The 66691-nt window shown below is 40.0% G+C and overlaps 3 long non-coding RNA genes across 6 annotated transcripts; 1 reads left to right on the plus strand and 2 right to left on the minus strand.

Annotated features, from left to right (window-relative positions):
- Positions 1 to 1875: 1875 nt before the first annotated feature.
- LOC107078707 (uncharacterized) lies at positions 1876 to 14823 on the minus strand. Of its 2 annotated transcripts, XR_011190630.1 has the most exons (4): positions 14675 to 14823; positions 10614 to 10707; positions 5317 to 5467; positions 1876 to 2557 (listed from the first exon to the last, which is right to left on the minus strand). It is a non-coding gene; the product is annotated as an uncharacterized lncRNA (long non-coding RNA). The 2 variants fall into 2 exon arrangements; XR_001479672.2 differs by lacking the exons at positions 10614 to 10707; positions 14675 to 14823 and adding an exon at positions 7898 to 8207.
- On the plus strand, positions 10283 to 22694 carry LOC107078709 (uncharacterized). Its single transcript, XR_001479675.2, has 3 exons — positions 10283 to 10363; positions 10561 to 10740; positions 21254 to 22694. It is a non-coding gene; the product is annotated as an uncharacterized lncRNA (long non-coding RNA).
- A 16385-nt stretch (positions 22695 to 39079) lies between these two features.
- Positions 39080 to 47511, minus strand: LOC138241622 (uncharacterized). Of its 3 annotated transcripts, none has more exons than XR_011190878.1 (3): positions 47232 to 47511; positions 45271 to 45812; positions 39080 to 39342 (listed from the first exon to the last, which is right to left on the minus strand). It is a non-coding gene; the product is annotated as an uncharacterized lncRNA (long non-coding RNA). The 3 variants fall into 3 exon arrangements; XR_011190879.1 differs by having other exon boundaries at positions 45271 to 45815; XR_011190877.1 differs by having other exon boundaries at positions 47048 to 47511.
- Positions 47512 to 66691: the final 19180 nt, after the last annotated feature.

Consider the following 66691-nt stretch of genomic DNA (forward strand, 5'->3'; position numbering starts at 1 on the left):
ATATTACTTATTAAAATTGCATCTTAAATATTTATCGTTTGATAAATGGCCTCCTCTGTTTCCTATTTTTGTCCCTGTGGATTCAAAACAGGGCCGTGTATATATAAACTCCAAGCAAATTATTCCCTTCCTTCAGAAAGCTTGATTAAAAAATAGCTTTATCGTCTGATTAATTATTTAGACAGTGGCACAGAAATTAAATCTAAAAGTTTAAATTCTAATAACAGTAGTTGGGTAAATACTGAAGAATATTGCAGTGATGCACTTCAGTACAATCTTGTCTCCCTCCCAATTATTGTGCAGTATTGGTAGGGGAGGTGAGGTGGAAAGACATCTTAACAAGAGAAAAAAATGTCCAGAGAATACGTTTTAATGGGCTGCCAGAAGTACATCATTCTTTAGGAATAATGAGCCATAAAAAAGAAAGACGATAACCATATACTGAATGTGAGTAGATACACTTGCTTATATTCTTACATTTATTTGATAAATTCCTAGTGTTTGTGGGTAAGAACGGGGTTGTTTGTCGCTTATTTAAAAAAATGCAAATGATTTTTGCTTACAGAGAATCCTGTTCTGCTTTCTTGTCCATGTGATCCACAAGTCATGGGACTCTCATTAACGTCATTGTTTTTCTCCTTCTCTGTATTTTAGACTTCATCTTTTACTCTTCTGCTGTTGAAAGGCATTGTGCTTCATTGTGCGGCATTCATTTGTTTTAACTTTCTAAAATGCTTTTTTTTTAAGTAGTGTAAAATGTAAAGAAAGTGCTTTTTTAAATCCAGCCGTGAAAGTTCAGGAGAGATGGTAGGTTTTTCCCTACCATCTAGAGACTGTAGGTTCTTCTTCACTTCCCCTGCTCAAACCTGTAATCTGCTCCATGACATCACTTCCTGAAAAGCCATTATTACCTCAGTAAACCTCTCTCCCCCTCTTCCTCGCATCATCATTATTATTATTATCAGTGTGATGTAAAACAAGTAAGAATTTGTCTTGCGTTTTGTGTAATCAAGTCACTTTTTCTACTTCGCTTTAATTGCTGACTGGGAAAATGTCTCAGAGCAGAGCAGGGCATGGTACTGTACGTTTTTCCTGCTTTCGTTATTATACTGTGCGTCATGTGAAGTGTTCTGACTTCAAGCACCCCAAGGCTCTGACAGCTTTACAGCAGGCTGTTGGATGATGAAGAGCTGAAATCAGTTTAGGTCATAAGAACAGAAAACAGTTTAATTGGAAAATAATAAGTGAGGGTGTTGTGATAATACCTTGAGTGTCAGTGATGTTTGAATCCTGACTAAAAAGCTAAGACTTAAAGGTAGATTAATGAGGTGGTAACTGACCAAGGACTGATGCTGCCTTGATATTTGACAATGCACTTCAGCATCAGACCAACTAGTGACCCCATAATTCACCAGAGCGCTTTGAAACAGGACAGGATTTTAATATCATTGCTGAGAGGAATAATTAGAAACAAAATGATTGTGTGCAGTAAAATCATACTGTAGCAGTTCCCTGTTCCTGCCACTGAGTAGAAAGCTGATCAATTATCAGTTCGTTCACAAAGGTCATTGTGAATTAAGTTATGCATACAGTGTACTACCCAAAAGCCAATTGGCCACTTTTTTATATAAATTACTGCAACAAAATGAATAACAAACATAAATATGGTAATGGTTTTTGGGGACAGTGTAATGTAAATCAAACAAAGATGGCAAAAACACATAAAAAATCTTGTCCTGACATCAGCTTGCCTAGCAAGAAAAAATATAAAAGATAATGGCATTTCCACTAATATCAGGAATTATCACGAGTGCCATCACACGGATACTTTGTCTCTGTCACATTCCGTGACAGTGTAATAAACAGGAGAAAAAATGAACGGACAAAGATTTATTTAGGGTAACAACAGACTAAACACATAATCCAAGATATCCCAACAATTATCTACAAATTATTTACAAAACCGGGACATTGTACATTACAAACCTGTATTCACTGACCTCTCAAAATGGGACTGCATAAGGACCAAGACCAGTTGATATCACCAAAGTCTTTGTAATGTATAATAATCATTGGAGCTCCTTTGAGTTCTTGCCTGTCCTTTCGGTGTTCAGACTTTTTTTTTTATTTATGCCTGTAAAATTGTTGTCCAGTCAAAGGTTTTCAATTTTTCTACCCCGATAAACCTCTTGCATGCATTAGCTCTGTGTTTCAGGTCCCTGTAATACTGCATGGAGCAGCATCAGTCAATAAGCATGGAATGATTTTCATACATTCACATATTTTCAACTCTACATAAGCAGATCAAATGTTTCTGTAAATGTCAGAATCCATTCTGCTGCCATCATTATTAGTGTGAAAAATATGGGGCAGGGTTTTGAGAGGGAGTAGATTTGGGCTTTAAAGTTTTAAGAAACCTCTACCCACTGTGATCCTGACTGTAGTTTCTTCTTCCTTCTGGAAGGAAATCACATTTTCAGGTAGGCAAATGGAAGGGTGTTTGTTTCTTCTCAGGGTCTTTTGTTTGAGGACCTGTGGGACATTGAAGTCTTGTTTGCTGTATAAAAGAAAAAAGAGGGATTTAGAGGGAAAAGTTTCAGTGGTAAAAATGTGGTGTGCTTTGGCTGTTGTTTTCTCTGGACCTTAACCTTTCCATCACTTTGGTAAATGTTTATCTTGGTCCCATCTGTCCAGAAAACTTTCCTGGCTCATCTTTGTACTTTTTTACTTTCCAGGCAAATTCCTAAGCATAGTGGAAGCAATTTCATGGCCAGGACATGCACGACTGCGTCTGGAACTGTCTCAGGTGTAATTCACAAAGGTGTTAATGCTTCATTTAAAAGTTACCGTAATTCCATTTGAGGGCAATTTCATTAATTACTTTATTTCCATTTGTGCCTTTTAAGTATCTTGCTTTTTTAAATAGAAAGGAAGTTTAATAATCCCCATGTGGCAGAACAATTTATGCTTTTTTTATAAATTTTGAGTCAACAGTTATTTTTCCATATTTCCTTCCTATTCAATTACCAATTCTCTTGTAATGGACCCAACCCCCTTTATTTTCCCTGTATTAATAAAGTACTATTTTCACATTTTCACTCCGTCACTTAAACTGTAGTTGAATTGGCCAATCGTTTTTTATTAAATCCCTGTGTGACTGGTGTAGGTGGTGGCTATGTTTTCTGCCTCTTGGTTCCGTGCATAACCAGTTTGTTATCTTTCAGTGGACGGCAACTTCTCAGCCTTTACTTTAAGCAATAGGTCTCTCGGAATGTTGTGTGCCTCTTGACAAAGCTACGCTGAGGGTGCAATACTGTTCTGAAGGCGTGAGATGAGGGTCAGCGAGTGTGCCAGAACAAGGTTACTGCTTTGTTGGGGGAGGCCCAGGAATTCAACCAGAAAACTGACTGTACTGTATGTCCTTGCGAGAGTGCATTACAGATTGACTAGACTGGTTAGTCCCTAACGGAACACAAATCACATTAATACAGCAGTCAGAGCATTGAAATCCTTGTTTCTGCCTCCGTTCACCTCGTTGTCTTTAAGGTAAATGGCATTTGGATTGTGACTTGCCTGACCTTCACAGTTGTGGCTGGTTACTTTTTAAGAGGCGGCTACGCTGCTCTTACAGAGGTGACAAATACGTAACAGTGAATCTTTCCCACAGGAAATGTAGCTTGTAAGTGTCTATTGCTCCTACAAATTACTGTTACTAATGAACAGCTGGTGCTTTATGGCATTCATTAGGACCATCAACCTAGAAAAGAGGGCCTGGCCTTTTCCTTCTAGACCAGGTATGCTCTGGTCTTGGGGGAATCACAGCCCACCAAGACTGGAATCGTGCACCTCTTATCTAGACAAGCCTAAAGCTTATTTCCGAAAAAGTTTGGAAAGTAACCATTCTGCTTATTGCACAGAAATCAAGTCCCTTTTAATCCTTGTGATCTAATGATCACAGTTGACTTACAAATGCAGCCTGATAATAAAATCTGGAATTTGTTTAATGAGATAAACATAACACACTGGTTACACTGATAAATAAATACTACGGGGCTAAACGCCTCACTTAGTCAATTGCAGCCCTCCATTGTTGCTCAGCTCATGCCTGAGTGAATACTAAATTTCTCTGTCACACTTCAATAAACCTAATTGTGCAAAATAAATGAGCTAATTTCTGAAGTTCCAGTGTCTGTGCAGAAGATAAGGATACTGATTGATTGACTTTCTTTAATTTGAAAGAGTGTCAGTTATGCATTGCGTTGAAAATACTCTTACATATCTGTTATTCACTACATGCACAGCTTTGAACCCACAGCCAGCATTCTTCCATCTTGCTCTTTGCAGGGAGCATCCAAGTGGGTCCCCATGGATGGAGAATGGGATACAGTCTATCATTTGCATTTTTAGTTTATGCTGTTTTTAGCAGCATTGCATACGATAGAAACCCCTAAGGGCTTTGAAAATTATTCTGTAAAAGGCAGGTATGACATAAATGAATCATGAGACTTTAGAGAATTAAAGTTAAATTCTGCTGCATCTTGATAGAACTGCAAAATTAAATCCGAAAGACAACGTTGCTGAAAGCTGGGGAAAGGAAAGAGTAACATTCGGAAAACAACCCAAGATTTTTCTTTCTCTACCCTTTGCGTATAAGGCAATAGGGAAAGAGGCAACCTGGCAAACATTCATTTAGTCTGGTCAAAAAAAATCTCTCTTCCGGTGTAACATTTCATTTTTAAAGCTGTTTTTCCAAAGCACTTATTGCCACGACTCCAAGAAACTCTTAATACTTTCACCATTTTGTCATTTGTTTCATTTGATGTCATTTTTGTTTACGGGCGGGTCTACTGCTACAGCTCTCTGTAAATTTTCCTTCCCATCCACTAATACCCTTGTGTGGAGCACTGTGTAGGCCTGAGGACTGAGGGGCTGCGGGTTCAAATCCCAGATGAGCAGCATGCTCACATGTTCACAGGCTGCTAAAGCCAACCCACCTGTATCAGTTATATATAGAAAAGTGTACTGCATGTGTTATAACATAAGTAATATTAATATGTAAGATGAAAAAAAGTAGCATCCAAATAAATTGATAGTTAGAACAAAAGAACAGCTACAGATAAGAGGAAAGCATGTGGTTACTTTTTGGTAATTCATGGATAATTGAAGTGAGGATCTTATTAAGCCACTTCTTTTGACAATCCAGAGTACTGGCTTAAACAGCATGGCTGGGTAGCGTGTTTCATAGCCTGCTTTCTTAGTCCAAGAAGTGGCTCCTGTTCTCTGTTTTAAATACACTTGCTTATAGATTCAACTCACTTATCTTTCACTGCTGATTCTGGAGAAGTTCTCTGGGTTGACTTTCTCAGAGCCTGTCAGGACTTTGAATGCTTGTGTCAAGTCCCCTTGTAGTCTTCTCTGTGCAGGACTTTAGAGAATTAAAGTTCAATTCTGCTGCATTTTGATAGATCTGCAAAATTAAATTTAATAAAATGTAAAAAGGTTCAGTTGTTTTAGCTTTTAAGACCAGGAATGTATGTGAAATACAGTATGTTAGTAAGACTAGTTTCCTGAACAAACACAAATACATACTTTAATTACTTGTACGAAATAATCTTAACTTTAATATTTCAAATCTGCATTACCTACTTCACTAGGCTTTAATGTCAGAATCATCTATTTCTGCATTTCAGGATTGTTGCATGTGATCTACACATTTGCCAGCTACTGATTGGATTGCTATTGATCTGACAAATCTTTTACCAGAATACAGGGAATGTGCCACACTAAAGCAAAGCACTGAATAAATGTAATTCCTGGGTTGTTTCAGAAGTGCTCTCATAGGCAGCGAAAACCCCACACATGTTGTTCAGAGCTCAATGTGACAGAAATGATACACATCTCCGACAAAAAAGTCGGAGATAATTTACTCTTTTCATATGTGTGAAAAATGCATGTAACGATTGCTACCGCTGATAATTCTACCCAGCCATGTTGTTGGTAACCTGGCTTCTTTGAAGAAACATCTGGATGTTAGCACCAGATATGTACTGTAGCAATATATAGCAAACTGGGGCATACATGCCTATGAAGTTAATGTAGGTATTGTTCAGAATATGTGATTGGATGATTGACTGATATGTAGGTGCATGCTTCCTTCTCATTGGTTGAGCAATCAGTCAATTAGAATTAGCCACTCAGGTAAGTTGTTAAGACTTACACATACAGTACACAACTCTTCATTGTTTTTTAGGGGCAGCATTCTTGTAGAACGAAAGCCTCTGGTTTTTACTGACCAGATACTGACTGATACTGTGTTGCAGTTCCCTTTGCTGCTGTGTACAGTAGAATCAATAATAGATGCACTAACGTTTTCTACACTTAAAGCACCATTTGTTTATTCATGCTATGGCAGTAATAACACTGAGAATCCAAGCCTTGAACAAATGTGCAAAATTACTTAGTGTGATCGCAAAGACTAGTAAGCTGACATTAGACACCCTCTTGACATCAGAACGTATATGTGAATTTTATGTCATGAGGATTTTGCTAAATGTTTCCAAAAACATGCTCCCTTTTCAGCTTGCATTTTTTTTTCCCAAAAGATCATGGATCAGGCCGTCTTGAGAAGAAATTGTTTTGCAGTGTGACCGCAATATATCTGTTTTACTGTCGTGCAACCGCTGAGAAATTGCGAGAAGGGAAACATTCTGCAAAGGTCATTCCTAAATAATCCTGGACCTGCGCCTGGATGTTGCTAAAATCTTGCATGAAGTTACAGTTTGGCTGAGTCATCATTGCCCCCCATCAGTATTTCAGAAAGCAGAGCAGCCAGGATTGTCAGGGTGAAGGTTATGAAACAGGGAGAGCTTGAAAACTCCAAGCATCTGCTCAGAGGAAAATAACTGTCAACAGCCGTGAGCATCATGACTCAGATCTGAGTTTATCACTCATAAAAAGACTTGAAACAGCTGCTGCTCTGTGGTGCACTGAAGTAGGATACACGTTGCTGTTTTTTTTTTTGTAATCTCCCTCGTGTTACTTTTTTAACAATCCAAATATTACAGGTTTCCCTGAAATGAGGAAAATTGCCTCATCTCAGATTCGGGAAAGTAGTAGGCAGAGCTACTGGAGTAATGCATACATGTGAGTTTGTTCATCCATCCATATTCTGCTTTTTGCAATTAAGGGTTGCGGCGGAGCTGGAGTCTATCTTGGTAAGCAATGGGCACAAGGCAGGGTACACCCTGGACAGGACGCTAGTCCATTGCAGGGCACACACAGACACAAACACAGACACACATCCACACAGATGTGAGTTTTGTTTTCACTAGTAGCTGACGACGAATATATTATATTATATTATATTATATTATATTATATTATATTATATTATATTATTAGGACACATTTTCCCCAGGATAACATTTGTGTGAGCAGGAAAATTAAATTTGACACGAATATCACATACACTAATCAGAAGAGTTGCGGGTGTAGTCTCGAAAAGCGAATTAAAAACCCGAAGAAGTGATCAGTTTCTCACTGTCTCTTCTTAAATAAACACGCGTACCAAGGGACGTGTAAAGATTCGGCCCGTCAGTCGAGCCACGAGTTCAAAAGGGCTCGAATCTGCAACTTTACGAACAAGACCACTGTTGCACTTTTTATGCAAAGCCCATTCGTCAACGTGAAAAAGAACCAGGGTGTTTTTTAAGGGGCACTGCATACAAGGTTGTTGCGTGTAGTAAATAATACATCCGAGAAGCAACACTGGAAAGTCCATCGTCTCACACCTGAGGACCGCGGCAATATTGGAAACATATTTTTTATTTTCACATAACAGAAGTGAACGTATATCTGAGTTCTTTAATAAACTCATTATCCGTGTGTTTGTACTTACAGTGGTCTTATGCGCTAACATGAAGCGATGAGCTCACAGTCCTCTTATCTTTGTGTTTCCGGCCGGTCCTTGGTGTAGAATACAGCGGGAGGGCACACCTGCCCTCTGAAGACACAGGTGTGGGCGCCTGTGTTAGATCCTCGGGGGGAGTCGAGTCTTCTGCAGTCTGCAGTGTAATGACCCAAACCTCTTTGCTTGTCCTGCTCTATGAAGTTGCCCACCCGCCCGTCGAACAGCACAAACGACGAAACCCACCGCAATCGTTAGTGCAGTATTTGTGCCGGTTTGTGTCGCTGTAAGTAACGTTTGTGCTGCTTTCGTTTCCGAGATATAGCGCCTTGTGTTTTTCGGGCAATCACGTGACTGTCTACACGGGTACTTGAAATTCTGATTGTGATGAAAACAATGAGAGGGATTTGTTTTCCGAGTCTGTCTGGTCGGGTGGTATGGATATTTCAATATAGCGCCTTCTTTTCCTGGATTTGACGTCAGCAAAGTCACGACCACCAGATCTTTTCAGTTGTGATCTTTTGATCTGTTGACCCCAGACTTTGCAGCCATTATGCAAATAAACAGTTTTACATTTAGGGAGTAGTTACTATTTTAGTTCATTGGGTTATGTGTTCTAACCATGTTCTCGAAAATGTATTGCTTGTGAACTCCTTTCATTGGGGAAGATACACCAGTTTCCAAATTACCGCTGGTACAGCACGAGAGCCCATATTCACATTTTTAGGTATTAGCTTCAAGATCGATATCATTTAACAATAAAAAAACACAATTGAAAACACGAGCATAATAATATAATGATCATAGACTTTACATTTCTATTCATTTTTAAAGTACAAAGCCGAAGGTGTTTCCCCTACCTTAAATATACGATTAAAATTGTTCAAATACCATGTATTCATTTAAGAAAGCAGCGGAGACAGTTATACTGCAAATAAAAAAAATATTTTTATTTCGAAGAGTATGGGACATTGTGAATCAATAAAGACGTTAAAGCCGATGTAGTTATTTTGCAAATAAGTATAGTATTTTAAAAATAGATTCTCATTGACAGTAAACAAGCCGATCCACCTGGCGCTGCCGGCTTGAACAGCTCTCAGACCCGTGATTGGCTGAACCCCCGAACAGCTCGGGCCGCGATTGGGTGAAGAGTGAGAATCGACACTCTGATTGGGTGAAGCGCCTCAGCGGAAGTTCTGTGTGTACCTTGTGTGCTGAATGAGCACGCTGGATATACAGTAACACATCCATTCGTTTCCAATTACCGATCAATCTAAGAGAAGTCGCACTGAGGTCAAAACTGAATAGCAGACAAAGAATGGCGTCCACAGCGCGTTCACGACTCCGATAACGTCACGACAGGAGTGCGCGCACCACGATCACATCGCGATACCCATTGCGACTGGCGCATCACTGTCGTGGCGCCACTGTCGTGACATTAAGTCCATATATCGCGAAATGAAATACCCCGACTAAACGCCCCCGCCCCATGTCGCGACACAGAGTCCACATATCTTATTATGACATACACCGGCAAAAATGCCCCCCCATGTCGCGACATGAAAGGCCTTATATCGTGATATGACATACCCCGCCAAAAAATGCCCCGCCCCATGTCGCGACATGAAATGCCCTATATCGCGATATGACATGCCCAGCCAAAACGCCCACCCCCCCATGTGACATGGAGTCCATATATCGCGATGTGAAAAAAACTGTCATGTCGCGAAATGCAGCCCTTATATCGCAACATGTTCTATCTGGGTATATCATGTCCCGATATGAGACCTTTGTTGTGACCGTGGTGCCAGAGTGGCATGGAAGCACGGCGCCAGTCGTGATGTATACTGCCGCGATATACATGCGATATACATGGGGTCCCGATCATGACATGCTGCGGAGGTCTGCGGAGGTCTCGATGGTATCCCACAGTTACGCGTTTGGCAACAGCGTATCACGGTAGGGAAAGAAAGGAAAACGTGCCTTAGAAAATAAAAACCATAGATCCTACAATCACGGTGATTTTACATATATTACAACAACAGGTTTATGTCATATATGGTTAACTTGTTGGCATGTCTTAGTACTATTATTCACATCTAAGGAGGCCCATATATTTATGGATATTGATTGTCTTTAAAATGTTAAAAGGTAAGAGCTAAACTGTAACAGAGCGCTTGAACCCGGCAAACCGGGTCACTGGAGTTCAAAGGCACCATGCATGGTCATGTGATCACCGGAAAACCAAGGCGCTATATCTCGGGAACGAAAGCGGCAAACGTAGCACTAACGAATGAGACCGGTTTGGTTTCCCTACAACATTGTAGGGGGGACTGAGTGACGTCACGACCCCGAAAAAAACAAGGCGCTTGGAAACGAAAGCAGCACAAAAATCTTGGAAACGAAAGCAGCACAAACGCTACTTTCACTGGCGCAAACGTAGCACTAACGAATGAGGTGGGTTTAATCGTTTGTGCTGTCTGTAGGGGGGTCATCTTCACGGAGCTCAATCCCACTCCTGCGGCTTGGTGTAGCTGCCGGGGATCGGCGCGGGTGGGCAGGAGGGCATTTCCTTTTCTTGCCTCTCAAGGTCGGGGAGAAAATAATACAGCCGAAGAGCAAGAGCGAGTTAATTTCCTTTGTCTCCTATTCAGCCGGTAATGAGGGCTGCGTGTGGGACGGGCGGGGGACCCGAAGAGGCGCTGACCTGAGGATGACTTCATCCTTCAGAGGTTTATCACGAGCCCCACACCGTCAGCCAGGCAGCCTCACACAGCGAAAGCAGGGACCCGCCATCTGCGCTGAAGTTAATGAGAAGGAGAAAGTGTGAGGAGGTGAGGGATGTCACTGCCACCGCTGTTAGGAGGTTAGAGGGGCTGGGGTTTGAAAGGTGGCATTTCTGTCCCTGAACACCAATAACATATGCACTCCCTTTATTCCTCACTTGTTTTTTTTCCCGCTTCGCCAGGAACACGAGGGATGAGCCGAGGCAATTTAATTGTAATCGTCAATAATGCATAAACAGGCACAGAGTGAATATGTATGCCGTAAAAAAGAAGAATTTAATGCCGTGTTTAATATTACAACAAAGGGACATGCAAGACGTACGTTTGAGGGAGATGTTTTTAGTTGGTTTTTGTAACGGCACTTTATTTCACAATTTCTAAACAGATAAAAGAAAAATTAAAATTCAGGGCCAATTAGGAAAGGGATTTGCAAGCACTTAAAAAGGAACGATACCTAGAAAACGCACTGTACAGTACAAAGCTCATTTCAAAACAAAACTTAATCCGTCAATAGCCAATGCTGAAGACTGCATAGCCCAGCTGCAATGGAGGAATTTGCCTTTGGAACAAAAGATTTAGAGAACGGAATAATCTTGAGACGGAAGAAGAGAAAAGGCTATTGAGTTCTTTCAGCTCAGATGTTAATAAATAATCAGTCCCTTACTGCATTCTCAGAATTTTTGTGGCTATTAATTTCTTTGTTGGAAAAGAAAGCTTAATTCCCAAATCCCCATTTACTTTCCAATCTTCAGAGACCTTTTGATTTACCAAGAAAGACCAATCAAAGGTTATTGACCTTCATGGATTTGACAGTTCAATTACAACCTATTCAAATGCAGAACAGTCTGCGAAAAAGACCCAGATTGGAATTGGAGAAAAGAAGAAAAGGGTATTTTTAGTCGTACCATATTAGAAAAAAGAGAACTGGGTAATACTATTCCATAGATAGAGAGATACTACCTACATGTTTTCTTTTCATGAGCAGTTTCTCAATACAAATTCGCAGGAGAGGCAGGATTAAATGCTTACCATTCTGAAATGAATTTACCTGCACTTGGATTCTTTAATTGTACAAAATATGAAAGAAAAGTGGGAATACTGCTCAGTGCCGAGAACTAAAGCCAAGCTCAACAAGGCAAAAAACTAAAAATACAAGCCACAAAAGTTCAGTCAATTTAGTTCCAGTGGTGAAACGTAACCCTATCTCGCTGCACTATAACATGCAGGAAACATTAATACTGCCGATCTAAAACAAGACAGTTTTTATTTACTTCTGAGTGTCTCGTAAAGGTTTTCCTGAATTGATCCTTTTCAGTTTCACCCCCCTGTATTGTAATTTGCACTCCTTTGGATATTTCAAACCAAGTTGATTTATAACAAATCTCTCTGCCTCAGGTATTGAGAAAAAATAAATCAAATCGCTATGCTAGACTTAGAAGTTTATAATCAAAGTATGAAGTTCACTGTATTTAATTTTGTGGGCTGTGGGAGCAATATAGCACTTCCTATTTGATGATTTTGCTTTTTGTTTGTTTTGTTCTTTGGATTAACAAACAGATTTGTACAGTAGCAGTTCTGTCAACACATGGATAGTTTGTAGTGGTGACATCTGGTTGGGATATTTACAACGGATGACTTCTGAATGCACTGAAGCTGCTCATTCACATCTGTAGTCTAGACTAACTGGCACTGTGGATTGGGCTCCATCCCATCTACAAAACAACTGCGACCTTCCTCGTTTTATCGACTGAGATGTCCCTGTCTCGTGAGCTCATATATTCCAGGCGTGAGTGTTCGGGGGGAATGGCGTGTGTGCTGAAGGAACAGGCAAGCCAGAATAATCTATTTGTTCCTGACAGTTCATGAGTCCCACCCTGTGGGTAACACTGCCTGCCTGTGGAGTAACATTGAAAACTGCAGGGTGTTTTTTTTTAACTCAATTAGCGCTGTCAGCCTAAAAAAAAAAAGGTATTTTGACGGTGTTTGATTGGTGTTTTTGTGCACTGCAGTTTTGTTTGTACAGAAATGACCTTTAATACACATATTTATCTTTTTATGCTCTCTTGTCATACGTGACACCAAAGGTTTACAGACTTCACAGTGTGTCAGTTCTGTGCACCAGTGTGGGAAACCATTAACCTAAACATGAACCGTCATCATGTTTTCAACCCAATTTGTGCCTCTTTAAATGTAGTCTCTACAGCACAACCACAATGCCTTCGGTGAACACTCTTTCATGAGATATCTCACCTTTGCTTGCGTTTTGAGATTTTCGCAGATTTGAAAACATCCCTTGTTGTACAGTATGAACTTGGGAATCCAGAAAAAGGAGGAGACCAGCAGATGTAATGAAAACGAGTTAAGAAACTCATTCCAACTGGTGTTGCAAGGTTCTCACCGAATCAGGTTCCACACCATGGTTTGGTTAATCTCCTATGCATACAAAACCATGAGGAAGAAAGTGCTATCCTCATTCCATTAGGCAGAATTACACCCTGAACTAACATGGCAGTCCCTCGCCGGGCAAGCGCTCACACGAAACATTCAGAGTCACTTCATCCAGCCAGCATGTCTTTCAAAGGTGGGTAGAAACCGGAGCACCCGTGAACATAGAGAGAACATGCAGACTCCTCACAGAAGGCTTCCAGTGTGGAATTGAACCCAGAATCCAGGAGGTGTGGGACCGCAGTGTCAAGCACTGTTGTGCTGCCCTGATCTCTAAAAACTTGCAAAATGATATTTGGCAAATCCTCAACTTTAGCTAGACCTAAAGGAATAAAGTATTGTGTTTTGGAAAAAGTGGATTTTCTATCAGTCTAAATATATCCATGTAAATTACTGATGGAACAACAAATGGCAGGTATGTTAAAAAACATATTACAAATACTATTCATTAGATGTAAAATTAAGTCAGTTGCCATGTACTGTTTTGCTGTAGGCAGTTTCAAGCTAGACTAATAAATTAGTTACTGTTCTGCTTTAGAGCCTTCTAATGGCCTGTATTACCCACTGTTATATATGTGGATTAGCACATTCTAACTGCATAACAATGAAACTTCACACAAAGGCCAAACGCATTTCGAGATGGAGTGTAAATGTCAAAGTCGCGCCACCGATGCAAATGGATCATGCTTGAAGGTTTAATAACAAAAAAAATGAAAAAAGGACGAGCCACTGGGGATGAGAAATGGAACGTACTGTTCCTGAGTGCTACGTCTCAAGTGCATTGACTGCTGGGTATGTCTGTGACTGAGCCGTGCAACAAACACAATGTAAATACGTGAGATTTGCAACAGAAATGTTAGACATACTGAACTGGAAAAGGGGATGCTAGCATTTGCAGTATTGCTCCATCATCAGCCTGAAGTGACTTAAATCAATTATGCAGAGAATCAATAAAGTTTTGAATTATAGCCATGCTCAGCTTTTGCTGTAACTGTCTCAGCCTTTCCTTCGAAAGATCGAATCAGTGGGAGATTGGCTTAGTACCAAACACTAATGCAGTTTTTCAAACTAAGTGTTTAAAATTCCTAGCCTATGGTTTGAAACATTTGATTCCTTATTCTTGTATAGCAATATAAAAATGTCATTCAGGCTTATATCATGGAGTGGGAATGAGATTACACTAGAAAAGAAAGCTCAATGCTGTATTCCTGAAATGATGGCATAAGAAATGCCCTGTCCTGAGAATTTCACAACACAGGGTTGGCACAGTAGGAAGAAACTGGTGGTCTTCAACATTAGGTACCTCTCGATTAGCCTCTACATACAGTGTGAGTAGGCATCCTGATAAACTCTTTAGCGATATCAGATGACCATCCATCCATTTTCTAACTGCTTCGTCCAGTTCACGGTCGCCAGCAGTGGGGCACAAGTCAGGATACACCCTGGACGGGACGATAGTCCATCACAGGGCACACACAGTCACAGACAAGCACACAGTCAAGCCAGGACCGGTTTTCCCAGAAGCCAGTTCACCTACCAGGAAGTCTTTGGACTGTGGGAGGAAACCGGAGCGCCCAGAGGAAACCCACACAAACACGGGGAGACCATGCAAACTCCACGCAGACAGCAGCCTACGTCCGGAGCCGAACCCAGGACCCCAGAGCGGCGAGGCAGAAATGCTAGCCACTGCGCCCTCCACGACCGTTAGAAGTGAAATATTGTTGTTGTGGCTGTGTATTACCATGAAACAAGAGGCTGAGTCAAGAATGCTTGGCTGGCTCTGTGGGAAACAAGACTTTAAAACCAGAGTGGACACACAGAAGGAATTTGTCATGTTCAGTGGTGAAGAGCTGGCAGCAGAAGATGTGGGTATAATTCAAAAAGGAAGCTGTGAGAGTGCCCATTGGATGCACCCTTTCTCTCTCAAGGCCTGGACTTGAATAAATAATCACTTCTCTGTGTGATGTGCTCCTGATATTACTTCCTAATGACATTCTATTGCTGAGCTTCTCCTTTGCCCTGGTTACTTGGAACTTCAGCCGTACAATAAGATGACCATAGTTCTGTAAAAACCCAGTCCAAGCCCTCTCCAAAGAATATAATCAATATTAACAATGCAGGCAACATCAGCTCATCTTGCTGGGTCTACAGTGGTGTACTTCATACATTTTCATAGTTCTGGCTCAGATTACCACAACTGCGTTTTCAAACTGATGTCAGGTCAGTTTGACAAAACTCAGAACTGCCACAGGAAAATACACCTAGCTCCTTTCAGGTATTTATTCATTACCTGTCCTTGGTAATTAAAATACCAATTGCGATTTCTTTTCCATTATGGTCAAGTGCACGATAATAATTTGCATTGCTGGTATTTTTAGTGTGCAGTGACAATTCATGGCATGGTATGTAAATACTCCCTCAAGCAGAAAGGGCTACTCCCTCAATCTCTTTTGTTGGATGAGTGTTTAAAAAAAAATGCAATCAGTTTATTGCAGAGATGATAATATACTCGTAACAAATGAAGTGGGAGTAGTGAGTAGGCCTCTGAATTCATAAATAGGTTCAAATCTCTGGTGGAGCACTGCTGTTGTACCCTGGATGCAGATTCCTCAGTCAAACTGCTTTCAGGAAAATGCCTAGCTATATCAAGGGGTATAAATTCATTCACTTTGGGTAGAACCGTCAGCCAAATTAATATTACATTTAACCGTCAGAAAATTAATATTGTGTTTTGTAATTATTATTATATTTAAAATAAAATAGTGTTATTTTATAGAGTGTCTTATCCCTGAAGAGCCTCCATTAGCTTTTCTCCAAAACACTGATATGGAATGATTCAACAATTGTTAGAATATCAGATAATTTTTAGCTCTTTTTTTTTGAAGGTCACTTTTAGTGTCTTGTTATTTCTCTCCGGCGAGCTTGGCAAGCAGCTCAGGTGGTGGGCCGAGACTGTGGATTTTCTTTTCTTACTGCAGCTCCTGCCTGAATCCCTGGTTTCATTACTCCTCTCCAGAGGGGACAGCCCGGGCTGTATGAGATTGTCACCTGGCTCGGCACCGGGCTCCGCTGGATTCTAATACTGCTGCAGACTGCTGGCTCTGTTCGCTTACTCTGTCTCAGGATTACTGAGTCAATGGCTCCACAGACTCAGGAGCGTAGTCAATGAGCAGAGCAGCTTGTAAGATCACCTGCCGCAGTTTGAGAATTCTTAACAGATGACCATATGGGCAGCATGTTTACTCCATTGTACTTTTTGGACAATCAGTCTGTATAAACCTATGCACATTTTGCACATATTTTATTGCTTTTACAGTGGCTATGATCAGCACATTTTGCACACACCTATGTATTTATTTATTTTTATTTATTTTGTTGTCTTTTGTTTTATAACTATTCCGATGTCTGTTTTGCTTGTCTTGGGGTGGACTGCTGTAACACATCAATTTCCCTACGGGATTAATAAAGTCTTATCTATCTATCTATATGAGCACAGGAGCTCCGATCTCAGTCTGTAATTCATGAGGAATAATAGCAGAACCTAAGACTGAAGAGTACTGAAAAGTGTTTGAGTGTCGAGTCATGGTACATTTGTCTTAACCTGCTTGGCTGAGGGCCAGACCCCCTGGCTGGAGGACGAGGGGGCTGGGATCCCCATTCAGAGGGAGAAGTGAAACAGGAGGGAGCTGCAGAGCTGAGAGATGGGGGTAGGAGGATTGCAAGAGAAGAACGTGAAGGAGAAATACAGTAGGCTGGCGTCAGCTATTTCGCTTTTTTTTAATTGAGGAAGTGATGTCATGGGTGATTATGATTTAGGCCACAGGAAACCGGGTAAAGGTTTATTCCATGCTGAAAGGAAAAGAAAAGAGACACAGTGTTTCAGCTGGGGAGCCTCCAGGCGTGAGGGAGAAAAGGGAACTAGCAGATTAATGAAGCATGGGAGGACAAAGTGCAGAATAGTTAAGAAGGGGCAGGGAGCAGGGAGTAAATGGGCACGAAGCAGGTGAGAATGAGTGGCCAAACTCAGGGAGAGCAGGAGCAGAGGCGTGAAAAGCCAAAATCTGCAAATGAGTAGAGAGGATGATTATGATTTAGGACAGCTGAGAGGGATTGAACTTGGCTTCTTTCATTCCCTCCTAAACTTTTGGTTGAAAGCGATACCATTTTCTGGAATTTTAAATACAGGAGGCAAGACCCTAAACCCACCACCTTTGTACAGGAAGCTCACTGTAGAGGTCACGTGCCGAGTGCCTGGTGACTCCACCAATCACCTCGGGGTAGGTCTGAGACATGAGCCTATTGCTGCCCTCGCAGGGCATCACCTGACGCGGGTGAGCGAGTGCACAAGTAGCACACTTCTAGTTCCCCCCACTTGCTCAGTATTGTTTCAAATCCCCTTTCAGTCGCTCCCAGGAGTGAGGGTGGAGGAGGGATCCGACACTCTCATGCTTGGGATCAAGCTGACATGCCCTCAACCGGCCACATTAAGCCAATAAATCAATCTAATTCAAATTAAGTCTTTACTCCAAACTTAATTAAGATGTGTCGTTACCACTGAATACTTGTAGCTGCAATATTGGTGCAATTGTGTCAGTATTCACCTGAGGGCCTTGATATTGATCGTGGCTGACTGTGCTATCTCCCCAAAACTGCAACAGGTACTGTCTCTAGTCTCTTAAACTGTCTTCTGCTAGATTGTCTCTCTTCAATACTCGACCGTTAGATAACAAAAAATCTGATTCTCGCTGATTTTCAAACAAACCAGAAAGTAGATTTCTATCCAACCTGCTGACATTAGAGACTTATTGAATGGCTATTTGATGTTCAACGAAGTTCACCGCACCGGGGTTCAATAACGCAATATTGAAAAGTCTCCCTCACAGCCATTCATTCCTTAGATGTTGGTGCAAACGCAGTTGATGTGCAGAATGTTCATCCTTTGAGTGCGTGGTGTTTTTAACACAAAAGGATCTCAGCCTCTGCTGGGATCTCTGTTTTACCCTCTATAAGGTTTTTACCTGTGTTTTCAGATCTCTCCTTCCTCCAACCTGATGAAGTATTTTAGTTCTCAGTGTCTTCTGTACACACCATGATTCTGCTGACTGCCTCTCAGCTGGTGATTTATTAGCAGACTTAGACTGTTTCAGATTTACTCAGCATGTTAACTTCCCAACACATATCCATTGCCACACAGTTGACTTGGTTAATTCTTGTGCAGTGGAAACGTCTTCCTATGAGCATTTGAACTGGGTATATGTGTCCACAAGGCTATGAGACCTGCTTCTTCCTTCACCTCCTGCTAATAGTAAAAACAGACTATGCATTACCTTCCTTAGACAGAATGTGGTAAATTCAAGCAGGCTGGTGGTGAGGATTACAAAATATTTAACTTTGTGTAGCTCTGATTTTTTTGCTAAATGACTCTACTGCCATTTACAGTACAATTGACATTCTAGTTCCGAAAAACAGTTTTAGTTTCATTTTTTTCTTCTCCTGCTTAACAAGTTGTATGGTCATTGTACAGTATTTTGTATTTTCCTTTGTACTGGCTATTGACACAGTAGCAACAGCCAGTTTACTGCAAAAGCTCAAATGCGATGATGACCCCATTGCTGTTTAACAGCATTTCTTCACTGGGGGAGAAGAATTTCCAGACAGGATTTATTAATTTAGCTACTAAATCATAAATTAAAAAAAAGAAGGGGTGGAGGAACCAAAGACGAAACAACTTGGGCATTTCAACCACCAAAATGAGAGTTGCAAGCAGGATTCTTCTTGCAGCCAGTAGCAGAAAAAAAGAACCACAGAGACAGTGGTTTGAAGCCTGCTGCAGGAAATCCACACGAAGCTGTCAAAACTTTACAGAAATAGCAAAGGGAAGCCAGCGGTCAAGAATTATTAAAAGACTCGAGAGAAACCAAAATAATCTGTGTATGTGACACAGAAAGTTTCTACGTAAGACAAAAAGCTTGTCATGGTAGAATCAGCATCTACATTCAAGCATTCCATAATATTCGTTTCTGACATTAGGAAACAAATAAACTTCCGGATAAAGAACGTGGTTTCTTCTATAGAAGTCTTGTCAAGATTCTGGGCCTCATCCTGTAAATAATTTTAATTCTGGAGTCGGTGAGCTCACCTGCCCACTTCCAGTCAACAAGCACCATAAAAAGAAAGAAATCAGGCTCAGGGATCAGGCAGGGACACTCTGCAATAACGCCCTGTGTGTATATAACACCGCATCGAATAACAAAGCTAACATTATAAAAGTGATCCTGTTGGGCTGGAGGCATGCTGATCTTGATTTTCAGAAGACAATCATTCTTTAACATTAGGACTGGGAAGCTATGCTTTTCGCTGAGCGTTTGCATTTCCCTGCCGAAACTCCTCTAGGAAATTGTTAAAACACGTTTTACAGTTTCTTCTATATTCCTGTCAGGTCCATCTTGGTCAGTTGTTACAAGATGAATTATTTCAGCTTTGCTGCTTACTTTGATCTAGGTGACATCCGGTACTTTTTTCAGGAAAACGTGGAAATTGTTGTTTAAATATACGAAAAAGCAGCATTTTCTACATTTCCTGCGTGGCCTTCATTAATGTTAAGTCAAAGGATTTCGAAAAAAGGCATAAAGGAAAAGGTTAAAGTTTTTTTTTTCCCGACTCCCATGAAAGGAAACGTCTGCAACAAGAGTTTTAATCCCTTTGTGCAAAACCAAAATTGTCTGCAACCCCCCCTCGCCCCCCCTACAACCCCCCCTTGCACCCCTCGTGTCTTTGACTGCACCAACAGAACTCTAGCTCTGCCATTAAAGCCATTTGCATCTGACTGAGAACCCATTAGAATTTTAATTAGCCTGACCTGAAAGGCAAGCCTTTCTCAGCCCTGAACAAGGCTGCTGAAGGCAAGAGCACTTTACAGTCAGAAAGGGCAATGCAGATATGTAATTCCATTAGCCAAACCCATTGTCGTAATCAATCAGTGGACGCAATATTTTATACCAGTGGGTGCAAGGTGAACCAGGGGCCTGCGGACGAGCCTTTAAAGCCTTTCACAGCTACACGCCAGGTTCACATTCAACTGAGCTCACAAAAGGAACATAAAGGGGGGATTTTTCTGAACTTCGCCTGCTGAGGGCATTAGATTTATTCCCTTCTGTAAACTTCTCATTTTATTAAAAAGGTATAAGTTTCCACAGAATATGCAAATACGCTAAATATATTTCCCCATTTTCACATTTCCAGGGCACCTCATTTATCCCATTCCTTTTATGAGTAAATGCAAAAACCACCATCCATTAGGTAATTATTTGGACAAGTATTAAGCCATTCAACTTCTGAGTACATGTACACTGCCTTTATAGCAGGGTAAAGGGCAGTCGAGTGTCATTTTTATTTCCCGGTGCTGCCAAATGATTTTCAGTACGATTAGGATACGACTGCTGTCACTTTACATGTAGTTTGCGGGACATGAAGAACATTTTTAGAGTCGACCCTGGGAAATGTGGGGGCTGTGATAAAAATGAGCTAAGAGTTCCACAAACAGTTGCTGATTTTTACTAAGGACGCCGCTATTTCATAGGCCAATTAAAAAAAAAAACAACAGACTCCACTCCAACATACTGAAGCACTTGCAGTTAAGTAGGGTGGGCTAAAATGCAATTCACCGCTCCTTTGGAATAATGTTATAAACAGCAAGACTAGAGCATTGGACAAAGCTCTCAATGTCCGGATTAGGACGTATAGGACCAGAAATCTCCTGAAACAGCACACCCACTTCACAAGCCAGAGTGTGGATCGCTTAGACCAGTCTTCTTCAAGAGAACTGAGAGGATGAAATTCAACAACAAAAATCACGTTGAAACACCAACGCCTCTACTATGCTGATAGTAACTGGCAATGCATTATAAATCAAGGTGCGGTTTTTAAAAGTTGAACTGATGAAAAGGTTTTGCACAGCAAAGCAGATCCTTTAAAATGACAACAACAAGAAGCGAAAACCAAGATAAGTCTTCAGGCCCTCTTCGAAGGCTGCCCCAGTAAGCTGCCGTGCCTGTCTCGTCCTCCCTTTGCTACTTTCCTCTGCTCCGTTATTCTCTTCTGTTCCTGTCTTCCTCAGATTTCTCTTCCAATGCGAAGCATGCCCAGAGGATGAGTACGCGTGCTGGCGAACCGTGATCAGTGCGCAGGAACTGGTGGAGAACAGCGAGACCTCTTCGATGTTCTCCCTCTTGCCCCATCACATCGGCACACAGGTGGCACCTGCGGAGAGTGGCTACTGTGTCTGTGTCTGTTGGAGTCGTCCTGTTCATCTCATGACAGAGGCTGCATAATCGACTGTCACATGCAATTCGTCATTACATGGCAGAAGCGTTATGAGAGGTCATCGGAGGTCACCAGCCCATTAGGATGTTCAGAATTGACAATTTGAACAACCTATTAAGTCAAAAATGTGTTCAGGTAGATTGTATACAGTGTCAGAGTGTGACAAGCCTGCACTCCTGCCTGACTGACAGTCAAAGTGAAAAACGTATCTTAGCAGGCATGGACAGACGCATGATACCACAGAATACACCCTCTCAGTGCCCTGCATGCAGGGGTTTCACAGTGGGCGTTGCGTGGGCATGCAAATTGTGACGTAGTCTTGTGAAAAATGAGAATGTTGCAAGTAAAAGAAGATCTGAAGCCATTGCCTAAAATTCTGAGATGTGATGAGGGCCGCTATACAATTCACTGCTGCCACAGTGAAGGCTGAGTGGGGGCCAGGCAACAAGAAACAGAAGAACTGAACCCGCAGATGTGAACAGACATTGTCATTTTGGGATTTGCGGATCACTCAAATGGAACTCCTGGGTCAGTGTTTTGATAGGATCCTTAAAGCAGATAATAATTCCTGCAGCAGCCCACTCTAGGCAGGCTTGAAAAGGCTAATGTATTGTTCTGCAGCCCATGCAGAGACCTGACCCCACAGCCAGATAGCAACTGTGAGATCATCTGGGAAGAAATGTCCTCACAGGGTTTCTGCAGCCTAATGCACTTGCACAGGCAGCCCTATTAAGGACACGATCCAAAAATCTCGTTACAGATAGGGCATGCCTTTTGTAGGAGGACAAAGAACAAGCCTATATTTAGATGGAATAACATCCCTTTTCACAATTCTTACCCAAACAGCCTAGTATTTTCTTATTACTATAAATGGTAAATTTCCTCAAGTCAAAATCGACAGGAATTTTTTCCGCCAATAATAGAATATGTTTCTCACAAGGTCTGAGTAAAAACAGTAATCAGAGCAATGGTATTTCCTCAAAACTTTGTTTTCTGAGTCATGCAAATTTAGAGAATTGTTTCTTGGTAGTAGTAACCCACTACCCACCCACAAGCTGCCCAGACAAAGACACTTGTGTTTAACTGTACATATAACGGATGGCTCAGATATCGTTGTGGGACAAAAACGCAGAACATCCTGTTTTTTATTGTTTTTCAGACAATAAGGATTCTCTACTGTCTCTGAAAATGCCACCCTTGTAATTGTCTCCTTTATCATGGTCTTCGTGCAAATAAAAAAATATATACCACTTAGAAATAGGTGTGTAGTGAGAGGGTTAGCTGTTGTAATTCTTGTGAATCAGTTAATCCAATGTCACGATCCATCATCGTGATCCAAATCAGATGCCATATGTTACAACCAAAAGATCAAAAAGATCTGCTTTATCATTTTAAAAATCTGAGGGGCTCATTGTAAGAGGCATCATCTTTGCTATAAAGTTGCCACTGGCATGACATAAAGGGTTAAAATACTGACGTTCGTATAATATTTATTTTCAGAAGGAAGGGCCCTTCTACACACACTGAAATTACCTTATAATTAGAAAACTAACGGGAATGTCATAATTTAATTTTCCAAATCCATTACAGACGTAACGCCAGTGAGTGGTGTACCAGTGGATTACAGACATTTCTAAGGTGGGTAATTAACAAGACACAAAAACAGACGCCATCTGAGTGTTGGCAGATGTGTGACAGGCCCGCATCAGTGAGAACCATGGATGGAGAGATGGGCCGTGAAGGGCTGATCCCCTGTCCCTGAAGCTCTCCAGAAGGAACTCCACACATGGTTCAAACTTCAGAGCGCTTTGACATGCAGCACCGCTGGGATTGGGAAAGAACTGGTGTGTACTGTACTGTATATACAGGGCCTTCCACAAGTACTGGGACTGCACGCGTATAACTGTCAGTCACGTGCTGTACAGTCAAGTAACTTGTATGTGTTTGTGATCATAAGCTTCATAAGAATGATAGGTATGGTATAACCTAATGTGTTGTTTTGTGGGAACGCCATGCATACACTTCATCATATTAGAACTTAATCATACTATATGCTCAACCAATGATTTCAAGGGACCATTACTAGTTTTAGGGCACAATCACTTGATGTCAATTCCAGAGTGTGGAATTACTTCTAATTTTATACCCGTGTGTGTGTTTGGTTGCATGTCCCTTTGAGGCAACAGCTGCATGAAGTCTGAGACTCATCGAGCTCATCAGCCTTCCTTGCTTCATTATTTGACGTGCTTTGTTACAGCAGTCAAGGGATTTCAACCTGGCATTGCTCGTTACAAAAACTGTTGACAACCATACCATCCATCCATGTTCCAACTGCTTCATTCAATTCAGGGTCCCTGGAGAGCTGGAACCTATCCCAGCTAGCAAGAGGCACAAGGCAGGGTACACCCTGGACAGGACACCACTCTATCACAGGCCACACACACACACCATGGACAACTTTTCCAGAAGCCAATAAACCTACCAGGATGTCTTTGGACTGTCAGAGGAAACCCACATGAACATGAGGAGAACATACGAACTCCACACAGATAGTATCCCAGGTCCAGAATTGAACCCAGGGCCCAAACACTGGGAGGTAACAAAGCTATCCACTGTGCCACCCTACACCATTAGAGTTCCTCTATATTCTTTTCATTTATTGATATGTGTGGGCATTAGATGAGCTTGATTCCTTAAATTGCTCTGAGCTCATGGTACTGAAGGTACAAAACAAAAATAAAGCTAGTGACAATACAGAGTCTTACAAAAATTCCTCCCTTCCAATGATGTCCCATTGTGTTGAACTACAGATGATGTGCACCAGCTTTGTACTGTAAGTGAACATTTTTTAATCAAAACCTGCTCAAACCAGGTGCTTTATGGGTGAAAAGTTAAGTGTTGGCAAGAATCGTAGAAAACCATTGGAAAAGGTGGGGATGGATACTTTTGAAAGGCACAGTATGTTCTATATTTACATAGTCTTTTTGTACACAGTCTTTTTTGTAATTCATAGACTTTTTTGTTTTCTTTTTACACTATTAGGAAGACTGGTGAAGCGTAAATCGGTGTTTAGTAAAAAGACAAATCCTAAGCTTATTTTGCCGGTCTCATCTGGAGATCCACAAGGATTTTAATAAAAGGCTGAATAAAAAATAATAATAAAAAACGATAAATTCGACATAATCTCTGTATTCATATTAAGGGGATCACGGATTTTAGCTGTTGGTGGGCATGCAGTCTGTTATTTATGAACGCAATGAAATGTGGCAGAAGAAAAAAAAAACTGGAGCGCTGTTCAGCCCCCCCTACTACTAACAACCATACTATCGGATTTACCAAGTCATCGCCCGGGCGAGCTCGGGTTGGACAGCCCAGACAGGTAGCCTCGTCCTGTAGGCGCTTTCCCAGTCGCGCAAACGAGCAGCTTGCGGGAAACAGCCCGGCGTTCAATACCGACCGGAGCGGAGGGACCAGACGCTGAGGGTTGCTGAAGCTTCGTTCTCTTGCAGTATTGCACGGGGGAGGGGAATGTCTGCCGTTTATTTTACGCTTAGTTTGTTTTGCGTTTAGCTCCTATAGCGGAGCTGCACAAGACTGGAGCAACCCAGCCCCTAGACTGACGGTGAGACAGCGGAGCCCCAACTTCCCCTGCTCTGGTACGGCAGGAGAAGGGCTCCCCCTCGGGGCTCCAGACTCCCAGCTGCCTGTGAAAACCGTGGCGTGTTGCCAGGATACAAGCTCCCAGTCTGTTCCGACAAGAAGACATAAAGAGCAAAGATTAATTATTTACAAGCAGACCCCTGTATACCGCTACCACTTGACAGTTTTCCCACATTAACGTAACTATCCACTAACCTACCTAATTTATTCATTTAGATGTCGCGTACCCCCTGTCCATACCCAAAAATCAACCTCGAGTGGGATTTTTGTCCACACACCATGTTTCCTATACATTCAGGTTGTAGAATATTTTGACAACTGAAGACCGTCCATAAGTAGGTCTGCACCCTACCATGTAAAACAGCCGCATCCTGCCACACATGATGAAATACAGCTAGGCAAATATCTCTTCGCACAAAGGGCGTGTTAATATTCATATTTTGGTTAGTTATAACCCTTTTTTCGGACTGTATCACAATATTCCCTCTGGGTGCCATTATCCTCTGATTCATTTAATATTTATAGGGTCTGTGGCACAGTTTGAAAATCCGACTTCTGAGCCGCGCTCTTTACACGATAAATTAAAGTGATTTATGCCGCTGTAAAATTTTGTGGTTACGTCTTTTAAAATGTGGCATATTTCAAAAGCACTAAGGGGGGGTCATTCGGTTTGCTTTCAGGGGCCTGAGCTTTGAGTGTTCTTCTCCAGTTGTTTTAATTTGTTTTGGCGGTTTTTTTTCTTTTCTCCGTGTGACGGTGCTTCTGTGTGATGGCATCCACGCTGTTCAGCCCACAAGGGGCTCGCTTTGTTCTGTTACATCCTTTGTTGTGCCTCGTTTCCTTTTTTTATTTGCATTCTGTCACATGAATCTTCATTATTACCAGGGCCGACCTACATGGCTAAGCATGTTTTAATTGCGCTTCGGCCATTACAGAGCACTTTCACGTATCTGAGGACGACGCGGAGAAATTCCAGATATAAATAGACATCTAAAATTCATCATGTTGTTACTCTCCGTATCAGAGGGATGATTCTAACAGTGCGTGTCTATTACCCACGTTAATCTGAGGCAAATGATCCGAACACCTCACTTTCTTTTTAATTTTAATCTGATTGCAGATAGAGTTAAGATGGGTAAATGTTACAGTTTCGTCAACATGGACATTGTGCTATAGGAAACACGCATTCACAATTTTCAAAATTGTTTCTTGATGAAACTCAAGAATCCCGGTCTCGCAGTTCCTAGCAATGAATATGCAGCAGAAAACTGAAGTGTGGGAAAAATCAGATGTCAAATTTATGAATAGATGAATCGTGCTTGAACGTCTTTGGCAATATTTTAAAGTCCTTTCTCAGCTCTGGAGAATAGGTTCTGTATTTCAGAGAAACAACACATATACATTGTTCTGCGTGCATGTATTGATATAAACTCAGAGTATTAGAACTAAAATATCATTAGAATATCTGATACTACATGTTACTGGAAGATGTTAATTCCTCTAATTTTTCCCTATTATATTCAAAACCTGGAATTTAATTGCAACGCTGGTGTGTTTTTGGTGCACTCAGAGACTGTATATAGTCACTTCCATAAAATAAATCATACACTTACACAAATTAATTCCATACAATAGGATCATTGCTCTGTTATTATAACTTGGCTAAAACGTCTTTAACTACACACCGTATTTGCTGCAAATCCTCCACTCGGACAGCAAAATGCTTTTCGTAAGTGCTGTGTTAAAACACTACGTTACGAGTAGTGCTACTGTATTTACACGTTTTCTGCGTCTAATTATGAAAATAAATCACCAGCTACAGTAGATTACACGAGGCACTTGTTTGGATTTATATTATAGATTTCATAACATAATTTCTTATTATTGATCTGAATTATTAGATTTAATTCAGATTGTTTACATACCTGTACTCTAATTAATTAATCCAGATTTGTTTGCGTGTGTTGGCTTGTTTAAGGCATTAATTTTTCGCGGATGCTGCTAGTGAATGTCCTTTTGCTTGAGCCACTGGACCCAGTACCAGTACTATTTAACCACTTCCCTCAAGTAAGTGAAGATGCTTAAACATCTCTGGATTACAGGGTTTCCTGGGGGAGAAAGAGAACTATATTAAATGTCATTTCTCTCACCGAGACACCAAGAGTGGGTTTTATCGTTCGATTAAACGTTTTAGCTGTTTGACTATGCTATCCACCTCTTTTGAACTACAGAATATATATATATATTACATTGCCCCTTGAATCATTCATAACAGAATTCAAAGGCCTTTCTATTCACGTGTTTGCGTATCATTTATTCGACTATGTTTTTGTACTGTTCACTCTTCTGTTCCGTGAACCTACACACTGCCAAGTTACGACGGCACTGAATTTAGACAAAGAACTATGCTGTATACTCAGATACTGTATATTTAACATAGGTTTCTCAGTTGTAAGCACGAACTCACAATTCAAACAACTACCCTGTTAAAAAGACGCTTGAGAAATACTATAGCCAGACATCGGCTAACACTTCACCAACGTCCAGAATGTGACGTGAAAGTTAAAATCCGCACCAGCAGATTTCAATTTTTCTAGTCAACTTTTTCTGATTACCAGCTCCTGGTTCGATGCCTTTTTTAGAAGAAATGTAATTACATTGTACTTTGTGAAGGACAAAGAAAAATGTCTCATTATAAGATTTGGGATACGTGACTCACATTAATGGACAGAAACGATTCTTGCACTGCCCTCATAGTTTACATACGGTATGTATATATACAGTACACTACTGTTTGCGTGTGCGTGTGCACAATACCAGCGCATTTTGCACATTGCACTTTGCACAGGAAATGAAGACGATTGTTCCAGGCACAGATATTTACAATTACGGTACTTCTATGTTGTGGATGTTTTACATTCTCGATAAGCAACATTTTCCAGTGCTTATGACAACATTATGGATAGTTTATGTAAAATATAACTATTACCTGAATTATAAATATAGTTTTAATTTTATCCTCAATAGTACCTTTTCAGATCTGTGTATAAAAATAAGAGGACGTGTCTGAGATATCCGGATATTATTTCCCTTTTTATTCAGTCAGAATTAATAATTAATTGTTTTAAACTGTTACCAGATATTAAGATGCATTGTGATTGAAACAGTTGAACTGGGATGCAGCTTACCTTCCATATTTCAAAGACAAGAATCGAGGTAATTAAAAAATTGGAAACTAGACGTTTTCAAAGAGTGTGTTTAATGATCCATAACATATTTGAAACACTCACACAACAAAGAAAAATAACTTAGTTTATATTGCCCAGCACTAAGCAGCACAAACAAAATACAGAAAAACATTAAATGAATGACTAAAGACGTAGTCAAAAAGGGAATATTGGCTTAAAAACGGATTGACTGACTAGTTTCTTGCCTTTATCAAAATATAGAATTAGTATTAACAAGTAGATGAATCACATCACCATGGGAACAGGGTTTGGGTGTTCTAGCTTAATTTCCAATTATCCTATGGAACTGCAAATCCTAAATGGTGGCTGTAAAAATGATATTTTCATGTAAAAGTGTTAATTTTAGTAGGGACAGGTTAGGATGCTACATTGGTGGAATACAGGTGGGTTAAAATAGACAGAGGGATGTCTGAACATCTGTGCTTACTTCTAACAAACATGTAGAATTAAAGACACATTCTGTCTTCTATTAACCCAGGATATTATGCCAGACATATCAGTTTTTTAAATCCTGCTTCATAATTATAACTTTCCTCGCAGGTTATCTGATAAATAGTGACGGTGATAAACAGGGTTTATTTAGCAGAGCTCATTTTAATTTTAATTAATGAGGCTTTTTTCCCCTGCTATCTGTGTTCTTTTTTTTGTACGTATAATGCCATTTCTCCACACAGAAATGAGAAACAAAGAATTTTAGAAGCTGAGTGACATACCTTGTAAAAATGTATTCAGACGATTATTTCTAAAAAGCTCAGGTGACGGCATCATTAATTGCTTAATTCACAGTCAGCAACGATTTTAAAAACACAATTGAATGCAAAATGCACGTACTGTATGTGACAGGTGTAAAACCGGGGTGTCAGTTTTTACTTATAAACCCTTTTGGCTTTTAGTAACTATTTCCTAAGAGAATCCAAAGTGCTTCTCTTGATCACATATCTTTGAGATGCAAGTGCATTAATACAGACCTCAATAATATAAGATCGCTTTATTAGCCCTATACAATTTCTTGCATTAGGAATTTGTCTTTTTCACATTCTCCAACTCGTTCTCCATGAGACGCACAGGCAGAGAGAGAGAAGCCTAGGGTCAGAGCACAGGGACAGCCATTGTACAGCGCCCCTGGAGCAGTTGGGGTTAAGGGCCTTGCTCAGGGGCCCAACGGAGTAGGATTCCTCTGCCGGCCGCAGGATTTGAACTAGCAACCTTCCAGCCACAAGTGTGGATCCTTAGATTATGTTTTTTCTTATCATGGGGAATGGGGTACAATCAAAAATGTTCTGTAAATTCTATACCCCCTTAAGGAAGCATGATTCTTCCAAATATTAAAAACTTAATTTTCTAATACAGTAAATGCTAAAATTTTAAACAAGAATTATTTTCTTACATAATACCCGAAATAGAAAACACTTATTTTTATAAAGGCATAGCAAAAAATGTGCACTGTACTTCACAGAGGTGTGATACTTCAAATGCATGTCCTTTAACTGATTATTCATCTTGGGAGTGTTGGTTTGTGTGTTAGTTCAGCCAGTCTGCTGCTGTCTAGTCACAGACTAATCCGTTTTAAACCATGCAATTATGAGAATTGGCGGTTTGTGAAATAAATCTTTATATAAAATAGCTTTTTTATTATAGCTGTGCAATTTTCTTCACATTTCTGTGGAAACGTCTGTTCTATACAAATCCAAATGACTGCAATCCATATCATTTTTTTTTTCTGTTTGCAAAACTCTAACACAAATTCAAGGTAATTCCGTGTGATGTTCCATTTCACATTCACAATTAGCAGCTCCAATTGTAAGAAGAAAAAATCTTTAAGGACATATCATGTCGATGGGATTTTATATAGCTTTTAGAAATCCAATTAACTTCTGAAAGCACATGGATTTCAGCAAATGATGTGCTGTAAAACTATTGTTGAAAAACATTTTTAAAACTCTTTATTGAGGAATGTGATAATTGGCAGTCATTCAAGTGGGGTTGTCTATAAGGAACATGTTTCAGTGAGCACTTTTCAAATGTCCTTCGCTCAAAGAAACCTAAGTCTGCAGTTCTGATTTTATTCAATGCTGAAAAATAATTTTCATTTTCAACTACTTATCCTTCACCTATCTACTACCTAAAACAGAATTTCAGAAATAGTGAGAGGCACAGGAAAATGCTGTAATAATAGGATTTACTGACTGTAATACCATACCACAAGTGTTGCTCAAAATAAGAAATACCATATTTACTTAACATTTGTAGAAAAACATTGTAATGAAATGATATACTGTACTTGTGTCTTATAATCGCAACTGTATTATAACACAGTCTAACATTACAAGACAGAAAATGGATTTAATTGAGAATCTAATAGCCTTTTACTAGTCTTACACTAAATTACTCATTTATTTGCCTCTTATATTAGTGTATGTTATTGTAACGCAACGGGGGTTCAGGCGGGCGCCCTTGCCACATCAGGTCGCCCCTGCACCATCGGGGGCTTGAACCCAGGACTCCTGCGTCACTCAACAGGGACCCAGCCCGGTGAGCTAAAGAGAGATCTCCCCCCAGCCCGGCGGCTGTGGGTCCTGCTATCACAGGGAAGGGCGGTGACATCACTGCTCTGGTAAGCCGGCTCTTACACAGTGCCTGTCGACCGTATGCGTTACATTGGTGTCAGAAGCGGGGTGGGATAGCCCTTCGCCGTGGACAGTGAGTTAAGCAGAGGAGAGTGAAACGCATACGGCCGACAGGCACTGTGTAAGAGCTGGCTTACCAGAGTGGTGGGGGGCCGACCTGTGTAGGCAGCAGGCGAGGGCGCCCACCTGAGCCCCGTTGCGTTACATTATTCTCTGTGAACTCGGAGGTTAATCTTTTCCATATATTGGTAATAAGTAAAAAACACACATGCACTCTTACTTTTAATAACTCAAACACTCAACCTAAAACACAGAAAAGACAAGCAGAGGCTCAAAGCAGACTCCTTTCAGGTTTAGTCTGAAGTCATCTGAGAGGTGAGAGACTCCAACATTAGCACAAAACTATGTGTCAGTACTGATTACCGGCTCCTGATACTGTTCAGCTCTGAAGCTTTCTCTCCAAAGCAATGAAGTGAAGAAAATGTCCAGAACCTTGTTTTTAATTCATTCAGATGAAGCCTTATGAAATTAAACTTGAATTTGAAAACCCATTGAAAACTATTAAACGTATTATCAGCTGTTCTGCTAAAATGCAACACCTTGCTGAGAGGTCTATGACTTTAATCCCTACATTTGGAGCTGTGAATTTTTTGCTTTGGGGAAGGGGGGTTTGGAATCAATTCGAACTGGGGCCACAAGTGAAATTAATTTGGTAAAGGTCGACAACTCTCGGTGAAAAACACATTCTCAACAGAAAACAGCCATTAGTTTCAACACAAATGGGTTCCCCTTTGATGAGCTATGGTGATTTGTTTGTAGCTAGGAAACAAATTAATTGCCTATTTACACAGAGCTGCATGGGGTGGCTCAGTTCGGTTAATTCAAAGTGGCAAAAACAGAATGAGAAATGTTGTGAACATGATTAAGGTGATAGAAGCCTTGTGATATATCATCACCCATCTGGGGAGTCACACAGAGGCATTGCAAAACAGCTTTTTTGGCAAAAGATGCAGAGTTGACTATCAAAACACAACAAAGCAAGAGAGTCTGCTAATGAAGTAATAGTTCTTCAACCACAAGCAGTGTGGCAGAGCATAAGAGTGTTGAGAAAGGAAAATGAGAACACAGATTGACGAGATCTGTTCCTGGCTCAGTCACATAGATATTGAGGAGACCAATCAGAATGCCTTCCCACAAATGCCTTGACAAAAATCAGCAGATTCAAGCTTTTGGCAGCTATCAATGCATATACACCTAAACTATGCAACTTAATTATTTTGTATTTGTAGTTTGTTTTTCATGTAGGATGCTTCCCAAATGCTAAGCCACTCCTGTTCTCCAGATGAGGGAACATTTTCTTCAGGTCTCCACCCCCTCCAACCTTCCAAGACAAATACAAAGACTCCTGCAGCTCCCCAATGTCTTATTCTGTATTACTATCAAAGCGCCTTGGTCTGGGTATGTTCTAAAACAACACAGGCAGACGGCCTCTCTAGGGAAAAACAATTCATTACCAAAATGGAAACATTCCGCTTTATTTAAAATGTCAGTAGGCTCAAATCCCAAAATCAACTGCTCTCAGTGTGTTCTATAATTACACTAGGAAGAACCAGCGAGAACAAGATATATTTTTGTTCACTGTACAGAAATTAATTGCGTACTAGCTGATGTGTGTGGTGAGCATAATGGCACACTTTGGCTGCTGTCGCATCATCCAGGTGGGGCTGCACACTGTTGCTGGAGCACGGGAGTCCCCATTACCCCATTAGTAAATCACTTTGAGTGGAGGGTCCTGAAAAGCACTATAGAAGTGTAAGCAATTACAGATTTAAATAAGACATTTATGGTTACATTACCCAAGAAATGCAAAAAATATGAGAAAGTAGGGTATTATTGTTAATTAATAATAAATGACAGTGTTATCACACAACAGTTACATTATAAAGGCAAGAACAAAATATGTTAGGAAATGATGTTATTCTTGAAACAATAACACTTGATTTGCCAAAGGATAGATTTGTTTATTTTTCTGTAAAAATGGGAAATAAAGTGAATGATAAAGAGTGCTACAAGAGTTAAAGCAATTCTAAAACACTAAGGCCATTACAAAAAAAAGTGAGTGTTTAGATAAAAAAAAACATATTTGAGCAAAGCTGCTCTTTTATGCCTTTAAAATACAAATCACGTCTCCCAATTATTACCACTTTGTAACGCAAGGCACAAGAGAAAAAATAAGAAATTAACAGACGCACCAAAACAGAAAAAAGAGAAATCCAGTATGGTAAATTTGATTGAAAAAATATTTTATTTGGGTCCAGGAGACACAGGACAGGACTCCACTCCATTGCATCGTAAACACAGGGGCAATGAAAATACACCAATTCACCAAGTCATCGTGTCTTCGGAAGGTACTGCAGGAGGAAGCTGGAGCTGAATGAAACCCACTCAAACCTGGGGAGAAAATGCATCCAGCCCAGAACTACTGAAAAGCCAGGAAGCAGGGCCTGGGAAACTGCGGTGCTTCAGTCTCATTCAGAAGCATACGAGCATAAGACAAGTGGCAGACAAGAGGAGGTAATACAGTACAGCCCATGTGCCCTGCCTGGTAGCCAGCAGATTTCTGATCTTGGGATCTAGGGATCTCATCCAATCTGAAGGAATCAGATTTAACCACTTATTTCTTTGACTTGATTTCACTTGATCTCTTTGACTAAGCCTGATAACTTCAGTCTTAACCTGCCCCTTGGTCACTCCTGACTCTGCAGGGTGTCCAAGCCATGTTCTCTGGCCAGGGGTTAGGCCCTCAGCCAAGCTGGTTAGGCCACATTTTGACTAAAACACTGCATGACCCTTTCAGCACACTTAATTTGCGTACTTAATATTTACTATAGTGTGCTATATTGTATTTGTTCTGCTGCGTCTTCACTCTGGTTGTAAATTGAGAACACATGTCAAAGTTTGCTCTATGCGGGAAAAATTACTTGCAATAAACTCATAGTGCATTTCCACAAAAAATAACATCAATAAAAAAAAACTTCCGTGCCTAAACGTTCCAAGTCACTTCTCTTTTAGTATGCGGTTTGTGTTCATTTACTGTGTACTTTTGCCACGCTTTCCAAACAACAGTAACGTCTTATGACAAACATTTTGGTTTTACACACGTTTTGGCAAAACACACGGAATGTGCATTTTTATTTTGAGCATGAGAAAGACGGTCTCCTCTGTGGGGTTTAATTGTGTTTCCAGTGACCTTTCTGCGACCTCACTGACTGTGCGCTCTAATCTGGCACTTGAGAATCCACAACTGAGTGTTGGAACCTTGCAGTGCACAGCACAGACTTGGGATGTGACCAGTTGCAAGGTTTTGTACTGAGACCAGCCTTCCAATATTTCATCGTGCCTCTTTCTCCTCTTTTTTGTCATTTACAACTTTGGACAGTACAACAGCATCAGCAATACCGCTGTTAGAGAATACACAGGCAGCAGCTTGACTTTGCTGCCTTCAGCTGTTTAGACACCACATGATCAAATTAATGTCAGAAAAGCTCTATGGGTTTCGCAGCGCACGTTACCAGCTAACTGATGTAACAGGTGTTGTAGTCTTTGACGAGACTGTTGAGATGATGTCACTCCTCATAACTCGCAAGAACGTTCAAGTCTGCCTCGGTGAAGATACTGTTCATCTGTTGCTTATGTAGGCTGTGTGACTGTGAGAGACATAGTTCTTCCTGGGTTTTAGTGACTGAACAAGGTAAAATGAGCCTGCTTCATTCTGATGCTGTGCACATTATAAAGCTCACTGGAAGTGCTATGCATGCCTTACAATGCTCTATAAATAAGAGAGTGTGGCTAATAGCTTTCTGTGCTGGTGTAAAAAAATCAGTACGTTTCCACACAAGAGGAAACTACGCGGAGGTGTATTTAAAACTGGGATCGGAAAAACTTTATCAGTGCACACAAGGATTGCAGGGATCTGGAAGCTACAAAGACCTGTTATTGAAGCTGATGCTCTGTTTCTTTAAAGAAATGGCTGGATGAGACCTGCAGCACAACTGGGTTCTAGCAATCAAATCGTAAGAATGAGCAAAATGGCATCTTTTCATTTGTAACCTTTCTTATGTTCTTAGAAAACTAGTAAACATACAGTAAATGCAGAGAATGTATCTATATTTTGGTTATTGTAAATCTGTTAAGTCACAATTCAAATTGAAGGTTAAATTCATTTTTTTTACCAGAAGAGTGTCAAAGGTAAAAATATAATGGAATCAGAAGAAGACGTCTCTGAAAAAGATATTCCCTTAGAGTCAAATTCCATTCTGATTCCAAATCTATCCAAGGAAGAGTAACAAAATTAACAGGGAATTACTTTGATGAGGACAAAATGAGATAGACTTCCATATTCTCTAAAGAAACCATGGGAAATGGAGATAATAACAGAAATACTGTACATGCACAGAAGATTAAATGAGGTTTTTAATTAATGTGTACTGTGTTTGCAGTCATCAAACATACTGCATTTAGTATGTAAACAGACTTGGATGTGCCTTGATATTACTGATGTATACTGCAAAACTGTCTTCATCTACGATGATACTGCTTGTCAGAGTGCGACTTTCCTTTAAGCCCGGGAATGTTTCTGATCATTCTTTTCTTGACTGATTCCAGAAAAGTAATATATTTTTTACTATCTTGGTGACTATAATTCTAAATGAAGTCATTTACTGTATGAGTGCATTGTACATTTTTGAAATAATTGAAATGCTTTGATTTAAATTCTACACTTTTTACTACATATCCTAACATTCTGATTGCCTCCCAAATACACGAGATAAAAAGAAGCCCCTTCAGACATTTATTTTCACATTCTTACGTAAAACAAAATGACTGGAGATTTAGGAGTTTCAAAGCAGATTTGATCGATCTTGCTCTGACATTGCTTTCTGGAAGTAGAGGTGAGACCATCAGTCCTCTGTGGCCACTTATTTTTGTAGGAAACATAAATCCTTCTTTAGAAGATGAATTAAAATGTATGTGTCTGTTCTGTGAAATCACATTGCTCCGTCGTGCTGCAGACCGAGCACAGAACAGCGATCATCAAGGTTTACCCAAATGGGCTCCCAAGGGTCGAACCATTCATGTAATCTTATTGAGAAGTCAGAAAAGAAAGAGAAAATAGAGAGCAATTAAACCATTGCCTGCACAATCTCATAATGAGATTGAAGCCCATTTTAAAACTAAACATCCTTAAAAGAAGGAGTTTTTAACATAACAAAGTTGAGATGAAATATGCATGCTAAAATGAAAGCTGTCAGCAGCTCTCATCAGTAGATTTGGGTTTTTTGTTGTTGTTGCTGCTTTTGATCAGAATGACATGAAAGAACCAGGAGAAGAAGAAAACCAAAACATCAACAAAAAAGTAATTGACGACTGGCAACTCTGTAATCACTTAGATAGGATTTGCATTCATTTTTCAATGTTTACATATTCCTCTGTTGTTCGGGTGCTCACTGGAGCTTCCCAAGAGTAAAGGAGATGCATTTCCTGTCACAGTGTTTCACAAAATGGAACCAAAATTGTCACACTTGACATTTCCATAAATCCTTTAATTAAAAGCATATTTAAAGAACGATTGAAATGTGAATTCTTGAGACAAGTTTGCTGAAGAAATATAAATAAGTCAAATTTGGACTTAATGACTTCAGCAACACAGCATATATACATTTTGTAATGAACACTCTGCATTTACAGTAGATGAAAATTAAGGCATTGGTGACCCTCTGCAACCATATAATACTCACAAACTCAAAAATCCCTTTTCCAAACTTCACCTGTGGTCAGTTTAGTACCTTTGGGCAGATTTGTGATGCTCAGACTAGCCAACATCATTATATTTCAGTCAGCTAGCTCCTTGGTTACCACAGGTTTGCATAGCACTGGTACATTGGGCACTGAGCTGTTGATGTATGAGAAAAAGATATAATTTAAGTGACCACAACTGGGTAAGGGGCTTCTTCTAGTTACATAGCAGATTGATGAAATAAAAAAAAAAATGAAACTTCTGAAAAAGATTCAGGAGTTCATATTCACTCATTCTTTTCCTTTCATGTGTTTCCACTTCATTGCATACCGACTACCCACCTCCCTCTACGCCTAAAGTGTGGGAAATGAATGCAAATGAAACCAAACTACTTGGATACAGTTAGAACTGGAGAACTGAAAGCAAATGCAGAAGTGTTAACATGATACCCTGCACTAATTTGACTGCATTCGGGATCTTGTAGTTATTGTCACCACTGACAGACTATATTAGAAAACCACTGTTCACGTGCCCTCTGTGATGAAATGGACTCAGCAGACTTGTCACGTCCACCAGCAACCATATTCTTTCCCCTAAATGACCTTTCGCTAAGCGGACCACAGCTATGGGTAATTCCAAGAAGCGCCAGCACACTGATCAATTATCCAGTCATGCCACCACACTAATAACCAAACCCTCCACTTCCCGGGATGTTGAAACCCTCATTGCCCTCAGGTCTGCGCTCGGTATTAGCCTCTATCCTTGGAGCTCCTACCTCGCCGTTGCTATTGAGACATTCTCTTTCAGATTGGTACTCAGGTCTTGGAATATTCTACCTTCGTCCTTGGACTCCGACTGCAGCCCCGCCATTTGGAATAGTAGCCAACGATCTCCTGAAACTCTCAGAACAACAGACAGGGTCCTTCCTCTACCTTGTGGACACAGCATTCGTAACAATACTGGAATTCACCTAGCTGACCTCTGCTACATTCCTGTTGCTCCAATCCTGGCCCATCCATCCATTTTCTAACTGCTTCTTCCAGTACAGGGCTGTGGGGGAGCCAGAGCCTATCCTGGCGAGCAGCAGGTGCAAGGCTACACCCTGGATCGAACGCCAGTCCATTACTGGCAAGTTAATGGGCTGACAGACACAAAGTCAGACACACACACACACACATACACACTCACACTGTGGCCAGTTTTCTCAGAAGTCCATTAACCTACCATTATGTCTTTGGCCTGTGGGAGGAAACCGGAGCATCTGGAGAAAATCCTCTTCAACACAAGGCAGACATACAGACTGCCCTGGCCCAGGACTGGAATTGAGCTCCGGCTCTGTGAGGCAGCAATAGTGACCACTGACCCACTGTGCCACCCCCAATCCTTCCACCTTTAAAAAAAAAATGTTCCTCCTAGCTTTTCTTTATGTTATGACCTATTCACTATGAAACTGCCATCCACTAGTAAATTGTACTTTCTTAATTTAAGGTTTTGACCTGTTTAGGAGATAAAGCCTCCTATGGTTTCTTAAAATGCTGTCTGTCTATTGTGTGTAGAATAACTTACTGTCTGAAGGATTTTGCTTCGTTATAAGCGTCTCCCAATTGCACGTGTAAGACATCTGTTTAGTACTACCTGTGTGCTGCTTTCTTTGAATGGAATCTTTGTCCTGATATGACACAAATAGAGCAATATTTCTGCTTGTCTAGAGGCATTTCAAAGAAGAGCAACCAGTCTGATTTGTGGTCTGAAAGGGATGTCAACTCAGACGGATTAAGGGAATTGAATCTTTTTTTGTGTGTAATAGAGGATATTGCATGGGGAGTGACCCAAGTATCCAAACTCCTGTGAGGTATTGACCATGTTAATCCAAAGGACATGATCTAAAGCATCAACAACAAAAAAAGTATTTTCTTTCAGAAGCATGTTGGAATGAGGTTTAGGAGCAATTTCAGGAGGCACGTTGTTTGATCTTGCTATTGGATCTTTCAAGAAACAATTTGATCAGATTCTGAGATCATCAGTCAGGATAGCTGAGCAGTATAATCCACTGCTTTCAGGCTGCAGTCTCCCCTGGAGGTGTGGGTTCGAATCCTACTTCTGACGATAGTCTCTCCTTCAGGACAGTGTAGTGACCCTGTGACTAAGGATCTGCACTTGTGGCTGGAAAATTGCTGGCTTGTATCCCGTGGCCGGCAGAGGAATCCTACTTTTAAACAACAAATTATTAACCAAAGAATTACAAAATGCTGCTGTAGATACTTGGAAAGCAGATTTATTTGTCCAAAGTTAAAAATGAATAATACTAAAATAGTTCACCATGTTATATTACTGTTATATAGATTGAATCAAGTTCATCGTTTTGGAAAAACATCGATACACTTCAAAATGTTGTCGTGTTGATACACTGCTTCTAAAACCACAATGTCATTCATTTCTCTCCCTTATGAGTTCGCCTTTGTCGACTTCTCAGGCATGACTTTTGGTCGACAGCGGGGGTCCTCTGCCGTGGTCCTGCGGATCCCGCGTGCTGGCAGGTGTTCCAAGTGTCCTTAAAGCAGAAGCATGTGAAGAGCAGGGAGAAACCGCTCTAATTAAGCCATTAATGAGCTGATTCAGGACATTATGAGCCCAGCTGGTCTGAAAGCCTGTAGACATATCAGCCTTCCAGGACCAGGCCTGGAAGTCCCAAGTCTTTAATTTCTATATTGTGAATAATGCAGAACCATATCTGGCTGAAGCTATTAAACTGCACATTTTAAACAAAGGACTGCTGCATATACAGATGAAAGCTATACACTCCTAGGCTTTTTATATCAGGTCCTTGGCTGGAATATTTAATATAATTACTTACATTAGAAAAGCAACCTAATATGAACCTTTATTACAATAAGGGGGCAAGCCAGGCCAGTTTCTTGGGGCTCTGGATAATAGGGTTCAGACCCCCCGGTGGGCACCGTGTTTGCAAGTGCTAAATCAACAGCTGTGAAAATGGTTTCAAAATTCACTGTCCAGGGGGAGTCCAATACTCGCAATCTGCTCAGTGCTACAGAGACCATGGCACGTTCCAGGGATGCAAGCCACGTAGGCTAGAGATGATCCTGAACAGGAGAAATGTGAGGTGAGACATTTTTTTTAATGAAGTGAAGTACAGCCCGTTAAAACCCCAAAAATGTCCATGGAAAAAAAAAATCAGTATATTGTTCAAAAAAGATTTAAATGTTTTTCAGGTCTAACGTGTGTGAATGAAAGGAGTGAGTCATATAGCTCTAAATACAAAAAAGAGAGAGAAAACCTCTCTCCAGAGCGCCAGTACAGTAGCCATTAAATCTCAAGACTAATAACACTGAAAGTACTGAAGTGCACTTTAAAAAGTGGGTAGCATGATAATGGGCTTTGGCAAGTGAATGCACCTGTAAAAAAGGCTCTCAACCAATATCTCCCTCCATTACCATAAAAGGAGGAAAACCATCTCTGACTACAGAGAGAAGAAACGGAAATAACGGGCAGAGGAGAATGACATTAGCATAGTCCCAGACAGCTTGTTAGTTGAAGTGGGTTTTAATTAGCTATTTTCCTGCTAGCAAATGAGGAAATTATTAACAGCTCTGAACAAGATTGAGACAATTGGGCCCATAACCGGCAAACACAAAACCATCATAAATAGATGGCTTAGAACAGTAATAATTCAGCACATTTGCGGTTTGTTTACATGTCCTTTATAGTCTTTTCTTAGTCTAATGTCGATATTTGAAGGTAATAAGTTTATTTGTTGAAGTGCATAATCACTTGTGCCTAAATGCATTGTGTATGTGATGAAACAATGAAGAGTTCTGCAAATCTGAAGAGTTTATTTACCCTTCTGGGATTCCTGCAGTCAGGTCATAATATTAGAATGATTATATTGATTTTTATTTGACGTCTAATAATTTCTTCTGTTAAACCACAGCGGTACTATTTGTAGTCAAATGAAAACTTCAAACTTTCCTCACAGCCTGCTGATAGAACTGGATCCTGTGTTTTGCACCGTGTTCCCTGGGTGACTCCTTATCTCTGCAGGAGTCTTCGTAATGAAACAGTCCAATGACCACTTTAAATATACCGACTATCTCTGGGCAGAGATAGTGCCAATTGAAACACGCTGAAGAACCGGGGTGGGGAATAAGTCATTTCAAAGATCCTAAGAGCAGATGATGTCCGTAACGGTAGCTTTAATGTTACAGGCCATGAGCCAGAAAAAAAAACAACAGATGATCTATTACCAAAATATATCCATTTTAAAAAAGCTTGGCAACTGCCCGAGAACATATTACTCTGATTAAATTATAGAATGTTTAGGAGTGGTCTTTTAAATAATCTTGAGATCTTGATGTACATTTCCCATTATTCGGCAATCAGGAAGCTGCTCAAGCTGGTGTGAGGGTCAAGATGGGACTGTAAGCATGTGGATGCTTTCTCCCTGGATGGGATACCAGAGATACAGACACTTTACAATAGTTAACCATGCATAACCTAGCCAGCTTGTGTCCAGGAGGTCAGAGGGAACCCGAGCAGCCATTCGGGATCCAGTTAAAGACAAGGAGAGTAAACCACTGCATTGAAAAACACAGTATTGGGAAATCCAAGAAAGAGATGGAAAGGAATACTGCCATAGAGGCTACAATCAATGAGAAAAAGTTATTTCAGTAAAGGAACCTGTAAGAATGAACAATGATATATCCAAGTCAAAAATGGAAAATGGGAAAGGGAAACTGAGCTAACTTAGTATTTCACTTTAAGGAAAAAGTCAACCACAGCCTCAGGCAGCTCAAGGATAAAGTTCTGTACTGGATAGTCATAGAAGAGGCAGACGTTTAGTGTTTTGGTACCAGCAAATCTTGAGTACAAGCTTTCAAGATTAATGAATCTCCAGGGCCAGAGGCCTGCCAATAAAACTCCAAGTATGCTATCAATTGTGTTTAAGGAATCAAGAGATGTTAGTCAAAAGGCATTGACGCAACACCTTCTACAGTCACTTAAGAAAAGGGCAGTACCCATAGACTAGAGAGACTGAACCAAACAGACCACCAAGTCCAACTTTTATTATATTTATTGTTCTGGAAGCAATTGTCACAGGGTCGGCTGTATAGAAATAAGATCCTAGGGATGAGTCTACATCCTTTTAGAAGAGTTACTGAAGGACTGGCTTGACCACCTTGTTCGTATTCTTTGAAGAAGCAACAACAGAACTGAATACACATGGAGAATACAATATGGTGTATTCAGATTTGCAGAAGACTTTTGATGAAGTACCTCGTAAAAGATTCGTTTTCAGACTACAGGCAGTAGACATGATGGAACATGATGGCAATGTTTGTTTGGATCGAGAATTGGTTAATAAATAGAAAACAGAGAGTACAGATAAGAGGTGAAAATGCAAACGCAGGTGACATAATTAGTGAAGTGCTACAAGGATCTGAACTGGGATCACTGTTCTTAATTTATTTGCATGATTTTGATTCCGTAATAGTTAAACTAGTCATGTGTGTAGATGATACTAAATGTGTAAGATTTGAAAACTGTACCAACAGCAAACGAAATTCAAGAAGATTTAGATAAAATTCCAGGCTAGACAAACACCTAGCAGAAGATGTTTAATGTAGAAAAATGCAGGGCTTTGCATGTACAGTATGTGGCAAAAATATAAACTACAAAAACAAAATGGGAAGCACTGAGCTAGAAGAAAAAAAGACTTAAATGTTTTGTTTAGCACATCGTTTTTTAGTTTTCTAGTCAATGTGGGGAAGCAATACAAAAGACAAATGAATAAATAGTAAATGCTGAAAAATAACAAACTTTCAGCTGTTCACACCCAAAGAAGGCTCAAAAACGGAACTGTAAATAGTTTTGTGGTAACAGATAAGTATGTAGTTTCGGTGATAATAGGGAACTGATAACAGAAGGTAATAAAGAATTTGGTAGCATACAAAATTAATATTTCCCCCAGGTTTTTAAAATAGAAGACATCAATAAAGTGTCCCATTACAGAACAAGCTCCTTTAGTATTGAGTAAATTTAGTTAGTAACCGTCACTGGGGATTTACCAGTATTTCTCGGTTTCTTTTGCATTGTCTGTCTCTGTTGAATGTGGTTTGTGTGGCTGATCTGTGGTATGCAGCATTGATACGCCTTGCAATTTAGCTGGCAAAACTCCTTCTGGGGGATAATTATGCATGCAATGACCCGCCAGCTCTCGATGATGAGCTAATTTATTTTCAAACCAGCCCATTCATTTGCAGATTTCGGCTTTGCACCCTTGCCCCGGAATTCATCTTCCAGGTCTCCATTTCTCCGGACACGCTCTCCTCACTCCCTTCTCTCTCCCTTTCTTTGCTCTCTTCTCATTCCCCATTGCCTTTGCCTCACACCCGATGGAGGCTCCACAGCCCAGCTGGAACATTCTGTTTTGTTTTTCCTTCTACTTTTCAGCATGGGATGAACCTGTATGTCAGGGTGTCGGAAAGGGGTGAGCTGCTGGACCCCTGTGCGGAGCCGTGAGGAAGGGAGTTCGAGCAAAAACTAAATCCAATATTCCACATCCAAGTCGTTAGGCAAGAGCGAAGTCAAAAGTAGAAGAACTGGGTCAGGCAGGGAAGGGAGTCGGGTCGAGAACAGTAGCACGCACAAGAGAAAGCTGTGGAAGACTTCTCGATAGTGAGCGTCGGTGAGCCGGGGAAGAGTGTTTAAATATTGAAGAGAGAGAGACATGGTTGGATAATTAGTTCCTGGATGAGCGTGTGTGGAATCTAGTAAGCGTGGGAAGGCCAGGGCGTTTATGGGAGAAGGTACAAGTCGTGACACTGTACTTGTTCCTCTGTGGCTCCCCACTTGAACATCCTTCTATTCAATCTGTGAGTGGTGATTTGAGGCACCACACACACACACTCCTTATGCACTCTCCCTCAGGCTCCAATAGTTTTAAGAACTGGGATACCCGCCAGTGTCCTGTCCTCTCCAGAGTCTCATTCGGTTAAGGTTCTAAAAACTGTCTGACTAACATGGGAATTTCTGGAGGAAACAATTCCATGGAACCACCAGGAAAAAAAAGCAGCTTCTACTGATACACCGGTGTTCAAAATAATAGATAATTTGGCATACGCTAACTACCTCTGCAGATTTGGTTTTCCTTTCTGTGATTTAAATGAAAGACCGAGGCATTGCTTACTACTGTGGTGAGTTATGGGTTTAAGAATACTTCAATATTGACATCGAAAAGGTAGTATTGATACAGCACTCGATTAACTAAAATGGCAGACTTATTGTCATTTGACACATGTAAGATTATTTTACAGAAATCCCCTAGAGCTCAGTACTGATGTGGAAGGCCCACAGGAAAACGTGAAGAGGCTGCTTACGAAAACAACATAGGTGCTTATGTTTACACAGGATTTACAGCTGCTGGAGATGATGTGGTGAAGCAATTCAAAAGGCAAACCAATGGTGAGTTAAATGTAGTTAAATGTGCAGAAATTAAATCAAGGGATGTTATGTTAAAATTGTAGAATTCGCTAATAAGGCCTCATTTTAATATTTGGTGTACAATGATGCTTACTGTGTTATAGAAAAGATATCCAGTAGCTGCTCTGGAATCAATCCAAAGAGGAGATACCAGATACAATCCAGTACATCCTGGGGCTTAAGGGAATGTTTTACACCGACAGGCTGAAGGAACTGAATCTTTTTAGTCCTAAACACAGAAGACAACAAGACGACAAGGGCGCAGACAGGGTCAACCCAGCGTTATCCCTCAGAATGAACAGTGAAAGACATGCCAGAGGGCACAAGTGGAAACTACTGTGTGTCCAAGCGCATTTAAAGCCCAGAACAGGTAGTGTGTAGAACAAGCTAACCTACCATGTTTTTGAAGATGATACAATGGATTCTTTAAAGAAATGGCTGGAGGAGATCCTTGAATCAGTTAACTTCTAGCTACAAAATGGGCCAGCCTGCTGTTGTTTGTAACCTTCCCATTGCAATGACATGACATGCTTATAAACACCTAAGAAAGGGCAGTATTGTAATTGGAATATACAGTATGTGCAGGTATTTAAAGAGCCAAATGCAGTAGGTGTCTGAAAAAGTGAATACCATTCTGGCAAGCAGTATTTTGCTGTACCTGTTCAAAGGTCCAAATAACTAAATAACTAAATGGCCCCAAGGTATACAAATGGCAAATAACAACCAAATCCATTTTTGTTCACTGATTATATTCTATGTTTTTAAAGGGATAGTTTTATAAAAGCTAGCTTGTAAAAATAATTTAACAAAATGCTTCTGAGTGTTTTAGAATTCAGAATATACTCAGAGGACCTTGAACTTTAAAGCATTTGAAAAGCTTTTCATTTAAGAAAAACAGGAGAATTATCATACTGCACCTTTTTAAACAATGCTGATTTATTTAAACCCAACCCCATGGAGGAGGAAACATAGAAGCACTTACAGAACAAAACGGACTGCATCCACTTCTTCCAGAGAAGAGCAACGTACACTACAGCATGTCAGAAAAAGAACAAAAGAGAAAGAAAAAGCAAAAACAAATTAGAAATGAGGGAGAGAGAAACATCACCTGAGCTGCTTTATCTATAGCAGATACTATACCCATTCAAGCATTTTAGAACGAAGTTGATCTGACCTGTTTCAGCTGCTTCTCAAAAGTCCCATAAGCTTGAAAACGAAGGAAAATTGTTTTTTTGTCTCAGGTAAAGTACAATAGTGGGCGTTTTGTCAGATTCATTTCCGTAAACACGGGCGACGAAACAGATTAATTTATACAATGCAAGCACTGAAACATTTCACTAATGCTGTCATTCAACAATGCAGAAACACAGCAAAAATGTCCCTGGTAGCCTGATACGACCCGCGAGTCAGAGATTGACCTGCACTGAAGCATAAGAGTCCCATAACTGAACATGGCCTGTAAACGTCTGCATATTCAATGACTTCGCAAGATCAGGTTGATGATATGGATCCCAGGAGCTTTACCTGCTCGTTATGGAAAAGCACATTAATAGCAATATGAATATTAAGTATGTTAATAGCGAGTTACAATGGAGCGCCGCCATCGTGACATTCAGTCTGCACGAGGGATGCCCAGTGCGACACAGTGAAAACCACAAGGGTTGAGAATACAAGCTGGTACTTCAGCTGGGCCTCTCCCTCCCAGAGCAGGTCAGCTCGTTCAACTTTTCGCCAAGCATCTCTGCTTTTCATTTTGCTCTTCCACGAAACGCAGCACCTTCACTACAGCCCTGGCTACCTCCCGCCTCAAAAGAACAGGAATGTTTCATTCATTCGGAATGTAAAGGGCTACACGCACTAAACAGCACTCTATGTTTCATTTCTGTGTATTACGTCTCCAGGTGAAAAGCGCTTGCTCTTTTCCACTGGTCCACTGTTAATTTGAGTCTGTCACCCTGCAAGAAGATGTACCTTATCAGAGCAACAGATTTTTTTCATCTCTGTCAACGGACCTGTATTTTGGAGTCATTTTAGAAAGATTCTAAAAGCACACCTTGGACAAGTCCTAAAAGAATACCACTAGAGCACAATAAGAATATATTTACAGATCGTTTCTTTTTGTTTTCTTTTAAAGCTGCTTAGCGTGGCCTTGTTGGTAGTGTGCTTGTCTCTCTTTTCATCTGAAAATTCCTTCCCTCAACCTTATTCTTTGGGATGAATCCAAGGGATACATAATACTTCTCATAATAATACTAATAAAAATGACAATTCACACCAATTCTTTCTTAAAATAATGCGTGTGTCAAAGACGTGTATGAGGGAGCCCGTTACCTGTTTTCCTTAGCTTTTATAATAAAAACACACAGGCCTCTGACCTCAGTCACTCAAAATCTCCTCAGAATAATCTGCAATGAAACTACAGCAAACCGGATAACGGTGAAAGAAATACCCGGTGCCAAACCGTGTACATGAATAAATCACATAATCTGTATCAAATGAGGCAGACAGTTGCTTGTTCATAGGTCCTGCGCAGTATGTTATTTTTCCTAAAAGGAAACAGTGGTATATAATAAGAAATGGAAAAATGTCTCAAGACAGCGAATGTTCTCTATAAACAAACCACCCGTAAAAGCAAATTATGGTAGGAATGAGGTGGCATGAATGACGATCCCTCCTCGTATCTACATCTACACGATGTTGTTATTTGCTGCTGTTGTTGGAGGTGGTCGTGTTGCATTTTTTAATCTATCGGTACACACCCTCTCTCTCTCTCTCTTCAGGAACCCCAACTCTATCGATATAGTTTTTGTTGTTGTTGTTGTTGTTGTTGTTGCGGTTCTTATTTTTCTGCGCTCCTGCGGGGCTTCCCTGCTCGCCGCCTTGCACGGAGAGGCGGCAGGAGGCTGCCGAATTATTATGCCACAAAGCAGAGGCTTCAGATACCTCGATAAAAGCAACCCCCATCCTTTGACCTTCTTCAGTTCAAGGTTTTAATGAGACGAGTCAGGCAGGCAGAGAGCGGCGTGCCGATTCCATTAGTGGTAGCTGTGCGCGCCGCCCGCACCGCCGCTTTCCTCCCGTCAATTAGCGCGGCGAAACCGAGGGACTGCTGATTACTGGAGACGCAAAAGACAGAGCGAGAGGCGGCTGCTGCTACCGCCAGCTCTGCATCGGCCGCCTTCAACACCCCGCTGCATTTTAATTAGCTGCCTTCCCTGGGTTATTAGAGGAGCTTTATTAATGCCAGTAGGAGAAAAAAAAAATGAAACTGCGACAAAAGCGAAGATTTCCATCTCGGAAGGGGGAAAAAAAAACCCAAGACAACTCTATTAAGTTTGCCCAACTGCGTGAAAAAGCCAGATAGCTCATTTTCATGATTGTCATTCAACTATGAAAAACGCGCTTCAAGATTTTATTTTAAAACACCAAGGTGTATCGATCGGGGCCGAAGTGAAATAAACATGCATCCCAGTTAATACCATATACTGTACTGTAAAGGCAGCGGTTCGACAGCACCGTGTTCAAATTGAAGTGGAAGCGCTCGGCTAATTATTTGTACTACACGCTTTCTAGAAAAAAAAACACCAACATTTGAATCTCTGGGATAACCAAACACGTTTTCTGATCACCTCTCGAAAACAATGTACGAGTATGGCAACCAGGACAACACCCTAGCTTGAGTGTCTTCTGATAAAATCTAGAAGAGATCACACAAGACGCATTTATCATTCTTCTTTATGTAAATCGAGTGTGTGTTAATTAAGTCACAGTCCATACGAACAAACTCAATCATCTATTTTCTTCTGGAATGCCAAATAGTAATTCCTAAATTATAACACATTTACACTCGTATCCAAAATCTAGGACCGTCTCATAATTAATCTAAGAGGTTTCTAAAGTATAAGCAATATGACCGCGTTTATTGACCTGGAACAATCGTAGCAGATTTTGTCGAGACTGTTGACAATATTCGAAGAGCACCTTTCTAACAAAAGTGTCTCTGTGGGGCCCTGTATAACATCGCTATCTTTCTATCATTTGATGAGTGTTGCAGCTTTTTCACATTAATCACGGGCTTGTTGTTTTTTCTTTCTCAATTTATTCACATCTTTCTCCTTCCTCTCCTGTGAAACCCAGCTAATTAGGTGCCCCTGAATCAGATTTTCATAAAAGCTGGGGGGGGGAAGGAACAGCTTTTGTAAAGGGCAATTATTTTTCAGACATATTTCGTTTTGAAGGAAAAAGAATGAAGTAGACACTGTTAAATTACGATTCGTACAGAATCACGCGGATTTTGTTTAAAAAGGCTACATTTTCCTTTTGAACGAATTATTAAAATAGTTTTTGCTTTCAATGGAATATTTCTTTCTTTACACTTTAATGGATAGATGTCTAATAAAAATGCTGAATACGCCTGGAAGACAGGCATGTGACGATTAAATGTAATTCAACTCATGGCACATTTTCCACATTTGGCGTGTTAGATTATGTTTTACACGTTTTCATCACACGATTGTTAAAATTGCAACAACAGAAAAGTGAAAATGAATGCTGAAGTCCGTTTAAATGCTAATAAAGAGCGGAGACCCAGTCGATCCGATCACCCTCTCGGAACCGCGATGTACTGTGAGCCATAGAGTTGCTTCGGGCTGTAGATGGGATCACTAGAGCGGTACCGGAGAAGTCCCGGGTACGAGACCGGAAGGGCGCGCTATTCGGAGCTACTCTTCCTCCCGACTATTACAACTTCTGTTACAATTCTATATGTGTGAAGTCCTCTAGCCACAGGACACGACCCCTGGCAAAGCGCCCTCAAAATATCTCCCAAACCCAGCTGTATTTTCATGCCATCTACTTTAACAAACAATTAACGTGTGAAGTAAAGCAGAAAACAATCTTATGTAATTTAGAACTTTGGAATTTGATCAAATCTGGGTTCGTATCTCATTCAGAGAGTTTTTCATTGGGTGTTTTTTTTTGCGTTGTCGATCTAAATTTTTGTTTTTTAAGTACGAGTGTGCTTGCCGAATTAGAATGACCAGGCCGTGTGCGAATCTCCCTTTATGGATCCTATAGGAGCAGGAGGAACAGGTGGGTTTCACATCCATGGAGACTGGCCAGACTCATTTCATGCCCAGTGAGCTCCATCAGTGCGAGTCCCTGCTGAGCTGTGGATTCCCAAACTGCAGAGTTGGTGATCTCAGCATGACATGGTAACAGATGCTGCATTGGACTTGTGTTCAGTGAGTAACTAGTGGTGCAAAGCTCTGCTTCACAAGCTCCGTATTCCCACAGGCTTTGGGGATACAGTGGGCTTAAAGAAACTGCTTGAAGTCAGATGGAAGGAATATCAGGAGACCTTCCAGCCCTTGGGATCTGGATGGGTGACCTTCGTATTGCTACAACTGAGAAAAATATAGAATTCTGTCAGGAGTCCTTGACTGTGTCCTGATCACACTGTCCAGAACACATCTGTGACAATGTTAGTGGACGAATGACGATTGCTTTTTCACACAGCCATTTGAGAACTGTGAACAGGAAGCATTTTGTATGCAAAGAACTTGTGGGAGTTTGGAACAAACTGCAGAGCCGTGTTGTTAAAGCCTAAACCCAGACTTCAGTAACCTGAAGGGCAGAACACCGGCATTTCATTGGAAAGGGTTTCTTATGTTCTTAAAGAAACTTTGAATTATTATGAAACAAGATGTAAGTAATTCTATTATGTAGGTTATATACAGGAGAAAGCACAAGACACTTGAACAGAAAGGACAATAGAGCTAAAGACATTTATTTCACCAGCTTATAGACGCACTAGTATGGGTGCAATGACTTGTTTTTTAACATCTGTCATAATTTCAAAGAAAGCTCTGTAGTGCACACTGGAGTTGGCTGATGCTTTCATCCAAAGCGACTTATATTTGCCGCCATATTTACTGGTGGGTGTGACAGAAACCAGTTTAGGTAAAGTATTCTAATGTTGATACACGGTGTCCTCTAACTACAGTAAGACAGGACAGCTCAAGTCAAGTCTCTGCCAAGCCTCGATGGAGAGGAGCTCCAGATGGCACATGACTGCTGCTGAAGACCCCCACTACGAGGGTGGGGTTTATTTCCTCTCTTTCCTGGGAGGAATGAGTAAACAGCAACATCCGTTCCAATGACATTCCATTACAGACATTGTGGGAGAGTTCATTTATTTTGATAAGGGGGACAGTTTTGATGACTGGGTCAACAACATTGCTGGATCCACAGCAATCCCCAGACAGTGGTGCAAAGACAAAGGGAATATACAAAGATGTATGTACAAGAAAGTGTTCTAAATTTTAAAGTGGCCTGGATTTTGGAAAAGGGGAATGGAACTATTTCCCATTAATGCCACAAGTATCCTCTTTAATTTCCCCCACACCTTCCCTTAACAGAGCAGCATTTTCAAGAACACAGTTCTGATCTTTTGACCTTCCATAAACTACAAACAGGACACCTGGCTTTTTCACTTTCCAGAAAAGGGGGTCTCCTCTTTAACTTCTCATTGTTTTTTGTTTTTTTCGTGTTGGGCTGAGGGAGCAATTTTCTCTGATTCATTCCAGCTCATTCTCAAAAAAAGAAGTCAGGCTGGCCTGGACAAGCCTTAAACACAAGCTAGTCATAGTAAAAACGGATCTGTATGCTCACCCTTTCATATCCAAGTCCCTCTGTTTTGGAGAACATAATTCTTGCATGTAATGTGGGTTTTCAGATGAGAGGTATAGATCAGAGAATCAGTTCTGTGGTCCGCTCTGCATTGCTTAGTTGTCCCCTCAGCTTTAGCAGAGTCTACTCCCAGAGGATATGGAATAATTAAGTACTTTGAGATGATTGCTTTTAAAAGCTGTGATATAAAATATATGTGGGTTTCTTCTTTATTCCTTTAGATTAATTTATGACAGGCTCTCTCCTCTTTGCTATACCATGCAAAGACAGCAAATACAAATTCACATGGATTGTTAAGTCCTCTTTCTATAGTGTGTAAAAATAACTATTCCAGGAAGTTTTCTGTGGTACGATGTGTGAACTGGGTGTGCTTTCTACAACCTGATGAATATTATCCTCACCCATCTAATCTCCTGAATACTCAGAGTACATCTTTGACTAAGATGTCTTTGGTATCACCACATCTGTTTTCTTCAGAATTATGTCCAGTAATGAGGATGGAATTCTGTCTCAATATTAATTATTTGCTGCCTATTGATACATGCCACCTTCAATCAATCTAAAATTTTCAATAAACAGTATTTATACCATCATGCATTCATGAAGAATGAATTATTTCACATGGGGCCCGGAGCAGGGATTAGAATTGAGGAAAATTCTGCCTGAGAACAGTGGACAATGGCAGTCTTGGGCACATTTTCTCACTGATGTAGCAATACTGACACACCCTGTTACTTTCGCAAACAGCAGACCTTGATCTTGTCCAGATACCAGTCACAAACTCCACAAGCACAGCTGAACAGCCCTGTGTTTCTGAAAATCCAAACAGAGGAATTTCGATTTGAATGCCCATTTGGTTGTGGGTAAGAAAGTCTGTTTTATGTGGAATAAATCTCATCCGCTGTCAATCAAGGCTCCTAAATTCTTTTAAAAAATCAAGTGATATCTTGTATGCTGCTGCTCGACTACTTATTGATTAACTCTCACATCACTCATTCTTTTGACCTGACTTCTCTTTTTTGTTTCACTAGTTCAACGAGCTAAAAAATATTAGACAAACTGTGTGCACTCTAGGTTATTTCAGAAGAGCTGGCATTTTAGATTCTCTAGTTATACAAGCACAACCTCTGTATTTGCTCTTTTAAAAATGTGAGTTAATGTCTTTATCTGCAAGATGCAATTAGTCATACTGGCTACCATGGTGCACAAACAGATGAGCATTTGAACTGAGACAAGGAGCATCGGTAAGAATTAGTCTGTAGCCTGGAGAAAAGCTATCCTACCCACAATGCAAAGTTGTCATGAATCATGGTTGGGAGCCACCCTGAGGTTTCTGGCGATGTGGTGACTATGGTGGTGCGTGAAACCATTTTGTCCAACCCAGGGTCAAGAAAATATGACTGTGCTACTATTCTAGAATTCATTCAGGTACCTTACATAAAACGTCCCATTTCATAAAGAAATACTGTGTTCAGATATTTAACAATGTTGGTAACATTGAAGTGGTGACACAAATTAATCATTATTTACTTCTTAATAAAGCTCACTTTCAGTGCAAGGCTTTCAGATTTATTCCTCAGCTGTGGCAGAATTAATCTAACACACGCAACTTAAATTGTCAGGTTTTTAAGTGTTATTCAAAGCAAAGTATCCAGCTGTGTTTTGGGGGTTACTATCAAACTTTTCACTGCTGTTTCCAGTATTTTCCATCTCCCTTTTCAGTCGCTGAAATAAATTATTTACAGAGAATATAGATCTACAAGCACTTAAAACATTGAAGTCATCCGACCATACAGCTCCAGGGAGTATATGGCCACGAACACTACAAAAGAGCAAGCATGCAAGTTAAAAAATGCTACGTTTTCTAAAGGTCACTATTACCCACAGGGTCTCCTGTGATATTTTCATTATAAGGGCGAAAAAGAAGCAGTGCTGACGTACGACCTCTTCGGTGGTATGTTTTTGCAGTCATAATACATGTTAAGACAAAAGAAATTCATTCAGCCTGCAGTTTGAATTGCAGGAACAGCCCCCCACCACCACCACCACCTGCTAAACCTTAACATCAGATAGGCTTTGATTGTTTTTGTTAGATACAGTTTAATCTTGGTTATCTCTGGGATGGTCTGTAATTGAATTCTTGGGGGATGATCAAAATTGCTTCCTATTAACAGAATGCCTTTTTGTTTAGTGTACATTCTTACTGGAGGTTTATTATTTAAATTGTCTTGAAAAAATTGAAGAGCTTAGACACATATATTTGTATTATGCCTGGTACACAAAAGGTTACTGTGCAAATTACCCCACATCCGATAAAGTGAAATGAAAAAGAAAAGTGGTAAACCTTCCATATTTTCTCCAAATCAAAGACAAAATCATCTAGTTGTCTTGTCTAGGGTGATTAAAATCCATTTGAGATGCATTGAAGATATTTTAGAACTTAACTTCAGTCCAAACTCTGCAGTGTCGTAACTTTTCTTGCAAATAACATTTATCATTTCCAATTAAGGAATGTTCCTTATGACGTATTGACAGATACTTAATTTTACTGAGGAAAACGTGGATTTCATTACATGTTATTTTACTGTAAGAAGTACAGTGCTGCAGCATTAAGCACAGAGGAGTCAGGATGATCCAAAATGAACTATTATTATTAGTATTAACTTAAGTATCTAGCCGATGCTTTTATTCAAAGCAATTTACATTTGCGCAATTTACATTTACACAGCTCAGTATTTTCCTGATGCAATTGGAGTGAAGCTACAACCTTTTGGTTAGAAGGACAGTGCTTTAACTTATCTTGAATTGTTTGATGATTTGGAGAGATTTAAGAACTGCAAGTGCATTGCTGCCATAGTGTAACTGAAGGCATAGTCCACCTGATTTTAATGGGGAATGCTGATGGCTAGTTTGCTGTTTATTTTATTCATTTTGCTGTTCTGTTCCCCTGCCCGATTAATGTACTGAAAGAAAAGAAATGCCAACACTGAAATTCTTCTACAACATTCACAAAGCCAAGTGACATGGAGAAGGAGTGGTACAGTATGGCTTACTGAACACAGAGGAGAGGACTCCTTTGTCTTTGTCCATGTTGTTTGTATCAAGTGTGTGACCCAGGAGTAAAAAAAATAGACTGCATTTGTTAAACAGAACAGGAAATAACTCTCAGCTATACAGCCTGTGCCAGACTATTTTAATCTGAATCCGTGTGTATGGAAATGGTTTCTTCTTTGCATTCAGAAGGTGGGCGATGGAGTTGGAGAGAGAGCAATGGCATATTTCATCCCAAACCATTGCGAGTTATGCCTCTTCCTGAGTGTTTATTGACATTCACGGTCTGAAAACCTCCCTCCTGGCTGCCCAGCGGGCACTGCAATGTCTTGAAAAGCTTAAATTCAGACGGGCCACTTTCTGTGACAGCATGAAAGGGAAACATGGAAACCCCATTATACTGCCACTTTCTGTTTGACTGCGACCTCTGTGGAAAGCCTGGCTGAAATAGCTCTGGCCTCTTCCCAGAGCCAGCACCTGCGTGGAGCCCAGCTGGACAATGGTGGATTCCATCTTGTGCTTCTCGAGTGACCTCCTGTTCGGCACTCCTAGCAGTGACTTGGCAGGCCACCACAGGGCGCGTTTGTGTGCTTCGCACGCTCCAATATTCAGCGGCTCCAGCGTAGCCAAGACATGCTCTTTCAGCCGAGTAGAGATGTTTTCCTTTTTTTTTTTAATATCCTACTTCATCTTCATAAATGGACAAAGCCTCTTTTTGTCAAACTGGAGGACCAGATGTACTGTGTCCTGTACCAGAATACAAGACCTTTTCATCTGGTTCCCCCCCCCCCACCCAACCCCGCCGTCTCCTCGTTGTTTGTGAGCTCTTCAGTGTTAAAAAAGGGTCCTGACCCTGCCACATTAAGAACTCCAGTGATTAAAGGAAATGGAGTGAGGGGGGAAGGGTGCCAGCCATCATCACTTTCACTTCCTTTCATTGACACTTCTCCATCCTAGGTATGGTGTACAATCTCCTGGAACTATAGATTCCCTGGGAGAGGTGAACAGGAAAATGTTTGCTCTTCTTCTTAATTCCAACCTCTGTTTACCTGTTGGGTGTCCCCTCGTTACGCACAGTATGCACTGTTCCCTATTGCAATATCTGCCATGCTCCTTCCCTGTCCAGTACACAACTAAGGGTGACCAATTTTAAAATTGCCCCAAACTGGAATGATGTTAAGTGTTATTATTTTTAAGTAGCTAACAAGATTCAATATCACCACACACAGAAAATGACCAATAGGGTTCTATTTTAACTTTAGGGCTTGCCCACGTGAATTTAAAGGAACAAAAGGAAGGCTCTAAATTAGGGGAGAGAAGCGTCCTCAGACTGAAGAAATTCCACATGCCTTCCCTAGTGTTTGCATTGCATTACATTTCATTGGAATATGAGAGCTCTGCTTGTCCTGCTATTTTTTAATTAAAAATTCAGTGCTGGCTTCGTGAGATGTTGTAAAAGTTTTAACACACTTGGTGTGAGAGCTCGCATCTTGCCGTAAGCGCCACACTGCTGCACAATTAAAGCCCTGCTTTTTGGGTAAATGGAAAGGAAGCAGTGCAGAGTTTATGAAGTATTCATGACTAGCCGTTTTCACTATCCCTCATGTTAAGCAAATATGCAGCCAAGATGAAACGAAAGGCGAACAGAAAAAAAACTAAAAATCAGTGCAAGTCTTTATGTCGATGTTCATTTTTTTTTTTTAAAAATCCGAAAGTGGGGTTTTTGCACGGCAGTGACACAGATACAATCAAAGATTGTGTCAAAGCTAAAGCCAGCTGGAATACTCTTTGGTATAATTTGTTTTGCTGGTAAAATGGCAGCACTTCTGGTTTAAACTAGGAAATTTAATAATGTACTGTAAAGATCCTAATGTGACCTAAAGGGGTGGGTACCTACCATATATAACATATTAAAGGATGAACGCAGTAGTGTGATGAATCTGGTTTTGCCTGGGTTTCTCTAAGGGCTTTTGAGAAAATTCCAAAATGACCTTTTTTTTGGTATGTTCCTGCCTGATAAATCGAACACGTGAAAAATATTAATAGACTGTCTCTGAATACCTACCTGATTTGCTGACTATTTTGGATGATTTTGGCATATCTCTGACTGTACCACAGGTCTCATGCCTGATACCTTGGTCCTGAAATTTATTCTTCTTTATATGCCATCATAGTTAACAAATTAACATAATGAAAGAGGGAGAAGCTGGCCAGAAAGGAATGATCCATTCCCCCCAATTAATTTCAGGCTTGAGACTCCATGCGACAATGAATGTGCTTCCTTTGCTTAGTTTTTTTACTTCTAAGATTCCTTTTTCTCCTCCCTTGGGATAATAGAATTCTATCGTTTTAAAAATTCAACATTTGGAAAAGGAAGAGACAAGAAGATTAAATTCTCCATTCTGCAGTGTGAAAGGTCAGCCAAACTGGTAGTGATATATCTACAATTCTTAATGTTGGCTTTGTTTAACCCTGACACTCTTGTACCTTGGTGTCTGCTTAAAGAATCTAAGGTCTGAGTTCACCAATTTGACTTCAAGGTTTTGCCTCTTAAGGCCTCTTAATCATTGTAGATTACAGTGCGGGCAAAGAATTATGGAAATTCTCCTTTCACTTTTCAACACCAGAGTAAAAAAGACATTCAAATTCTAGCAGATAGTTTTAGTAAGGATGTGTTTCACTCATTCAAGGATTTACAATTGCAACCCAAATGTCCTGGCTTTTCTTTCTTTTTGTACTTACATCTCCATTTTGCAATGCATAAAAAACAATTTATGTCTTTTGATTGCAGTTTTCATCTAAGGCCTTTATGTTCATCTAAGGCAGTGGTACAATATTTAGGGTAATATAAGTTCTACTTCCAAAACCACTCATCATGTTCTTGACAGCATGTGCGGAGAGGAGTGTTTTTGACCCGTGTACACTGTATCATGAAGCTAGTTCCACATCTTCTCTTTTAGCTCTGTCTGGGGGTTGCTATTGGTTTCTTTTTAGATATGCTTTGGGAGTTTCCAGAGATGGTTAAGTCCTGGTATCACTTTGTACATTATTTTAAATTCAATAGTTTAGTCAAACCCTAATTAAGGTAAAGACATTCGTATAGTGAGCTTTATTAGCGTAAGTTGACTGAGGAGAATGACAATCCCTCTGTAAGCACCACGCTGTCAGAATCCTCCCCCCTGCTCTTTAACGGAGGATGAGCCAGAAAGCTGCAGAAAAGCTGAAGAAGAGGTTAAGGAAAGGATGTAAAAATGAAACACGCAGGCAAATCAAATGAAGTGTGATATTTATACATTTTAAACATAGGTGGGCAAAAGTGACTGAGATTAGGATTTAACCTTTTGTTTTAAACTCTGTTAGGGATATCCCCTGTCCTTACCTGTTATTCCTAGTAAATAATGACTCTAATCCTGGCCTGTTACAGCAGAAGAAATTAATCTGGATGCCTGGTTTCAACTAAAAAGCTGCTGTATTTACTAAAACAAAAGATGGCTAATCTGAGCCGTTTTTTTTTCAAGAGCTTTCACTTTATTTCGTGATTTTCCCAAGGGCACCTCTCTGTCAGCCTGAAATCAGCCTTCAGATTGCGTCAAGGCTAGAGGATTCCAACCACTTGCTGAGGTGCCCACTGTCAATTGTCAAGTGTCTGAAAAGGAAGGACATCAGGCCGGGTTTAGTAGCTGTAAACACCTTTCACTTTATTGTCTCTCTCTCCCAAAAGTGCATGAAGTCTCACACGCAACCTCGCTGCAAAATGTGCAAAAAAGAAAGAGAGAAACAGTAACAAACTGGCAAACTCATCAAACGCATAAAAGAAAAAGACAGAAAGAGTGAGCTCCACACTCCAAAAATGTAATGCAAATTCATTATTACGACACGTTTCCTATGAAGAATAAAATCCAAAATAAAGTTAAAATGCAATACGATATAGCACTATCTTACTAGATATACGTTGTTTTAAAGCTGCTGTGCATTAAGTCACTGTTCATTAAGTCGATGGCTTGTGTGGAGGTTTATAGCCTACAGGAAAAAAATAAGACTAATTCTAAATTTGAGATAAATTATTTGAGTACAGAGCAAACTGGTTGTCTTTCACTTCAGTGTGTGTGGTGAAAAAATGCGTTTTGTCCAGTCATTTATAACAGATTCTGGGCCAATCTAAATTCATCCAATGGGACAAGGTTGACTTCTGAGAAAAGTGGGAACTTTGGAATTCACCAGATTACAGAGTTATACCCTTATGATAAATTTAAAATAAATTTATTTGACATATATTTCAAATCTCTTCCTTGAAATTTGAATTTTCTTGACAGTGAGTTTTATTGTAATGACTCTTTTCATCACTTGATATGTATTTGTAACAACAAATCAAAAACATTAAGTACTTGTTTAAAATTCTAAATTAAAAAAAAACAAACAAAACAGGTTCAGATTTTATTTTCATATTTCCGTGTTTGGGTGTTTAAAATCAACAATATTTTATGACAAGATGTAATCTTATTCCTTAGCTAATTATTATCCTGAGTTGTTTTCAGGTAAAACAATAATTCAGTCCTTTTCAATTCCTTCCCTTTTAATCCACACAGTTTTGAAAGTATTTCATATTTAATGTAGACAATGCATGTCTGTCAGAAATGACAATTTCTCAACAGCTTTCTGTCTAACCAAACTGGAACACCTTTAGCCAAATCAATCAGAAGGAGAAAACTACTGTTTATCGTGGAGTTTTGTATTCCCATTAAATACATTTCACATTTCCAGTCACCTGTTCTCTGTATTTGTGTAGTGAAATCTTTTTGTGAGCATTCCATACATTTCAAGTGAAAAACGTTGATAAGAATGCCCTCTGACAGGAGCATGCCAAACAGAGGAGTGATGTAGATTAGATAATGTTGACAGTGGTTTTACCATTTACTGAACACTGCTCAATATTTCAATTTGGAATTTACAAGTGATAGGCAAGCTGACTTTGTCTCTTAAAGGGTGTGTCTGTGAGTACGCTGCCCCATGCCTGGAGATTCATGTGCACAGAATGCATAGGGAAAATAGGGAAAACATTTTAAAAGGCAAATAATAGAAACCAAAAGCTATTCTCAGCATGAGGTTGTTTTTTTCTTGCATGGAATAAAAGTTGTTGTGATTTTTGTTTTGAATGTACAGTCAAATTTAAGGTCTTATTAAACTTCCATTCAGGGCATTGAGATATGTATTTCATGGTTATGAATCTTATATAAGCATCCTTTTACAAACTTCATGTTTAACAAGGAGATTGGTGCATTGATTAAGCTGGCTTGCAGAAAGGATGTAGTTCTCCCCACAGAGAACACCCCAGGTCTGGAACTGAAGCCAGGGACCTAGCGCTGTGAGGCAGCAATGCTAACGACCACACAGCCCTGTCATCCAACTCCAGACCTCAAGACTGAAATCCTCAAAAAGTGAAAGAAATGCTGTTCAGTAAATACCTAGCATACTGACCTCATCAAGGGAACTTCATCGCTTCCCTGACACCATTAATCCAAGCAGTAGAAAGATAAATGGAAATAGTGATAATAAAAATTCCTTACAGTTACTGTACATAGCACTTTTCTCGACACTCCACTCAAACTGCTTTACAGGTAATGGGGATCCCCTCCACCACCGCCAATGATGCAACGGCAGCCACAGTGTGCCAGTACACTCCCCGCACACCAGCTATCAGTGGGGAGTTGAACAGAGTAATGAAGCCAGTTCATAGATGGGGATTATTAGGAGGCCATGTAAAGTAAAGGCCAATGGGCAACTTGGTCAGGATGCTGGGGTAACACCCCTGCAAAAAATGCAAGGATCCAAAGACATCAGAGATGGGAAGGAGGAGATTCCCAGTGAAGCACATCAACACAACAAGAGAGGCCAGCCATTCAAATCCACCCTTACTGTTGTAACAGGCTAAGATTCTAGGCTGCATTTAACAAGAGCACGAGATGTGAACAAGCAATAATTGTTCATCCAGATGACCATACACAGCAGCGCAAATGCCTTGGACAAGTTAAACTCAATGCTGCGTTACAGTACATATGGTATGGGCCTCAACAATTTACTCATGGCCTTCACTAGAGTTTTCTTCTCTTTTCACAAATTCAGCATTTCTTTTAATAGTAGGTCAAATTCTAATAAACATGACAAGTTGGCGAAAGAAAAGTGATAGTGTGCTATCTATTTTACTAGAACTTCAAGTAGGGAGCTGAGTCAACATGCGTAGACTGCAGAGGAACAAGTAAAGGTTTATTCCATGTTGAAAAGAGAAGCAAAAAAGACAACATTTCAGTTGTGGAGCCTTCTATTTTACTGTTTTACTATTTCACGGCTGAGGAAAGACGTCAGTATGGTCAAATGTGACAAAAATAAACTTTGCTTGTGAGGAATGAACCAGGGCGGCAGCCGAAAAGGTGAAGATGGGGTGGTGGGAGGAGATGCAAGAAAAGGGTAAACAAAAGGTGTGCAGCAGGCAAGATATTTATGTGTAAGTGATTGAAATTGCAAAATTGCAATTTGACCTCCTCCTGAACGTCTGTATAACAACTCTGTTGGGTGAGAAGAAACCAAGCCTGTCGTTTTAGAAACAGTGTGCAGTGCTAAAAACAATATTGTTAAGCATAGCTTGCGATGAAATGCCCCAAAGGTTACATCATTGCTTCTCCAAAATAATGATCTTGATGATGGACTATATGTCCATCCATTCATCTCCTAACTGCTTTATCCGATACAGGGTTGTGGGGGAGCCGGAACCTTTCCTGGCATGCAGCAGGTGCAGGGCAGGATACACCCGGGTTAGGTGGGATGTCAATCCATCACAGGGCAGACAGGCACAAACACAGACACACGCTCACACTCACAGCGGGGCCAATATTCCTCGAAGTCAATTAACCTACCAGTGTGCTCTTGCACTGACAGAGGAAACCAGGCGCCCGGAGGAAACTCGCATGAACATGTGACACATGAGTAACTGTGTGAAACCCCACACAGTTAACACCCCAGGAACTGGGCCCAGGGCCCCAGCACTGTGAGCCAGCAATGTTAACTGCTGAGCCACTGTGCCCATGCTGCCACTTATAATTCAGCAATCTTTAATTTACTTGGAGCAGAATCTATGAAAACATGATCATAATTACTCAAGGTCAACTGTATACATGCAGCCAAAGTGAAATGTTGCAGCAGATCAGTCATCACCTTTACCAGCTGAATGGAATTGACTAGTTTTTTTTGTGTTTCCCATGATTAACATGATTTGTTCCACTGAACACATCCATAAACCTAAAAAGCTATATTTTGTACTACAAAATACTGATGTGTCAGGATTATTGAAAAATAAAGCAGGTAGGAATGGGGCAACAGTGTGGTGCAGCGATTAAGATTCTGGTTTGGTAACAGAAAGGCTGTGGGTTCAGACCCACTGCTGTTATACACTAGAACTAGAAGGTACTTGCTCCAGTAAAATATCCAGCTGTATAAATGAGTGCAATTGTAAATTGCTTTAGATAAAATTAATAGCATATAGATAATCTGCACAAAGGGGACAAACTCTAGTGGGTGGAAAGAGCAGAACAATGCCAGATGTTTAAGATTCCTGCACAGGTTTGTAGAAGAAGCATGCACAGTGACAATGCGCAAAATTCATACGATGACTTCATTTGCAGCTATCTAGTGCACAGCAGTATACTTAAATACTGCATCAAATAAGATTTCATTTGCCAAGGTGAAAGCAATAAATCTGTGTGCTATAATGACAGATTATGGAATCCATCATCTAAAAAACTAAAACTGATCTTGTGCTTTATATAGTATTATCATTTTTTCTTATATCCACAACAAAACATAGTTTTTAACAAGATATAGAACTTAAATATGAAGAAACTAATTGGGTGTAATGGTAATCAGTTACCAACCTGTGTATCGGTGAAACTTAAAAGTTTTGCTCTATATTATTGTTGAATTTCCATATTTTCTTTATGTTAAGTGTAAGCTTTGGCATCCACCTCTGTACTTCAATCATAATTCGTTTTAAGTGATCTAGATACTATGGATAGTAACATTTAAAATTATTCGTACAAAAACTAAATCTATTACATTTGTGCTGAAAAGCAATTAAATTTCGTATCTATTTCAGGAACTTTATGTTCCAATTGATTTCATCTGACATTAATTACCTGAGATAATGTGTTCATGAAACAATGGCATTCTGGAGCATCTTCTTAAATTGGATAATAGGGTGAACCAGTGACAGTTCTATTCTAAATTAAATTTACAATTAAATAAATTCCTTGGGAATAGAGAATATTAACTAGAACAATAATGGCCTGATAGCATTAATTGTGAAACCTCAAAACACATTTTGTCTTAAATGATCGGATTCAAAGTTTGCAGCTTGTAGTGGTTTCTGTCAGTCATGATTAGAGTTATGTATGGTTACATATGCTTGAATAGGTTATTTCTTTAGCCTTTTCATTTCCAAGCATAATTAATAAGAATTCCGGGTCACATGACCATGGTACTGTGAATGTTAAGATGTTATTCAATAAAATCAGTGTTCCATTTTCTAAGCAAACAGTTGAATGTTAGGGTATATAATTAAAAGCATTTAAATCAATGGATGTTGTGCTCAAATGGTAAAATTTTAGCAAGACCTCATTTAGAATAATCTATATAGTTATATACATTCTATATATAATCTATATAGAATGGAATCACTATTTAAAGACAACTATTTACATTCATAAAAAAATGATATGAGAAAGATACAAATGAAAATGAGGCCATTCTGCTAATCTCTGGAAGCTAATATCTGCTAACAACAGAATATCAGTGTACCAGATCATTGGGAACTGAAAGTTAAGAGAAGGTAGCACCTCTTATTTTAACAAGAAATACTTTGAGCCGTATTAATAAATCCCTTACGGTTGTACTAAATTAACACCTGCTTTTTCCTCCTGAAGGGGAAATTGAAAAAAAAAATGTGACAGATCTTTCAAGATACTAATTTTAGACTTAATAATTCTAATAGCGCAAGAAATGTTTAAATGTTTTTTTTTTTATTTTGCCGTTTTGAGGGTTTGTTATTTCCTATTTCAGAGGGTTAATTTCCTATTTCAAAAAAGGATGAAAAAATGTACACAATGCGAAGGTTTTATAAGAACACAAGAAAGTTTGCAAAATGAGATAAGGCCATGTGGCCCATCTAGCTAGTTTGGTAATTAGTAGATAATTGAGCCAAGGATCATATCCAGCTGTTTCTTAAAAGAAGCCAGGCTGAGTAGCTTGTTCCACTCTCCCACAACTCTTTGTGTAAAGAAGTGCCACCTGTTCTCAGTTTTGAATACATTTCCACTGACATGGAAATTTCCACTGCTTCCTCCTTGGCGTTTTTCAGGAAGCAGCTGGATGAGATCTATGTACTGTATCAATTAGCTACTAGCAAAATTAAACCTCTTTGCGTTTCTTCTGTCGACATCATTTTCTTTCTTACAAAACCTTCAAATAACGCAGTGAAAAAACGTTTAGGTAGAGTTTTGAAGAATTCAAAGTATTCTCGCAAAAAAACAAAATCTTTACATTATGTCAAAGGAATGTAAGATGGTATAATGTCACAAAAACAATTTCAAAATCTGTAAGTGTAAGAAAGATCAAATTAAGTTGTTAAAAAAAACAGATTTAAAGATCAACATTCAAATTCTCTTCAACAATTAAAATATCATTAAAACACATTTGTTGAAAGGTATCCAGAGTGATTGAAACTATATAAATAACCAACTTTATACAGTACATAACATTCTGAACATAAGAAGAAAAAATCCATTAATCGGATCAGCAATTCTATGTTTCCAGCTCTTTATGATAGCCTATTTATCCTGACCAATAGTCAAATCAGCAGTCCGAACCCTATATTTTTGTACTTTGAAATGTCTAAAACCAAAATTAAATAGAGCCTCCTTTAAAAAACCCTTTCCCAAAAATAAGAGCTTTTAGTCAACCAAACCGTGGTGTCAGACTTCAGATTTATAGAAAAGTGTATGATAGTTTTTTGATGTATAATACAGTTGAATACAGTTTCCCTTGAGCACAAAAAAAAACACACCTACAGACAGACAGAAATCACATTCCTGTGTCTATTCTTCTTTCTGTCAGTCAGGGAAACTACACATTTTATGGCTAAGATTAAGTCCGCAAAAGTCAAAGGCCAGGAGAGAAAGGACTCCATCATGACCTGATTTTTTCCTTTTGCGTTCCAAACATCAATTTGCTTTGCACTTTTTGACACTCCCACAGCAAGTGCCTTGCGTGAAAGCAATCTCCCCCGCCAACTTAAATAACACGCTGTGTTTTTTCTTTCTTTAAAATATGAAAAACCCTAAGGCTTTTCAGGACGTGTTGTTATCAAGAGACATCCTGACTGCAGAAAACGCTCCTGCTTTCTTCCCTCTCTTTTTTTTCTTCCTTTTTTGCCTTGAACAACAACAGGCTCATTAAACTGTAGACAAACTGACATTTCGCCCCTCACTTTTTCTATCGTTTCATAGTTTCCGATCATTAAGTATCAGCGTGAAGCTCAAAGGTACCTTGACTTGTCTTTGAAAGAACGGCTCGCCTGGCAAGGAAGCTTTTTGATGAGCTTGTCACATTCTCACCCCAAACATGTCTCATTAATAGCTCAGTCAAACTGTCTTTCTTTCCCCTCTCATTCTTTTTAGCTGTTTTCTACACTAATTAGTTTGCGTTTTCCTCTTCTGCAAGTCCCCTGTTACATCTCAAAGGGAGGCGGATATGGTTTTTCTTTAACCCAAAGGCCAACTTAATCAGCTGAATTAATGACTTTATTACCCATCCAGCCCGGAGCCATGCAATGCATTTCTCCTGTACTCTGTGCTTCAGTCTTCATCCCTGCAGGACCTTCCCATTCCAAATCAGAAGAGAAAGGCAGAGAACGAAACGAAGAAAGTTGATATTGCTCGATGTTTCGAAACTTGTTTTCGGTTCCACAGTGGTGCCATAACCACAAGCTGCTGATCTGTAAGTTACATCCTGAGAACAACAAAAAAAAAAACAACACCCTCTGAAAACACCTCCTCCTTGCTCAGACTGAACACAACTTCAGTTACACTTTTTTTGTTTGTATACTGATAAACTTGTGATAAAGAGTTGTTAAATCACCTGCAAGCAAAAAAACAAACAGAGAATTAGGAAAGGAGCACAATAGGTGATTTAATTTTAGCAAAATAATCTTAGTCTATGTGCTACGATTCTTTAATTTCAATTAAACTGGTCATTTGAGATGCAGACTGATACAAAATATAGATTATTTAAGAAAGGAATGACAATATGTTTTACCACAGATGCATAACTGAATCACTAAGCTATATATTTATTATTGTATTATTCAAATCCAGTTTATTATTATAGATTTCACCATCCTGATTTTGGAGTGTTTCACAGATATTAAATTAATCAGTATTATTATCACTGCAGTGTCATTTACATACAACTGAGACCAGTTCCCGAATCTTGCAGTTTGAATTATTTTTATAATGAGATCAGGGAGTAGCTTACACCCTTGGTCATAAGCAGATAAGGTCAAAATGGATATTTCTTAAGATCTTTAGATCGCAGCAAGCACAGCTGTGTAGAATAAAGAACAAACTAGCCTGAACTTCCTTAATTTCTGTTCACACAGGTTTATTCTGTAACTAGCCACTGCAGCCTTCTTGGGTAGATACAGTACTTCATGGAGTGTCTGTCATTCAAATACACAAATGGTAGCAAAGGCATTGTCGTCAGCCAGAAGATGGGCGGCAGAAATAGGACGCATCAGATGGAAAGATATTTTTGCCTTTCAGCTTTTGAAAAGCTTAAAATAAGGATCTTGAAGACAAAAACAGCTCCTAACGATTCTTAATAATGACCCCAGTACAGATCTAGATTACAATCTTTCCTTTTTTGTCTTGACAGTATGACATACACTCGCAGTATCTATCTCAAGAAGAATATAGCCTTAATAAATTCAATTGTGTTCAGGGTATCTAAATAATTAAAGCTATGGTGTGCAATTTAACAACTACATACAGCCTCTAAAATGTTCCTGTCTGCCCTAGACCAAAAAAAGTCTAGTTTCACAAAATTGTTTTTTAACAATTCGGCTCACAAGACCTGGAGACATTTTCTCATTTGGCGCTCTTCTCACCTTAAAAAACCACTAGGTACTTTCAAATGCATTGTAAATGCAGGTACTTCAATACTGCTCATTGAGGCTGTACTGGAGTTTATCTTCAATCTCCACTCCCCCCTAGTGGGTGGTCACATGCATAAACAGACAAGCACAGGATGCAGTGCTGCAAGGCTGAATTTCCCAACCTGAATGCAAGGAGTAGTAACTGAAATGTGAAGACCCAAAAGACTAATTTCACAAAATGGCACACTTACTCTCGGCAATGCCTCCTTTTAGATTATTTTCATCTGCCAGCTCAGTTTCGGTTTTTCCATCTTCTGAGGCATTGCTTTGATTCTGTGTGCGTTCTTGTATAAGGGTTGTAAGTGTACAGGTAGTTAGTAGAACTATTGCATTTATGTTACTTGTGTGCTGCAATGGTAAAATACATGTGCATTTTCACTGTGTTTTGATTTAGGGGTAAAATACA

Source organism: Lepisosteus oculatus, chromosome 10 (assembly GCF_040954835.1).
Source record: "Lepisosteus oculatus isolate fLepOcu1 chromosome 10, fLepOcu1.hap2, whole genome shotgun sequence".
Taxonomy (NCBI): Eukaryota; Metazoa; Chordata; class Actinopteri; order Semionotiformes; family Lepisosteidae; genus Lepisosteus; species Lepisosteus oculatus.